This window comes from Amblyomma mixtum, chromosome 9 (assembly GCF_055824585.1).
Source record: "Amblyomma mixtum isolate Tamu chromosome 9, ASM5582458v1, whole genome shotgun sequence".
In the NCBI taxonomy this organism is placed as follows: Eukaryota; Metazoa; Arthropoda; class Arachnida; order Ixodida; family Ixodidae; genus Amblyomma; species Amblyomma mixtum.
In genome coordinates this window covers 66,852,824-66,913,771 of record NC_143020.1, presented here as the reverse complement: position 1 = coordinate 66,913,771, position 60,948 = coordinate 66,852,824, and the positions used below count along the sequence as shown (strand labels likewise).

The window sequence follows — 60,948 nt, the reverse complement described above, 5'->3', positions numbered from 1 at the left end:
CGCCGTAGTGGAGGACTCCGGCAATTTCGACCACCTGTGGTGTTTTAACATGAACTGACATCGCACAGTACACGGGCCTCTAGAATTTCTCCTACAAAGAAATTCAGCTGCCGCGGCCAGGATCGAACCCGCGTCTTTCGGGTCAGCAGCCGAGCACCATAACCACTGAGCCACCGCGCCGGCCACTCTCTCATACTTTCACCCCACCTTTCCTCCTGCTTGTAGCACCTGTGGCGTGCCCAGATCCACACTTTTCCACTACCTTTGGGAATGTCCTTTCCCAAAGGCAGTACCCCCCATCCCCGATCCCACTCATTCTTCCTGGGAGGCTGCTTTACGGACCGCTCAGCCCGTCGGCCAGAAATGGCTGGCTTATCGGGCTTTACGTGAAGCACAAGCCCGTGGACTCCTGGACCAGTAGGGGACAACCCTGGAAGAATTTTTTTGTGTAATAAAGTTGTTTCCATCCATCCATCCACTTCTCCTTAGAGGATTGCATAGCAAAGCATTCACGACAAGGCAAGCGCGCATTTATAGACACTTAACAGGGCGGGAGCATGGGCGCCGCCGTATTTGGTCCCGTGACCATTCCGCCACGCTGCCAGGGAGTCCGCAGAACGCCATCGCCCGTTCGGCTGTACGCCTTGCTCGTCGAGGGGAACGCCTACTGGCGGGCGTCTGCAAGACGTGTGGCGCTTCGGCTCCGTCATTTTTTGACAGGAGCCACGACTCAAGTCATTGGATCCCATCAATTTCGCTCCCTTTGGATTCGGCACGTTCATCGGCACCCGTGGACACCAAATTCATATAGGTGGGCCCCCTTTTACAAATTTTAACGCGGTTTTTCCTTCCCGCCTCCGGCGCCGACGCTAAGCCTAACGGCTGCGCCGGCGTTCGGCTGTGAGGGAGCCGCTTCTTTCGGCAAGATGGAAGAAACACTTCTGCAACGCGGCTATGACCCGGACGCCATGTCTTGGTCGACCGTTCCCGTCACTGTGGAACCCAAATCGGCACCCGCGGACTCGATCCGCAATGCAAATCTTCTGCGTCTGCTTGAGCGCCGGTCCAGACGCGAGGCCAAGATAGCGGCGAACGCCACGCAAACCACCGACAAGGCTGCTGCTACCCGCCAAGCTCCCGCCTCGCAAAAGGCGAAGGACGCCGGCCCAAAGGGCCGCAACCCTGTTACCAAGTGGAGGCCCAAGCCTTCACCAAAATTTCACCTAGACGACTTTGTCATCGTCATAAAGCCCCGGAAGTCATTGGCCATCCGGGACGTCTTTCAATACGGCGAGCTCGGTGCCGCGTTCGGCGCTTTCCTCGGGGCGCCTAAGGCGTCCGAGTTGAGCCTCCTTTTATGCAAGGACCAAAATTTGATCCTCGCCAGCACCCGGAACGCCCACGTCGCAGACCGTCTGCTGGGAGATTTTTCCATCAAATCGACCATAGGAGATGTGCCTCTCGCCGGCCATCTCAAAGAACATGACGAGGACGTCTGTTATGGAGTCATTACGGTGGCCAACCATGAGACGTCCGAATCTCTTCAACCTAGCGTGCAGTGGAGGAGCGGCACTCTACTGGATATCCGCAAGTTCGGCAACTCCAACAAGGCCCGGCTCACCTTTGCCGGCACGGTTAAGCCAAAATACGTCCACTACAACTCTGAAATCGTCTCAGTGCAGCCGTATTTGCGCACTATTCCGGCCTGCAGCTTGTGTGGAACTGTCGGCCATCGGGCAGACGCTTGCCCCAACCCAGCACAAGATAAGTGTGGCCTGTGTGGACAGCAGGCACCCATAAAAGAGGGGGTGCGGGCCCCTCACCAGTGTGTGGCCAAGTGTGCAGTTTGTGGTGGTGGCCATGCCACGAACTCGCGGGACTGCACTGCAAAATACCGTCCCAACAAGCCAGCCGCCCCTAAGGGCGGGAAATCCAGCGTGACGGGCAGGCAGCCACATCACCCTGGTAGCGTCGGCAGCGACGCTTCAAAACAACAGACGCCTACCAGCGGGAAGGACGTCAAGGGCTGTCAAGTGCCACCACCGCCCCCACACGGCGGCCAGGAGAAGCAAGCCCGCTCCCAAGACAAGAATGGCGCGGCCGGTTCCTGGGCCAACGCTGTCAAAAATGGCAAACAGGTGAGCGGTTCAGGCAGGGTTGCCTCCTCCTCCCACCCCTTCTCCCCTGCCCCTCGCTCGGCGGCTGACGCTGAGCTCCACAACCTTGTAGCTTCTCTCCGGGCCCAAAACGAGATGCTACTTGCCAAAATTGAAGCCTTAGAGGCTAGAACAACTCCTCGTCCCCCTAGTAACCCCGACACAGAGGCTATGGAGAGCGAGACGGCGGCGACACCGGCTATGGAACCTTCCCTTGCTGAACTCGAAGCCCGTCTCAATGCCAAATTTGACACCTTGTTGGAGACAGCGATGGAACGCCTTATAGCTCGAGTCATGGAGGCTATCCCCTCTATGATCGCTCAACACGTCTCGAGTAACCCCCGCCTTTCTCGCAGAGCCGGCCCCCTTAAGGACGTATCTGGTCGGCCCTCTAGATTATCCCGGCGAGTCAATGACCTCGACGATGACGAAGACAGCTGCACCCTTCCAGGTGCTGAGCTTCAGCCCCTGGTATCTGGCTCGGGGGCAGCCTCACTACCACCTATCACGTCAAAATCTGAGCATGGCGGGACACCCTCGGTATAGGCGCTCCCCCCTTTCCAAATCGGCTTCCCCCATTACGATTACTCAATGGAACTGTCGGGGGCTCCGGTCCCGTTCCAAGCGCGCCGACCTCCGGCTTTTCCTATCAACCTTTGAGCATTTGCCAGCGGTGGTTGCCCTCCAAGAGCCAGGGAAAGGCGCCATACTAACAAATTATACGACGTTCCTGCAGGTCCCCTCGTCTTGTCTCTGCGTTCATAGAAATTATACAGCCAACCAGGTCGACTTAGACATACAACTTGAATACTCCTATGTAATGGTGACCCTCCTCCCACTCCGCAAGCAGGACCCACCGTTACACATACTCAATATATACTGCAATCCGAAATTGCCGAATGTATCATTCGCGGACCTCTTTAGCCGCGCGCTGAGAGTTGCGGGTCGGGACCCCCTCCTGATTGTGGGCGATTTCAACGCTCCCTCTCGGATGTGGGGTTACTGCCGTGAAGAGAAGCGGGGACGCAAGTTGGCGGAGCTTGCGTCAACGCTGGGCCTCACTCTTCACACTGACCCCATCCATCCAACTCGTATAGGCAACTCCGTGACAAGGGATACGTGTCCGGACTTGACCTTCACCCACAACATTCAGTATGCAGACTGGGTCAACACCGAGGAAACCCTCGGCAGCGACCACTGCCTCCTGAACATTACGATTAGGACCTATCCTTTCGCGCGACCAACAACACAAGCCCGACTCCCAGATTGGACCAAGTTCAGGCAAAATTATAACACTGCCACACCAATACATGAACAAGGCTACCAGTCTTGGTCAGAACAATTGGTCTCTAGCGTTCGCTCCTCCGAAACGCAAATTCAGCTCTCAGAGGCGGTTTCTGATGTGGACAACCACCTGCTCCACCTCTGGGAGGCCCGGCATTGCCTCGTCCGTCGGTGGCGTCGGCAGAAGCACAACCGGAAACTTAAAGCTCGCATCGCCGAGCTCACTCAACGAGCGGCTGAGTATGCGGCCCAACTCGCCGACTCCAACTGGGTGGCACGATGCAACACGGCCGCGCGGCAAATGTCCAGCCGGAACACGTGGCGACTTTTTCGCGCCCTAATTGACCCCACGCAAACACGCACGGAAACTCAAAAACACCTCCAAAGAGCCATACACAGCTTTCAGGGCAACACAACTCAGTTGGCGCACAAGCTCCGGGACCAGTACTTGTGCACCACCCAGGACCCCCGCGGGCCGGCGTACTCTTATGCAGGTTCTGAGAACGTTGAGCTGGATCAACCGTTCCAGCTCCATGACCTGAGGGCGGCCCTGGCAAAAATGAAACGTGGCACCGCTCCGGGTCGGGACAAAATTACAGTCAAATTGTTAGCCAACCTCCCCGACCCGACATAATTGTCTTTACTGAATTACATTAACTCAATCTGGCTTGGGGAAGTACCACTCCCCATCGACTGGAAGACCGCCCTGGTCACCTTCATTCCTAAACCTGGGAAGGCCATCAACACGGACAACCTCCGCCCCATCTCTCTGACTTCTTGTGTGGGCAAACTCATGGAGACGATGGTACGCGACAGGCTGTCCGAGTTCATGGAATCCAAACATCTTTTCGCGGACACCATGTTCGGGTTTCGCCCACAGAGATCTGCACAGGATGTCCTGCTACAACTCAATCGGGCTGTCCTTGACCCCGTCGAATGCGCTCACAATGACAAGGTCGTACTCGCCTTGGATTTGAAGGGAGCATTCGACAACGTTACCCACGAGATCATTCTCACCCACCTTTCTCAAACTAACTGCGGCAGAAACGCCTTTCAATACATTCGGCAATTTTTGACAGACAGACAATCTTACATTCGAATCCAGGATAAGGAACATGGCCCTTTTCATTTAGGAACCAGGGGTACACCACAGGGCGCGGTGCTCTCTCCCCTTTTATTCAATCTGGCTATGATGCGCCTACCGGCCCAGCTGGGCGCTGTCACCGGTGTACAGCATGCGCTGTACGCCGATGACATCACCCTGTGGGCCACACAGGGTTGCCTTGGAGACATTGAGGCCAACCTGCAGGAGGCGGCGACCATAGTGGACCGTTATGCTCGCCGCTGCGGCCTCCAATGCCCCACCCAAAAGTCTGAATTTGTGCACATACGCCCCTCACCAAAGTGCACAGCCAAAATTTCATTGTCTCTTGAGACAGGTCCAATCCCTGAAAAAATCGAAGTCCGGGTACTGGGGCTCTTTATACATCAAGACAGACGGTCAGAAACAACATTGGCCAAACTCCGTCAGGTGGGGGACCAGGTGGGCCGCTTAGTCCGCCGGGTTTCTAACAAGCGCGGGGGGTTACGATGTAAGGACGCCTTGCGGCTGGCGCATGCATTTGTAACCAGTCGAATTCTATATTCGACTCCATACCTCCACCTGCGGAAGCAAGACGAGGATTCACTCGAAGTCATCCTCCGCAAAATTATTAAGCGGGCTCTGGACCTCCCCGTGACCACCTCCAACAAACGCCTCCTAGGACTGGGCATGGTGAACACATTTCGGGAGCTCCGGGAAGCTCACTTGACCAACCAATACACACGTCTCTCGAAGACATCGTCGGGTCGCCGCCTTCTTGCCCGACTACACATCCAACACACCACTCTCATGGAAGAGCGCGTACGTATTCCATCCCAGTGGAGATGCGCCCTCCACGTGCGCCCTCTTCCCGCGAACATGAACCGTGAGGACCATAATGGCCGGCGCCTGGCGCGGGCGGAAGCCCTGGCCCGCCACTATGGATCGAAACCCGGCGTATTCTACGTGGATGCCTCCGGCCCCCACCATGGGGGATGGTTCACGGCCGCAGTCGTCCACGAATCCAAAACAGTGAACGGCCTTACTTTCCGAGCCCGTGACATAACACACGCGGAGGAGGTCGCCATTGCTTTGGCTGCATCTCATTCCAATTCAAAAACAATTATTTCCGACTCGCGAGGGGCATGTCGGAACGTCGAGCAGGGCTGGGTACCGTATCTAGCCTACCGCATTCTCCAAAACAGCGTCTATACCGGGGACCCCGCTCACCGGCGTATCGTTTGGGCTCCTGCTCACATGGGCCTTGAGGGAAATGAGGCAGCTGACGCCGCCGCCCGCGCGCTCTCTCACCGGACATTCCCCTCCGACCCCGACGATCAGGAACTCGAATTCTCTCCAGCTTACTCGTTTAAAGACATTTCTTTACTTTATCAATATGGCCATAGTCTTTATCCCCGCCCGTGTAAAGGTCTCTCAAAGGCGGAGGAGCGGCTTCTGCTTCGCCTATATACAAATACTTTGCTGTGCCCGGCAGCTCTAAAACACTTTGACCCTTCTTTCTCTGGCAGCTGTCCGCACTGTGCGGAGAAGTCTTCGGACATCTACCACATGGTGTGGGCCTGCCCCTCCAACCCTGCTATCCCCCCTCACCCCAACCCAACCCGGGAGGACTGGGAGGCCACCCTGCTCGGCTGCTCTGACCTGCAGGCCCAACGGGCCCTGGTCGCGCGAGCCCGGGCAGCGGCCGACGCCACTGGGGTCCCGAACTAGGGACCTCCACCTAGTACTTGTGAGGGCTGGCCCCCTTTGGGTCAGCTCATGCCTCACCTCCCGAAGTTTATCTGTAAATAAATGTTTTCCACCAGCACTTGCTCGTCGATAAATCGGTTTTTGAGGAAAGGAAATGTACCAGTCTCGCATATCTCGGTGGACACCTGTACCTCGCCGTAACGGGAAGGAAGAGAGATGGGAGTGAACGAAGACACCGTATTCACTAGACGCGCCTGTGTTTATTCCAAACTATCCTGCTGGCATGCGGAGTGGTTAGTGTGGTCGCCTCTCACTGCGGTCACCCTGGTTCGATTCCCTAACTCGACCAATTTCCTACTCGGTGTTATTTTTAGCTTGGTCTGAGTAGAAATGAGGCTAATTGCTTAACCGATATCATTCGAATGCAGTCATTATCATTATTATTATCATTTCTTCAGCACAGTACATAACATCAGTACGTAACATCACAGTACATAACATAACATCGATGCACTGCGCGCCAGTGCTGCTAACGCCAGCTTCGAAGCCCAGAAGTGGCGGTCCTTCTAGTGGCGCCATCTGTCGTAGACAGCAAACTGCTCGACACCGCTGCCGCGCGACGCGCCCACGGCGCTGCCTTCTGGTGGAGCGCGGCTGAAGCAACGCTGTTGAAGGTCAACCGCGGCCACCGCCGGGGCCCACGCGACGGCTGGAAACCTGGCGCAGTATTGCTTACGCAATAATGTGATTTCCTCACTCGCTCACATCAGAATCCACAGAAACGGCCGACTGACTTACATTGAGGGAGGATCATCGTTCATCCATGGGCCGAAAACTGAACTGGCCGTCGCCACCAGCGTGTTTGGCGTCGCCTGCCGCAGAGGTTCTGACTGCGTTTTGTCACGTGCGCTCCGAGGCACACCATCTATGCGATATTATACGGACATATACACGGTGTTTTACCTATAACTCTACACAATTTTTAAATATAGACATCTTGAGTTACAAGAGCGCTTTTTTCGCCAGAGCACTGTCAGCAGTGTAGTGCATTAGAATAAAAGTAAAACGTGCTAATTACGAGGCTTCTTAACTAATATTAAATAGTTGGCTCTCTAATTATTACATTTAGGCTTCTTATTTACTCAGGGGCATGTAGCCCCTGAATAGCACTGTCAGCAGTGTAGTGCATTAGAATAAAACTAAAACTTGCTAACTACGAGGCTTCTTAACTAATATTGAATCGTTGTCTCTTTAACTATTACATTTAGGCTTCTTATTTATTCAGGGGCATGTAGCCCACCGTAATTTATATCCGCAACAGTTTATAAAATTTCGAAAGCGCGGTTACCCTCGACGTTTTGGCCTGACAAATTTTGGCTACATCGCGTCAAAATAGTGCGTTTTCGAGAAGCTTGCAGGCAAAACAACCTCTCCAGTGCACGTAGCTCGTCGCAAGAGCCAAAATTTGTTGGGTCGCAGCGCCTTGGGTAACCACGTTTTCGAAATTCCAAGAACTGATCTGAAGATTACGGTGGGCTACACGCTTCTATACAATCAAGGAGCGTGACAGTAACAGTTAGAAAGTTAACTATTCAATACTAGGCTGCCTGATAGTTGGCACATATTAGGTCCATTCTGATGCACTACACCGCTGACAATGCTATGCCGAAAAAAGCGCTCTTCAGACTCAGAAGCCCATTTTTCAAACCTGTGTAAGGTCTTAGTTTAAACACCCTGTATAAAGCATTGGTGTTATGGATGCCGTGCCGGCTACTCCACCTTAGTCGGGGTCCACGTGACTCAGCGCGTTGAATTTCCTCGTTTTCTGCTTTTGGCTCCTCAGTTCCAAAGTGGGTTCATTCAATCTTCAAAAGAAAAAACGACCTCGCCTATCGCATTTCTTCACTAGGAACAGGTCCCAGTCAGATGTTAGCAACATCTACTGTTTCTTTAGCTTCACCTTTAAAGATTCAAGACTGCGGAGACGGCGAACTAAAGTGGTTTTGTTTCTCGCTTTAAATGTTTCTCGCTTTGAAAATTTCTTTTGAAACCGCCACGTTTCTTTTTAACCTGGACCACCTCAGCTTAAAATATAAGGGTGTTCTTGGTTCAAAGCTCACTTTTCTGCTATTAGAGTATGAATTTTTTTTACTTCGACGTACTCAGTTTCATCAGTTGTATCAATTTTTACAGGTACCAGACGTCCAGGGAAGCAAAGCGCATGTTTTCTAATTTCAGAGAGCTATTTCATAATAACAAAAGAACGAAATGGTATAAATTTTACATTTGCATATATTCTAAAAAATATTTAATGTGTATAAAGATACATGACTCGATTCACGAAGAAAGCCAGAATCTTTGCAATGTCATTAAAAAAATTTAAGACGGTGCTGTACAATTTTATTTTTTCTCAATTACTGAGCAGTGCTTTGTTTCGCGCCATTTTAAAATGTTCATACAGCGCTCCCCTCACGAATAAAGTTTTTTCCGGCAAATATACAGCAGGACAACATTGCGCATGTTGTGCTGACTTCTCATGTATTTCCTTAAAATCGGAAAGGCAGGGCGCAACTTCCTGATCGTTTTGGCATGGAGTGATCCTTATATCTTGACCATAACGTCAAAAGAGTAACGATATCTGCGCAACTATTAATAGAACAACTGTCATTTTTTTCTGAGATTACTTATGTCGTATTCTTTTCGAAAACATTGTGCAAACCCAAGCAATAACTACAAAGCAATAAAGCGTTCTTCGTTCCCACTGGGCATGATCGAACTACTTGTTAAAAGTTGAACTAAGAGCTGCTCGATAAAGATCAAGGTGCCGCCAGGATTCGGGGAAACGCTAAAAATAAGCTCCCTTGCTGTAGGCGTCTTGGTCCATCGGACCACCATGACAAACTGAACATTGACCGGAATATTAGGCGCTCACTATAATGAGAAGTGCTTTTAAACCTCCACTTCCGGCCAAATTTTTTGAGACACGAATGTTCGCATCCTTCGATAAATCATACACGTGTCAATGTTATATCTCCACTGTGACAGGCTCATCCACAAAGACTAGATCGGGAAAAAAATGAAGATTGCAACACGTCAAATCAATGCTTTCTATTTATTTTCGTCACGCGAACAGGTAACCAGCGGTTGTTTACCTCCTGCTAAGTTGCGCTTTCCAGAATACCGAGGCTTAAACACGTAGTAAACCAAAGACCAAACACTAAAGAATGAATTCACAACGTGAATTTACTTTTTATTCTGAACTCATTTCCTCAAGATCATTGCCCAAGTAAAACGCAGTGTTTTGAAGCATTCCAGCTGTTTATTTCGTTACGCACCATCTATCCTCATAAGCATTCAGCACCATTTCCGAGTAACATTTTCTGTTTTCGGTCCTGTGTGGCTGACGCAGGCCCAATTACAGAAGATTAGTTACCCAGTCAAACACATAAAGCGAAAAAGTCTGCTTAACAAAATAACTAGATAAACATTCTGCGCTTAGGACAATGCGCCACAAGTTTTAGTTGCAACTAATGCGATTTCTTCATATTAGACCTGACTAAAAGAAAAGAAGACAACTGAACGCATGCACTTCAGGGACGAAGTCGAATAGACGGAGGAAGTTGTCCACGCCGGATGCGCTACGCATTGACATCAAACTGCTGAAAGCAATGCCCGTGGAAAGGGATGGCTTGCATCGCACGACTTCTTCCAGCGCGGCTCACGGCAGCACTTCAAAATTATTCTGAAGCTGGTCATCGACCAGGAAGCCGTTGAGCCTTAGAGTGAGAACATTGAACGACGGATCATTGACAAAAAATGCTTGGTTGCTTTGTGTTCTAGGCTTTTGTATGGATGGATATCCACGGGGTGGCTTAATTTCAACGAGACACTGCCTCTTATCTTGTGGGTTTATTACGCCCAGCCGTACTTTGTGCTGGAATGGCCACTCAACAGCGCCGTCGTTGTCACCCTGCTGCAAGCGGAGACCGGCATGCAGGCGCACAGATTCGCCATCCTTTATCAAATAGACTGCAGGTGACATGCAGTAGCCACACATGTACATCGGGTCGCTCTCGCAGAAAGCAAGGCCTTCTCTCAGCGCTTGTTCTTCGAGCGATTTCAGTCCTCTGACATAGAAGATTCTATGCGCTCCTCGTGGTTCATCCCTTGCAAGCAATGTCTTCATGCGGTCCAGAGTCCTCTCGCTATTATCCAGAGTTTGAACTTTCATTTGATGAACTGATTCCAGAATTCGCGAGCAATTGCCACAGCTCAGTTTCTTTGCAGTCGTCAGCTCATCTTTAACTATTTTTTCCAGTTTGTTTAGGTTGCTCGAAAGATTATCAGTACGCGTTATCAAGTGCTCTTTCAACTGCTCGTTACCACTGGCGGATTCGTGCACACTCCTTGTCACATTCTCCTGGATTTTTCTCGTTGCTTGGGCAAATTCATCTCTGAGCGCTTCTTTAAAGGTGTTTATCCCGTGAAACATTTCGTTCAGTCTATCACCTTGGCCTAGAACCTCAGCAACCAGCTGCCCAAGATGCTCTCTCATTTCCTCCGCTTGCTCCTGAATGACTCGTTGGAATGATGTCGAAAGTGCTGTATCTTCCGTGTCGCTGGGCTGATGGCCAGATTCTGGAGCAAGAGGCGTCGCCGGTGCTGCACACTCCGATCTCAGGTGTGAGCACACATCGCTGCACAGAACCGAGGCCGAACACTTGGGGCACCGCGCAGAGTGGTGTCGACATTCCCGCTGGAAATGCTCGGACACCATGGAAGCAGCCAGCACTGCCTCACAGCCGTTGTCTTCGTTCCAGCACTTGACCTGCAATGAAAAATTGAAGGAAATGTAGAAAGTGCAAATTCCCCCGCCGCGCTAGCACACTTGCTCGCGCGTGCGCAGCAACCACCATCGACATATCGGCCTTCAAGAACAATGAGGTCGTCGCGCCGTACCAGCAGCTGATTAGCCACGGTTGAGAAAACCACAATCGTGGTGAGCGAATGCGCTAGTCACGCGACATTTTTTTTATTTCCCGGCCTTTCTTTGCAGCTCGGAAAAAAGATACACGTGAGGCTTTCTTTATCGCAAATAAATAGAATGGGTGTTTCTGAAGGTGCTCTCCAACTTTGCTATTCACATCTGCTGTATAATGTCCATATTTACGCATTTAGAAAAATTATCTTAATCTTAAGAAAAATTACCTTAAGAAACGTGGAGCCTAACAAAGAGGGTTCAGCTTAAGTTAAGTACAACGCAGCGAGCTATGGAAAGAAAAGTGATAGGTTTAACGTTGAGATCAGCAGATGGCGGAGTGGGTGAGAGAGCAAACGCGGGTTAAGGACATTGTAATCGAAATCAAGAGGAAGAAATGGACTTGGGCAGGGCATGTAATGCGAAGGCAAGACAACCGCTGGTGCTTTAGGGTAACGGAGTAAATTCGAAGAGAAGGCAAACGTAGCAGGGGACGACAGTAAGTTGGTTTGCCGGATAAGATAAAGAAGTTTGCGGGGATGCAGTGGCCGCAACTGGCAAGGAACAGGGTTAATTGGAGAGACATGGGAGAGGCCTTTGCCCTGCAGTGGGTGTAGTCAGCCTGATGGTTAATTAATTGGTTACAGAACAGAAAATGGCCTAGGATACGCAAGCCGGCTGGTAGCTGTATGTAAGCGGTTTCCCTCGCCTACCTCAAATGTCTTATTTTTTAACCCTTGGCTAAATTTACACTGGACCTCCTCTATAAACATTCGTAACATATCTGCGAGCAATTCAAGCAAGCTAGCACCAATTTATAACTTTCACTACGCCTGTTCCACGCGTTGACGGAGCAGCATATAAAGAGTGTCCCAGCTAACTTGGACCAAGATTTCAGAAAAACCTAAGTGTTCTTCAGAACTGAAACTGCATGGATGTTATAGGGGTTTATCTTAGCTTACAGTACCACTTTTTTAGCTCGTCCGATTTGAATAATTTGTCGTGATAAACAAATTAACTTTTTCAAATCACATCAAATCAAATTTATTTTCAACATTGATACAATGTTGACGGCTTCCGTGACAAAAAGCTGTGAGGACAGCTTGACTAGATCAGGGAACCATTTTGGCAGCAGCGACTTCATATACACTACAATAATTCAAATCCAAATGAAATGTGCAACACAACACAACACATCATATGCACTACAATAATTCAAATACGAATGAAATATGACACAGAATACATACAGTGTCCTACTTACTGAGTACAATAGTTAAAATCCAAGTGAATATTGTAATGTATTACACGGACTTCATTTATCAACTTAACTACGCCACAAAAGAACAATGTGCACTACAATAAAACTACGCAATAAACGAATAAAATTAGTACCATAAAGCGTTTTACACGTGAGATCCCCATGAGAAGGCAAACACACACTCACTCTGTGTGCCCAATTTCACAATTACCACTCAAAATCATAACGCAGTCTTAGAAAATTGCCCAGAAACAAACATGCTGCGCAAAGCTGTGCGCGTTAGGGCAATGGAACCTGAAAATTGTGTTTTAATCTTGTTTAATAGAAATGGTACGTTGTACGTTAATGTTTGCAGAAGGTAATTATTGCGTGGGCGCGGTACAAACCATTCTTCAGACGACCTGGTTCGATAGGTGCGAGTTTGCAAAGTAAGAGTACACAGCTCCTTCAGGAACTGCTGGTAAGATAAACTAGAGAAGTACAGCAGGTACAGTAGACGGTAATCGTAAATCTGTTGTATACTAACCAACTTGAACTGATTAAAGAGGTCATGAGTGTGGTGAAAGTATGAAACATTAGCAATGCAATGAACAGCTTTCTTTTCGAGCCTGTGTAGTAGAGTTATGTTTTTTTTAGTAGTCGTGGCCCAAATTAATGTGCGACCGAAAGACGGAGTGAAAAACTTGAAGTTTAATGTTAGTCGGAAAAATATCTCGAGATCAACGTACTAAGCCAACAGCGGAAGAGAGTTTTTTCACCAGTTGCTGTATATGCGCATCCCAAGTCATAAGTGCGATAGTACCACTCCTAAAACCTTGTGCTCTTTTACTATATCGATTGTAGAGCTGCCCAAGGGAAGCCCGCCAATCAAACTTACTGGTTTGTTTTTTGAAGCAAACAGAATGGCTTCTGATTTTTGAGGATTTATTCTACATATGAAAAATTGAAAAATTTGCGGGGGCTTAGCTCTAGCCTGGTAGGTTGCGAAAGCAAAAGTGCAGCGCCTACAACTGAAGGAACGCTGTGCGCCGCATCTAGAGGTCTGTAAGGAGCCAGCGCCACACTGCGGCGACACAAGACGCACGGGAGGCGGACGATGAAGAAAAGGTAGGGAATATGTGGCAGAGAGAACATGCGGGCGAGAAGAAGACGGCGGTCGGCGACAGAGGTGGACGTGTTCTGCTGGCTCCCCGAGTTCCCAGGCTTGGGCCCCGGCTGCAGACGTGCGGGTGACCAGACCCGGACAGCCGTAGTCGGGTGCCTCAGCCATCAGACCTAGGCGCATCTCTCCCCTCCCTGCCGACAGCTTCTCAGGACGGGTCGCCTCTGAAATCTGCGCTGCATACCCGGGCTACCTGACCTGGGGGCCGTGCCGGAGCACACAGACGCTGACTATTTTCTACGGCAGCGTTGAGGCCGCCGTAGAGAACGCCTCCAAACGGGTGTCAACGAAGGGAACCCGAAACGTGCCTAAACACTGCCCCGTCGCCCAGCCACGCCTCCTCGCTCGACGCACCAGGCTCATCACTGGGAGGCAAATAAATTGAAGTGTGATTCTACTTTTTTGACTCTCTTCTCGCCAGTGTTTTGTTTTCCTTTTCTTTTGCCTCCTTGTTCTCTTGTTTTCTTTTTCCCGTTTCGTTTCAATGCTTAAAATTGAAGTTTCCTTTCCTGCAAATGCCGCCTCGTTTATTTCTTTTCTTTAACTAATGAATTTTGATGCGGAAATTCCACCTGCAGTGTTACTTCCTCACAAGGTCGCGCGTGGCTACCGGCCGCCGCTGCGCAAAGGCCGTTCATGAGCGTAGTATTGCTTTCGCAATAAAACGACTACGTACGTACGTTGCTACAAAAAATTGGCAGAGGCTTACTTTCGTTAAGCCCGGTAGGTTGCGAAAGCTCGTTCTTCCTGGCTTCAGACTGGCGATCTGCCTTCTGATTGGCAGTAGACGGCATGGCAAACTATCTTTGCACACAGTGAGAAAGATCCACTGTGACTACCCGCCCCACTCCGCCGACGGATCGAGCTGGGGCCCTTTTTTTTGCAGCTGGTATGACGTCACCTCGACTGTAGCGCCACTGGTGAGAGGAGCGCGAGGCTCACCGCCGTGACTACCGCCGCGCTCCGCCGACGGATCTAGCTGGGGGCCCTTCTTTATGCAGCTGGTATGACGTCACCTCGACTGTAGCGCCACTGGTGAGAGGAGCGCGAGGCTCACTGCCGTGACTACCGCTGCGCTCCGCCGACGGATCGAGCTGGGGGCCCTTTTTTATGCAGCTGGTATGACGTCACCTCCACTGTAGCGCCACTGGTGAGAGTACCGCGAGGCTCACCGCTGTGACTACCGCCAGCTTGGAGGAAGGAAAATTTAGAGGAGAGGCCATCACGTGACATTTTGTGAAGCCGGAAACAAGCTCGGCGCCATCTTGTCCCGACGGGCTCGTGTTTACATTTTGTCGCCGCGCCGGTTGCGCGCGCGTTTCAGAGCCAACGAAGGAGCGTGCTACCGCATGGGAACAGTACCCCGCGCTAGTGGTCCTCGGCTACTCGCCGGTTCAGGGTGCCCTAAGCTGGTGTTCGTCAGCGGAAAAGTTAAAGCGGAAATACCCGTGTGAGACAGGCGGCTACTTCCAGTGACTGCTTCGTACTGCGTCGTATTCGTGCCGTCTCCAACTGCTCGACCCTGGTCACAATTAGTAGCAGCCGGGAAAAAATCTCAACTCCTGCAAGCGCAGGAAGTGACCTTGGCTTTCAATTACTGCGGTGACCCATCTTGACATGCATTATCCCTCGCCACTTTTTTCTATGTTTTTTGTTTTCTGATGGCGGAGACTATAAGCCTCCCTGGCAGTGGTGTAGCCAGAAATTTTGTTTGGGGGGGGGCTCGTGTTGCAGCGCGGCCTCTTCAGAATTTGCGGAGGGATCAAACGCAAGAATAACTGCATTGCCATTGAGAATGCCATTGTGCATTGTATAAAGTTCACTGTCTAGAACACTGAAATATGTATTCTTTAAAATGAAAGAATGTATATTCGTATGCCTTAAAAATCATGTTAACTGATACCAATGCTTCCATGTTTTTGCGTATTTACTAAGTAAACAAAATAATACGCGAAGTCTACAACTAAATCAGTCCGAAACCAGCAAAGCAGTGCATGCCACTGATATGAAAAACGTAAAGGCCATGAAATGAGCTAGTAGCTAAGACAAATATTTTAATGAATCTTTGTCGCTGAAGTGTGCACGTGTCTGCTTTCGATTCAGCAGTGAACAATGCTGCCATGCATGGCCATGCCCCACCTAAGTGTTGAACCTGCCTTTTATTGCAGCTCTTGTTACTGAATGTTGCAATCTGCCTCCATTGCATGTGTTTTGGAAGCTGGCAGTGTCAACAGTGCCTTCTGCTGCAGCAGTTAGGATAAGAAAAATTCTGCACTATTTTGTTGTTGGTGTTGAATACCATACTTGTCTTCATAGCATGTTTTCGAGCGGCTGGAAAAGCAAGGAATGCTTTCTCATACAGCAGTGAGGAGGGGCAAATATACTAAAAAGTTTGAGTTCTTGACCCTGAAAACAAAATGTATCATAACGTGTTGTAATGGTGGCCGTGCCAACAATGACTTTTGATTCAACAATTCAAAAGCCACTCATAGAGGCGACAGAAATGGAGAGGGCGAAAGTGCACATAGTAGACGGGAGGGGAGGATTTATGGACGAGAAGGGGGGGGGCGGGGGGGGGGTCGCTTTTTTCCAAAAGACTTAAATTTTACATAGGACAACCATTCTGAACACATCTTTTTCTCAATGAAAAAATTTCAAGAAATATGCGCTTAAAATGTGACTGTACCCTCCGTAAATGCGCCCTTTGTAGCATGGCAGCATAGCATATGTTTCACACCCACAGATCTAGTATTGTGCATAATATACAAGGTGTCCCAGCTAAATGCAACCAAGCTTTTAAAACACACGGGGTGTCCTAGTCGTCTGAAACCAAATGAGGGTTGTATTGAGTCGCGTGACCTAGTCTGCAGAATTTTTTTCGTTCTTCAAGGTTGATTAATTAGTTAAGCTTAATTAGCTAACTTTTTAATTATTGACTTGAGGAACAAAGTGTGAATGGAAAAGTTGTAGATCACTTTGAGAAACAGCTTACGGAGACATTTGCAGCAAAGTAATATTTACGTAAATTAGTTTTTTACCGGCCTTTAACCATAACCCGCACAATAAGAAAAAGCTCTCACATGACAACTGTGCGACTTCAACGTCCCAAGACGCGCCTTAAAGAATAAAATCCATTTATTCTGAAGTCCTCTCCTCGATGAGACTTTGGGTGCACATTGGGGCAGAGAAGTAAGCGAGCAGCTGGTCACGTGACTTTTTTCTAAGGCCGATAAGTGAAGCTACATCATCATCATCATCATTTATTTACCCTTAAGGGCCCCAGGGGGCATTACATAAGGGGGGGGGGGTCGAAGAGTAATCAAGTCACAAAGAACAAAGTTGGAACATAAACTTAGATACATGTAGAACAAAGTTGGAACATCAACTTAGACACATGTAGATACAGTTGTGAACACTTCAAAAGAAAAACAAGCGAGTAAGTATGTAAACACAAGAAAAAGAAAAGAAAAAGAAAAAGGGCCTTCAACAGGAATCATTTGGGGAATAAATCAATTCACATCTGTTTAAATTTTAGGGAATTAACTTCGTTCACAACACTGTCAGGAAGGACATTCCACTCGGCTATGGCAGCTGGCAAGAACGAGGAATTGAACGCATTGGTTGAACCATGAATGCGTTGAATACTACGGCAATTAAACAAACGTCGCGATGATCTTAAAGGGGGGCAAAATTAGGCTCTCACGCAGTTGGGGAAAATTATAATAAAGTTTATGAAATAGACAGAGCCCTGCTATCTTACGACGGGATGCCAAGGAAGGTAAACCAACGGAGGATTTGATATTAGTAACGCTCGACCAAGAATCATAATTTGATGTTATAAACCGAGCAGATCGATATTGAATGGCCTCTAACATATGTGCTAAATACTCTTGATGGGGATTCCAAATGCTCGATGCATATTCAAGTTTAGTGCGGATGAAAGTTTCGTATGCGATTAGTCTAACCTTAGGAGGAGAAGATGTGAGCGATCGTCTGATGAATCCTAGTGATTTAGAAACGCTAGCAGCCAGGGACGTAATGTGCTTCGACCAGTTAAGATCACTTGTTATTTTTATGCCGAGGTATCTGTAGGATTCAACTTCAGATAGCGCGGTCCTGTTTAGCGAGTATGAAAAGTGCAGGTTAGATCGTTTACGGGACACGTGCATAAACTTGCATTTAGTTTCGTTCAATTTCATGAGCCAGGTAGAGCACCAACTTTGTATCAAGTTCAGGTCGTCCTGCAGCAATGACTGGTCGTTCGTAGTGCTAACACGGCGGTAAAGAATGCAATCATCTGCGAACAAACGGATGGATGATGAAATGCCAGCAGGAAGGTCATTGATAAAGACAAGAAACAGGAGCGGCCCAAGAACTGAGCCCTGAGGCACTCCGGAGGTAACTTTAGTAACGGTATGGTTTATGGTTTATGGGGTTTAACGTCCCAAAGCGACTAAGGCTATGAGAGACGCCGTAGTGAAGGGCTCCGGAAATTTCGACCACCTGGGGTTCTTTAACGTGCACTGACATCGCACAGTACACGGGCCTTTAGAATTTCTCCTCCAAAGAAATTCCAGCCGCCGCGGCTGGGATCGAACCCGCGTCTTTCGGGTCAGCAGCCGAGCACCATAACCGCTGAGCCACCGCGGCGGCTTTTTAGTAACGGTAGAAGGATGGTTGTCGATGACGGTGTATTGCGAACAATTAGTTAGGAAACTGCGAATCCATGATAATATCAGCGGGTGCAGTGAAAGGGAGGAAAGTTTAGCCAAGAGGCGCTGGTGGGGAACTCGGTCGAAAGCTTTAGAAAAATCGAGGTAGATGATATCTGTTTGAAACAAGGAGTCAAGGTTTAGGTGGAGGTCAGTCGTAAATTCAAAAAGTTGAGCTTCACATGAGTAGCCAGAACGGAATCCGTGTTGGTTTGGAAAGAACAAATAATTTCTATCGAGGTGATTGGCTACTTGGGAGTAAATAATATGTTCAAGTAGTTTACACGCAATGCATGTTAGCGAGATGGGACGATAATTTGATGGATCAGAGCGGTTTCCTGCCTTAAAGCAAGGCACGACTCGGCTAATCTTCCACTCAGACGGGATTTGGCCACTAGAAATAGATTGCGTGAAAATGATTTGCAGGAAGTGGCTGGATATTACTTTGGTACATTTAAGAATTTTCGCAGAAATGTTTTCGGGCCCAGGAGCACTTGATACCTTTAAATCTTCAATAAGTTTACATATTCCTTCGGCTGAGATACTAACAGGTGGCATTTCAGATACATTTAGGCTCTGTGATATAGGAATGTTTACGGCTGGTTCGTGGGTGAAAACAGATGAGAAGTACGCATTCATTACGTCCGAGCGAAGCTCATTTGGAACATGACAACCATCTTGATCTAATAAAGATATATTATGCGAACCGCTACGACCTGGAGTTAAAATAGTCCAGAACCTTTTTGGGTTGTTTCGAAGGATATCGAGTAGGTCATTGCTGTAAAAGTTTTGTTTAGTGCTCTTAAGCAACTTGGTGTAATTTCGCAGGCAGCTAAAATATTTTTCCCATTTAGACGCTAAGTTGGAGCCCTTAGCTTCTCTAAATAATCGTTTTAGAGCGCAGCTCTTTGGCGTCCGTTCCTGGGTTTCGCGTCGTCGTCGGCGTCGGCCTCGTAACCAGCTCCGCCCCCCTTTCATCCCCCCAGCGCTATCGGCGTCAGCGGCATCAGTCACTCGCTGCTATCTCTTCCCTCCTCCCTTTATCGTGTTGTCCGCTTGCTGCGCGCGCTTCTGCCCCCATCGTTTGCCGCTGGGTGTACACGCCGCCCCCCTCCCCCCTCTTCCTGCGAGTCTCCGGTTGTCAAAGCGCCGGCTCGAACTTAATTCCTTTCTTCGCTCCTCCTCCAATGCAACCCCTGTGCGGTGGCAATCAGAGCCAGATCGGTGGCGGCGGATCTGTATATGTGCACCGCCCGAGCCGAAATTGCGAATACGTGTGAAAAATAAAAAAAATTACCGACGATTACGTTACTTCCTAATGCGAAATTTGAGCGCAGCAAATAAGCTGTTTCACCTTTTCGATAGATTGAGGCAAAGAAATCGAGCAACACATGTATGCGCTATCACAGAATTTTTTTTTTTTAGCAGACGGAGGACTTCCATCGGTCGTCTCGCTCATGGCTCAGAAAGAACTGGCAGATAATTTCGCAGTGGCGAACGGCAGCGGCAATTTCGGCTCGGGCGGTGCACATATACAGATCCGCCGCCACCGATCTGGCTCTCTGATTGCCACCGCGCAGGGCGAACGGCAGCGGCAATTTCGGCTCGGGCGGTGCACATATACAGATCCGCCGCCAGCGATCTGGCTCTCTGATTGCCACCGCACAGGGGTTGCATTGGAGGAGGAGCGAAGAAAGGAATTAAGTTCGAGCCGGCGCTTTGACAACCGGAGACTCGCAGGAAGAGGGGGGGGCGGCGTGTACACCCAGCGGCAAACGATGGGGGCAGAAGCGCGCGCAGCAAGCGGACAACACGATAAAGGGAGGAGGGAAGAGATAGCAGCGACTGACTGATGCCGCTGACGCCGATAGTGAGTCAACCCCAGCTGCGGATGAAAGGGGGGCGGAGCTGGTTACGAGGCCGACGCCGACGACAACGACGACGCGAAACCCAGGAACGGACGCCAAAGAGCTGCGCTCTAAAAAAATTCTGTGATAGCGCATACATGTGTTGCTCGATTTCTTTGCCTCAATCTATCGAGAAGGTGAAACAGCTTATTTGCTGCGCTCAAATTTCGCATTAGGAAGTAACGTAATCGTCGGTAATTTTTTTTTCTTATTGCACAGACTTCTTAAAGAGTTGGTAAACCACGGTTTTCCGGCATCACCACGAATGCAAACGAGGGGTACATAAGATTCAGTTAAAGAGGTAATTTTATCTCTATACATGGACCAATTATCATCAATAGACCTGAAAGAGGCAGTCTTTTCGAAGTGGAAAAGAAATTTGGCTAGTTCTTCATTGATTTTAGAAAAATTGGCTTTTTTGTAGTCGCGTATGTATTTCACTGAGGGTTGTCGTGGAGTGATGCGAACTGAAAAGTTGAACAACACTATGTTATGATCGCTAAGACCGGAACGGAAACAGCACTACTAGCGGTTTTTCGAGGTCATCTAGAACTTTTGCATTGACACTTTCTTCCTGAAGTTAATAATTAAAAAGTTAGCTAATTAAACTTAACTAATTAGGTAACTTTGAAAAGCGAAACAAAATACTCAAAAGTAGGCCATGCGACTATGAACAACCCTGAGTCTTTCACTGGACTAGGACACTTCGCCTTTTTTAAAAGTTTGGTTACATTTAGCTTGAACACCCGGTATATGACCGTAGCTTTTCAGACTTCTAGAAGTTTAGGAGTACCCAGTGGCTGCAGTATAAGTTTCATGGTGTTGTACCTCATTTCAATGCTATGTTTGATATTTAATGTGCAGAACTGCAGCTGTACGCTCCGCTTTTCTGTACTTGGTGGAATACTAGCTTGTAATGTCATGGCACAGTAGCACACTTTACTTGTGATGGACAATACAGATAATGAATGTCGATCTATTGCCCGTAATGACTGCATCAAATTATTATTCTTCAACATAACCGCAGGCCCTTTTCCTGGCCTAGTTGGTGTGATATTGTGTTCAGGAAAGTAAAAACAGCACTATATTCTACACAAACCACACAGAAAGACGGACAGGACGGGCGCTGTCCGTCTTTCTGTGTGGTTTGTGTAAAATTTAGCGCTGTTTTTACTTTCCTGAACACAATTACCACAGGCAACAATGAAATTCAGCGCACGTGTGGATCCTCATTTCACTAAGTACTTTTTACAACAAACAACACTATTACAGGACATGGGCACAATAAACACATGTGCGAAAAGGCCTCGAAATTCAGTTAGAGCTTCGCCTTTTTCGCAATTCTTGGCCATGACATCAGCTAGAAAAGTAATTGCAAACCTGCTACAGGAAACCGGTCTAAACATAGTGCGCAACGAAAAACACAGAATTGGCCACGATATGAACGAACACACTTGAGCCCGGCACGTCCCTGAAGAAAATAGCTCGCTAGACGCTTCAAACGTTACACGCTTTAAACGTTACACGCTTCAAACGTTACACGCTTCAAACGTTACACGCTTCAAACGTTACACGCTTCAAACGTTACACGCTTCAAACGTTACACGCTTCAAACGTTACATGCTTCAAACGTTACATGCTTCAAATGGGCATGTAACGAAGTTTCTGTATACTAAGAGTAAAGCGAGAGCAACTGCTTCCTTTACAATATCGCTCTCCGCCCATGTCATGGCCACCGCCGCTCTAACAAGCTCAATCGCCGAAAAACGAAAATGACAGTTATACCAGCATCAGTGACATTCGATGGAGCGTTGCAAGAACACGCATAGGTAGCAACGAGGTTTCACTGCCGATGAAAACGGGAGCGCGAATGGCACACACACACTGCACGTACAGGACGCGAAACGTCCGCACAATGCGCCGACGACCGCTCTAGCGCACGCCGTATTGAATCACTGGTGAAAGAACAGCGCGTATGCAGCGGCGGTCTCCCGACGGCTCCGAGCAGTGACTGAGTAGACGAAATGCCCGTGCGATCGTGGTCGCCGAGCACGTTGAAATCAATGCACGCAACAACGAGAGTTTTCCAGCGAATTCCACCTGAGATATGAGTGAACGGCGCCAACGTCAGCCTGTGAGCACGAAAAAAACTAACTCGAGCAGTTGAGGAAAGTACGAATACGCCGCACCGCAAATGCTACGCCGCGGCCGTCTGCTATCGCCCGGATTGTAAACAGCAACTACGACGCCATCGCCAAGCAGCAGGGACAAGATGGCCTCCCAATCGAGAAAAAAAACACGTGATTTCCTTCACACTTTTCTCCCAGTGGGCTTCTTCGATTAACAGCGCTCGGGCAGCCCGCTGGCGACCCGCAAGTTCGTCTCTGAGAGGAAAACGCATCATGGTCACGTGGGCTGGCGGCCACCGGAACCAGCCGGTCGGCAATCACGGCGGCAAGCAAGTCGCGGATCACGGAGGGCAGATGCTCTCTCTAGCTTCGCGTTCTGCGTCTCATTGCTACGCACGCGTACGGTAGAAATAGGCTGCTTGGTATCGAAAACAACGACTTGCAGTTATTGAGGGCTGCGTGCCGCAGACTGCAGAACATGCAGCTGATCAAGCTCGCAAATCGGCAACGACAACGCGAGCGTGTGCCTTCGGTGCACTGTACGTGTAAGCTTCAAGAAATCCTCAAAAGCATGCGATGAGCAATCGCAATGTAACGTGTTTCAGTCGACACCACATAGGACGGAAAAACTGCCCGTGCGTTGTTTATAAAACGTACGACAAGCCGTACTCTCGGATTATTGCGTTTGCTTACTACGCAGTAAGTATATATGACTGGTATGACCGCCGACGATCGACCCTGGTGGACTCTGCTGTGGTCGTTGCGATTTCTACGCTCGTAACCTGCTTCCTGTAGCTGTAAGCAGAAAAGAATCGGGATACGTTCGTTCAACTGTAGTCTGTCGGCCGCCGGCTTTTGCTGCGGGCAAGGAACGCATAATCTCGGCAAAATTTGCGCATATCAGCTTATTGAACGCCCACCTAGAACAAGCGGGTGCGCTGCATAAATTTAGCTGCGTATCGTTTCTGTAATAATACAGCTTTATAGCAGAGAACTGCCACTGAAATGAAAGGCGCTACAATAAAGCCCTGCGTGTCGGCGCCTCACGTTCCGCGTGTGTTTGCATGACGATCAGCACTAGAGCTCATTTTTATCTATTTTTTTAAAATGAGCCAAACGCGAGGAGGTGCATGCCTGCGGTACTTCTCAGATATTTTGAGCATATGTAGCAGAAGGCCCGACCATGAAGCTGTACAACACTTGGCCGTGACGACAGAATCAGCACTTGGTCGGCGCGACAGTTCTGTGTGGCCACATATATATGCCCGCAGAGATGTCTCGAGCAATGTGCTCGTGAGGGCTTTTAATAAAGGACATGTTTCAGTCAAGCGTTTTTCAAAGCATATCCACTTTTGCACTGCGCCAAACGCAATGAAGACCATACGCTCTCGTACCGCGCTCAACCAACACTTCGTAAGACACGGTCAGCACATGCATATATATATATATGCGCGCGTCTGAACGCGTACTCGGAACTGGAATCCGGCTGCTCTCGTGAAAGGCCTGGAACACCATCGCAATATCCGCCGGGCGCACGAAATTAACAGCCGAGATATTTTGTGAATCAGAAGTATGCGATCGTAATATGAAGCGAGCAATTGTGCTTTCGAGGTGGTGAGACGATCGAAATGTGATCGCGCATACGCACGCAAAACGTATCAATAAACAGCGAGAACTACCGCAAAAGGTATCATTGCAGGCGACACAGTCGATATGCATCGTGGCCTAGTCGAAACAAGCGCCTGCATCGCGCAAAACATCGCATGAAGAACCGCGGTCCTTCTAGTCCTTATAAAAATGGCCGCGCGAGCTTCCCGCGACCATTCACCTCTCTGTCGTCTGCTAGCTGCCCGAGAGCTGCCAGCACAAAATCGTCCTGGCGAGTCTGGCCGCCGGCTGGCAGCCCGAAACCGCCCAGCCAGAGAAAAACGAACGCGTTCCGGGCGGCCACCGGAAGTGGGCGGAGCAACCCGAGAAAATCGAGCGCGCTCCGGCAGCCCGCAAGAAACCCGCGGGCTGCCAGAGGCGGATAATCGAAGAAGCCCAGTGTATTGAGTGGAAAGGGCCTCTTCCTCTTTTTCTTTTTCTTCCTCCATGACCGCCGCCCTCCACCGACAGATCGAGCTGGGGGGCCATTTTTTCGCAGCTGGTATGACGTCACCTCGACTGCAGCGCCACTGGTGAGAGGAGCGCGAGGCTCACCGCCGTGACTACCGCCGCCCTCCGCCGACAGATCGAGCTGATCCAGATCATGAGAGGGAAATAACTAGAAGAATAAGAATGGGGTGGAGCGCATATGGCAGGTTATCTCAGATCATGAATGGCAGTTTACCAATATCCCTCAAGAGAAAAGTATACAAGTGTATCTTACCGGTACTCACATATGTGGCAGAAACGTGGAGGCTAACAAAGAGGGTTCAGCTTAAGTTAAGGACAACGCAGCGAGGTATGGAAAAAAAATGATAGGTGTAACGTTAAGAGATCGGAAGCGGGCGGAGTAGGTAAGTGAAAAAACGCCGGTTAATGATATCCTAGTTGAAATGAAGAGGAAGAAGTGGGCTTGTGCAGGGCATGTAATGCGGAGGCAAGATAATCGCTGGTCCTTCAGGGTAACGGAGTGGATTTGTATCCAAGAGAAGGCAAACGTAGCAGGGGGCGGCAGAAAATTAGGTAGGCGGATGAGATTAAAAAATTTCCGGCAATATGGTGGCCGCGGCTGGCGCAGGACAGGGTTAATTGGAGAGACATGGGAGAAGCCTTTGTCCTGCAGTGGGCGTAGTGAGGCTGCTGATGATGATGATGGCGTCACCTTGGCTCTAGCGCCAATGGAGAGAGGAACGCGAGGCTCACCGCCGTGACTACCGCCGCCCTCCGCCGACAGATCGAGCTGGGGGTCCTTTTTTTCGCAGGTGGTATGACGTCACCTCGACTGTAGCGCCAGTGGTGAGAGGAGCGCGAGGCTCACCGCCGTGCCTACGGCCGCCCTCCTTAGACGGATCGAGCTGGGGGCCCTTTTTTCGCAGCTGGTATGACGTCACTCCGCGAAAGGTCAACCGTAAGTACCGCCGCGCCACGCTGAAGGCTCAAAGCTTAGCGTAGTATTGATTTCGCTGTAATAAAGAGAGTTGGGGTTTGCTGCCCCAGCGGCTAGCGCCGACGAAGGAGACGAAGAAGATAGAAGACGAAGCTGACGAAGCTCGGGAGCGCGCTTGCGAACGCTGGCCTGCTGAACAGCACCGCTTGAACAAAGACCGGCCGTTCACACTAATTGTGCGAGTCGTCTCATTACACTTGGTGGAGGTGCTGCTTGCTCTTCTCCTGGAGCTACGCCACGATGCTCAGGCTACCAGGCTCTACCACGACAACCGAAACTTCGGCCCAACCTGTCCCCACCGCTGTCATCTGTTCCGGTGCCGTCCGTCAGCGCGACCCTGCGATTTTCAGCGGCACTGACGACACCGATGTAGAAGATTGGCTGGCCTCCTACGAACGCGTGAGTGCTTACAACAAGTGGGATGACGTCGTAAAGCTCACGAATGACATCTTCTACTTGACCGATGTCGCCAATTTGTGGTTCCGCAACCACGAAGCGGATTTTGCTACCTGGGCGGCTCTAAAAACCAGCCTGACTGACGTCTTCGGCCGCCCCGCTGTCCGAAAACTTCGTGCTGAACAACGGTTGCGCAGTCGTGCCCAGCAGAACGGCGAGAACTTCACGAGCTATATCGAGGACGTCGTTGATTTGTGTAAGCGGCTCAATCCATCTATGAGCGAAGCAGACAAAATCCGACACATTCTGAAAGGGATTGAGGACGATGCGTTTCAAATGTTGTCCAAAGATCCACAAACCGTTTCCGATGTGGTGTCTTTGTGTCAGAGTTACGACGAGCTTCGCAAACAGCGACATGTCACCCGCCGTACCAATTGCTCGGACGACACCATTTCGAGCTTGGCAGCAGGCAGTCCTGCCCACGATCAGCCGGCACTTCTTCAGCACATCAAGCAGTTTGTGCGGGAGGAAGTCGCTCGTCAATTATCGCTTGTTACCTGCCAATCCACCCCAACCCCATCGCTGTCGCCATCTATTCAGCGTGTCATCCAGGAGCAGGTAGCTGAGGTCCTGCCGCCCACTAATCCACCCCCTCTGGTCACTTCACCGCTGACCTATGCAGAAGCACTCGCCCGGCCACGACCTCAGCCAGTTGTGCCTGCTTATTCGCCACCTGTCACCGTGTACCCTCAGCGGCAGCTCGCCCCTGCACTGCCACTCACTCACCATCCTCTGCCTCGAACCGGTCCCCGCCCTATGAATCCGTGGCGTACCCAAGATAACCGCCCGATATGCTATGCTTGCGGTCTCGCTGGTCACGTGGCCCGCTGGTGCCGCACGCGCGGATCCGGTTCTCACGACTACGGGCGCCCGCCGACGTACGACGTTCCGTTGCCTTCCGTACCTGTCTCTTCTGCTCTGCCTCCTCAGAATCCCTCCCCGTCCAGCTCCGACTCCTACAACCGCAGCCATCGGTCGCCGTCTCCTCGACGCCGTTCGCTCTCTCCTATGCGCCGCCGGTCACCACCCCTCCAAGCGGAAAACTAGGCGCCGCAGTTCCGGAGGCAAGAACTGCGCCGTCGACGACCGCCTCAAGCCCTGTCACCGCTCCTACGAATGTTATTGAAGTGATCGTTGAAGGTGTTTTGACGCGCTCATTGACACTGGTGCTGCCGTGTCCATCATTAGTCGCAACTTGTGCCGCAGACTAAAAAAAGTGATGACGCCGCTTTCGGACCTTTCTCTTCGCACCGCCAGCGCTGACCCCATTCGCCCTCTGGCAGCGTGCACTGCCCGCCTCGTCATCCATGGCCTCTCCTACACCATTGAGTTCTTCGTTCTCACCCGCTCCTCTCATGACATCATCCTCGGGTGGGACGTTCTGTCCGCGCATCACGCCATGATTGACTGTGCACGTGCTGAAATTAATTTGTCGCCGCTGTGTGATGCTCTTCTGGACGCCTCCCCTGTTACCGCCGCGCCTATTCTCGCCGCTGACGACGTCGACGTGCCAGCTTTCTCATCTGTTCTCGTGCCGCTGACTTGTGCTGCCCTCTCTGACGCTACTATCCTTTATTCACCCTCTCCTCTTTGTGCGCACCGAAAATCTGTAATGCTCCCTCATGCCGTGCTCACACTTTCTGGTGGTTGTGGTGCCCTGTACGTCGCGAACCCGTTGCCTTTCCCCACCACTTTACTTCGGGGAGAATCGCTTTGCACAGTTGATGTCATCGATCTCGACGACGCTTCTCCTGTCCTTGATGAGCCTGCCGCCCATGACATCAACGCCCTCACTCCTCCCGCTGACATCGCCGACCCGTCCTCCTCGGATATGTTTTCCCATTCTGTCGATGCCGCTCTACCACCTCACCACCGCGCCCAGCTCATCGGTTTGCTGCAGCGCTTCCGCGCATCCTTCGACTCCCCTCAAGCACCGTTGGGTCGTGCAGCAGCGGTTCGCCACCATATCGACACTGCCACCCATGGACCCTTGCGCCAACGCCCCTACCGCGTCTCCTCCGCCGAGCGCCGCATCATTGATGAACAGGTGAACGACATGCTACACCGCGGCGTGATCCAGCCCTCTCACAGCCCGTGGGCTTCTCCGGTCGTGCTCGTGAAGAAAAAGGACGGCTCCATTAGATTCTGCGTAGACTACCGCCGGCTAAACAAAATTACTCGGAAGGACGTCTACCCCCTGCCTCGTATAGATGACGCGCTGGATTGCCTGCAGGGAGCAGAGTACTTTTCTTCGTTGGATCTGCGCTCTGGGTACTGGCAGGTGCCGATGGCCGAAGTCGATCGCCCGAAAACAGCTTTCATCACACCTGATGGGCTGTATGAATTTAATGTGATGCCCTTCGGTCTCTGCAACGCGCCTGCCACATTTGAGCGTATGATGGACAACATCCTCCGTGGGCTTAAATGGCAGACCTGCCTATGCTACTTGGACGATGTTGTCATCTTCTCCCAGAATTTTCCTTCCCATCTTCTTCGCCTCGAGAGTGTTCTTCGCTGCCTCAGTGACGCTGGACTGCAGCTAAACTTGAAAAAGTGTCGCTTCGGCGCCCGACAGCTGACTATCCTAGGCCACGTCGTGTCCAAGGATGGTGTACTCCCGGACCCTGCCAAGCTCCGCGCAGTTGCTGGTTTCCCGAAGCCCACATCCCTGAAAGAACTCAGAAGCTTTCTTGGCCTTTGCTCCTACTTTCGCCGGTTCATCAAGAATTTTGCTGCCGTTATCGCCCCGCTGACGCAACTTCTCGCTGGTAGCAACGACTTGTCGGCTTGGTCCCTTGCATGCGACGAAGCTTTTGCAACGCTGCGCCAGCTCCTCACCTCTCCTCCGATCTTGCGCCATTTCGACCCTTCCGCGCCTACAGAACTGCACACAGACGCCAGTGGCATTGGTCTCGGTGCCGTTCTAGCTCAGCGGAAACCCGGTTTCAATGAGTACGTTGTTGCTTACGCCAGCCGTGCGCTCACAAAAGCGGAGACTAATTATTCCGTCACAGAAAAAGAATGTTTGGCGATTATTTGGGCGATCACAAAATTTCGTTCTTACTTATATGGGCGCCCGTTCGATGTCATTACCGATCACCATGCCCTTTGTTGGCTGTCGTCACTCAAAGATCCGTCTGGCCGCCTCGCTCGTTGGGCTCTGCGTTTACAAGATTACGACATTCGGGTCATTTATCGTTCCGGCCGTAAACACTCCGACGCCGACGCTCTCTCGCGCTCCCCTGTGACCTCTGAGCCTGACCCACCATCTATTTCCGGCCTGACACCTTCTCTTGACTCTATTGATATGGCTTCTGAGCAGCGCAAGGATCCTTGGATTACTTCTCTTCTGGATTTCCTAGCCAACCGCTCAGCGCACCTCCCTTCTCGAGCGCTCCGTCGTCAAGCCCATCACTTTGTCGTGCGTGACCAGCTGCTGTACCGTCGGAACTACCTCCCCGATGGTCGCAAATGGCTGCTCGTGATTCCTAGGCATCTCCGCTCCACCATTTGTGCCAGTTATCATGATGACCCGCAATGCGGTCATGCCGGTCTGCTAAAAACTTTTACCCGCCTACGCCTTCGGTATTATTGGCGGGGCATGTACCGTTTTGTCCGCCAGTACATACGCTCTTGCCTGGAATGTCAGCGTCGCAAGAACCCACCACCGCACTCACCTGCTCCTCTGCAACCTTTACTGTGTCCCGTCCGGCCATTTGACCGTGTTGGAATTGACCTTTATGGCCCTCTTCCCTTCACTGCAGCCGGCCACCGCTGGATCATCGTCGCCATTGATCATCTCACGCGCTATGCGGAAACTGCACCGTTACCAGCTGCGACCGCCTCTGAGGTAGCCGATTTCATACTTCAGAACATCATTCTTCGTCACGGTGCGCCTACGGAATTGCTCAGTGATCGGGGTCGCGTCTTCTTGTCCGGCGTCGTGGAAGCCCTCCTTCGGGAATGTCATATCGTTCACCGCACGACGTCTTCGTACCATCCGCAGACCAACGGCATGACCAAGCGCTTTAACCGGACCCTCGGCGATATGATGGCCAAGTACATTTCTGCCGATCACTCAGACTGGGACCGCGTTCTCCCTTTCGTTACCTACGCTTACAATTCTGCAACGCAAGCCACTACTGGTTTTTCCCCGTATTTTCTTCTCTATGGTCGCGAGCCTTCCTCCATCATGGTCACCATACTCCCTTACTGCCCCGATTCGTCCGAATTGACCACCGCCTCTCAAGCCGCTGCGTACGCCGAAGAATGCCGTCAACTGGCCCGTTCCTTTACTTCTCACGACCAGCACCGTCAGAAAAGCGCCCGCGCCGCTTCCCCCGGTCTGCCGCCGCCTTATGCTCCTCAATCCTTGGTTTGGCTTTGGGTGCCCTCCTCCAGCTCGTCGCAGTCTACAAAACTGCTGAGCAAATACCAAGCAAGGCCCCTATCGCGTTGTTCAGCAGACATCCCCAGTTAACTACCTGATCGAGCTCCTCACGCCTTCGTCTGACAATCGCCGCCGCGGCCGTGAAATTGTGCACCAAGACCGCCTGAAGCCCTACTACGACCCAGCCATCGTCTCGAGCCCTTAGGCAGCCAGGATGGCGCCTTTTCACCCCGGGGGTATTGTAATAAAGAGAGTTGGGGTTTGCTGCCCCAGCGGCTAGCGCCGACGAAGGAGACGAAGAAGATAGACGAAGCTGACGAAGCTCGGGAGCGCGCTTGCGAACGCTGGCCTGCTGAACAGCACCGCTTGAACAAAGACCGGCCGTTCACACTAATTGTGCGAGTCGTCTCATTACATCGCAATCAAAATTTGCACTGGCTTAGCTCTGCTATACCAGGATATACGTAGCTTGAGGTAAGGGCGAGGTGTCCACATCTCGGTGGAAACGTGAACCATAGGGAAGGCGGATAACTGCCCTCTTGGAACAGTGGACACATCAAACGTGCTTTAAGCTAAGTGGTGGTAGTGACAGGTGTGCGGTGCATGCGTTGGCATTTACAACTTTGTGCCAGAAACGCGACGCTGAAGCCATAGGCCGTCTGCTACCCTCTGCCGTGCGGTGCTTACGCAGAACAGCCAGCCTACGCTGACATATTATAACCACGAAAAAACATAACTTTTGTTATTTTCATTTTCCGCGTTCAGGACGATTTCATACGCAGCACGCGCTGATCTTACAGTGATGCTGTGCAATACGCAATGTCGCAGAACAAATAGAGTAGCGCATAATCGATACACGAATGTATGGCAATTGCTATGCAGAAGGCAGAGCGTGGGAAAAATTTGGAACCGGAAGTAGCTGACAGACGATTTTCCCATGGTTCTTTGCGTTCACTTCGGAAACTCACCTCACCGCACCTGTTGAAAGGTATAAGAGGAAAGAGTGAAAGTACAGACGCGCGTCGCAACAATCGCGTACCCTGACGCGTCGACGCCGGCTGTAGCAGATACCTCTATGCCACCATTCCCTCATGGCGGATTTATTAAGCCGGAAGCCTTTAGTGCCTCATCGTTGTAAGCAGGTGTTGTAGACAGAAATGTCATGCTTTTTAATTGGTAGAAATGGTCGTGACGTCAAAGTGCGCGAATTTCAAACGGCGCAAATTATACTTTGGCTAGTAACCATGCAACCAATTAAAGGTATCGCATAGTCATCCTCCAACGAAGTGGGACTGAGTTTAGTTCATTGCTTAATTAACCAATTATTCTAATTAAGCTTTCTAGCCAGACCACATCAATAAATAAAACCGAGTAGGAAATTGGTCGAGTTGGGGAATCGAACCAGGGTCTCCGGAGTGCGAGACGAGCACGGTAAAAAATCCGCCATGCCAGCTCGATGGTTTGGAATGAACAAATGTGCGTCTAGTGAATACGGTGTCTTCGTTTACTCCCATCTTCCTCCCTTCCCTTAAGGCGAAGTTCAAGTCTCCACGCAGGTATGCGAGACATACATTTCCTTTCCTCAAACACTAATTTACCGAAGACGTAGAGCCGAATGGGCGATGTCGTTCTGAGGACTCACTGGCAGGCTCCAAGACGCTATCGAGTTCCATACTCAGAGGCGAAGCTTAACATAGTAACCACACATCAATGACACTAGCAACAATACCGCGCTTACGGCTTCCGCCTCTCCGCGCTTTAGGCCCACAAAGCGCCCCCCTGAATTTTTCTGCTCTCGCGCGCCCCTCCTCATTTTCACGCAAGAGGTGACGTCACAGCTCTGCAGCGACGCTAGACGGCTTCAGCGAAAAGTAGAACCTTCTGCACCTTTACAAAGGTTCGTGCGCCGCCTCATGCTATCTTTCGCTCACAGCGTCTACGCCCACTGATCTCCACTAGGTGGTTGGATGCCGCATTACCGCTTTCCGAGACGAGCGCGAGTGAAGCCACCGGAAGCTGGACGGCTTGTCCCGGAAGTCGGGTGTATTGTGTATTTCAATGCACCAAGTCGTGTCTTTCGCCCTTTCGTTCCCAGTTTTTTGGGTGTTTCTTGTGTAATGTCTGCTGTTATATGAAAGGAACAAGGAAGCTGAACGCGAGAAATGTGAGCATTCTACGTAGAACCCTGGAATTTCAGAGAAACCGAAGAAAACAGGCAAGCAGGTCTCACCTTGCCGCTGCTAAGCAGTACGTGCATTAAACGCTATGTTCGACCAACTATGTTCGTCGCGACTAAACTCCTCTTCCAACTCAAAAAAACTAATTTCGCTTTACACACGATTCTCTGGCGACAAATCACGAACTATTTGAAAAAGCGCTGTTCTAGTGAAAAGTTCCTTTGGACAAACATTTCGGCTGTTTTCTCTGCTTCGCTTACCTCTCTCCGAAGCAGCTCTTCCGCAGGGAAGTCCGCCAGAGCGACGTCCTCCTCCTCGTAGTGGTTGCCGTCCAGTGGACACGCATGCGAACCATCCCGCCCGCACTGCTCGTAGCAGCACTCGCATAACACGTGTGTGCACGGTAGCCAGACCGTTCTCTTCCTCACCAGGCCGCAGGCACTGCATATCCGATGCGGAGGCAGGGGTTCGACGAACTTCAGTGCCCTCCAGTCGAGCTCAGGGGAAAATCCCACTGTCGCATACTGCGCGCTTGCAGCAGGCATCGTTCTTGACCTTTGCTCGTTGCACGGAGTGTCGAAGAAATGCGTATTCCGCGGGCACACAGATCGCAGTAACGTCTTTCCTTTTTTCCCTCCCCGTTTGCCAGGGCGACAATCGCAGGGTGATTGGCTGCCGCTTTTGCCGCGTATACCGGAATGCGCACCGAGCGAAATATGTCGCCGCTGGAAAGCTGTGTCACTCACACGGGTTGATCCCGTACGCTAAACAATATGCGAAAGACTGATTGTTGTGTGATAGCTTTTGGTGCCGCTATCCGCCAAAACTCTTCCCCAGCTGAAGAGTTTTGGCGGATAGCGGCACCAAAAGCTATCACACAACAATCAGTCTTTCGCATATTTATAGGGAACTAGATTGAGGTATCCACCACCACACAGAGCACTGACTAGGGAAGAGGCTGTAGGATGGCGTAGGCTACAGACGAACACTTTTCCTAACCTGTACATATACAGCAAAATGTCACCAATGCAATTCAGATCAGACTGTCCCTGGTGCGGCGGTACACCTACACTCTATCACATTACCTGGGAGTGCGAAAGAAACATAGCATTCCACAATTATCAAACACCGAGTGAGGAGCAATGGGAGAGCTGTCTCTCCAGCAGCGAGCTCGAGGTCCAGAGGGCCTTGGTCAAGCACGCTGTTGAAGCGGCACGACTCAGTGGAGCCCTGGACTGAGGGCCCACCCTTGCTCGAAGACTCAAGTCGCCAGCGCCCAAGCAGGACGAACAAGAAGTCTTCATCTCCGCGAATCTCTTGAAAGAGCAATAAAAGTTTTCTCTCTCTCTCTCTCTCCCCAGCTGATGAGTCCAGGCACATTGCTAATTTAGAGCGAAAGCTATGCTACGACCTCAGGGGCGTGTTTCATTCGTTTGCACATTCGCACTGCTTCAAATGATAAGCCCTGCTGAAAAACAGGCATTGGTCTTGATTATCCTCTCTTGATAACATCAGAAGGTTACTTGTTATCAGGAGGCTTTCTCGAATTCTTTTTCCCGTGACTGACGCCACCACGAGGCAAGGTAGCAAGACCAGTCGTCTGATCAATAACATCATGCGTCAAGCTATGGCAAGATGGGCTGCGAACCATAAGCTCTCATATCAAAGTTAATTTTAGGTTAAATTCAGTGACTTTAACTTCGCTGTAGAGAGTGCACCCGAGAGGGCAGGGTTCGAATAGAATAATATATATTATACATCAGTATCCGCTATAAGTATTAAACTATGTCACACAAAGGATTCAGAACTTCGACTCTACGCCTTATGATGACAACGGCGCAATACAAAGTACACGTCGGCGAAATATATGCACCGTTGCTTTTGGTTATAACGAAGTCGAAGTGGCCCCACGACCTCTTTGTTAAATCTTAGCTTAATTATATTCATAGGTTTACTTGACCGCATACGTGGCATTGGAACAGGCCTGCGTAATACCACCTTGATAGAGGAAAACCTATAAAGCTTTCAGTGCGCCGCCGATGTGTGCCGAGGGAGACCAACACTTGTACCGAGTGCTCTCGAGGCTGCCCAAAAAATGTATACACTGACCCAATATGTCAGCCTATATGCAAAGCACCCATTTCTACCCCTGCCCGCATGAGGTTCAGTGCCAGAAACAGGGGCTTGCAGGAGTAAAGTCGTTGATGAGAGGGAGAGGACAGTGGAGAATAGCGTCCATTTCTAAGACATGGTTCCTATACGGGCTGCTGTGGTTGCTAAAAAGGGCACGCTCAGGGGATTTCGTCGCGACTATCCACTTCGGTTGGCTTCCCCGTGTTATTTACGAGTACTTTGGCCTGAACGCTTCACCACATGACAGTGACGCACAGCACAGCGGCCTCTAACATTTCGCCTCCATCTAAATTAGATCCCCGCGGCGTGAATAGGAACAAGACAAAAGGCTTGCACATACGTATTCCTTTCCTCCTTTTCTGCATTGGTTCTGACACTTCGCAGCGAACGCAACGGACCGAACACACGCTCATTTTCTGCTTGTTTCGCAGGTTGGAATTCCCGCAACTTTGTTGCATTACTACTCCTAAGTCTTTCCCGTTGCTTGTGCCGATGCGGTGGCTCAGTGGCTATGGTGCTCGGCTGCTGGCCCAAAAGACTCCGGTTCGATCCCGGCCGCGGCGGCTAGAATTTCTTTGGAGGAGAAATTCTAGAGGCCCGTGTGCTGACGATGTCAGTGCACGTTAAAGAACCCCAGGTGGTCGAAATTTCCGGAGCCCTTCACTACGGCGTCTCTCATAGCCTTAGTCGCTTTGGGACGTTAAACCCCACAAAACCAAACCAAAACCGTTGCTTGTGCTGCCAGTTGCTGTTCCCAGTTGCTATTACCTACGACCAGTGTAAACGTGTTTGTTGTTCATCATGGGAACTGAGATAGCTGACTTGAAGCGTGAAATGCGCAAAGAAATAAAGGAACTGAAGGCTAGTTTTGAGCACATCAACAAAGATGTCGAGGAGTTTCGGAGAGACTGTGCTGATCTGAAAAATAGAAAGCCGCTCTGAAAGTGACATATGACGAGCTGATCAAAGAACTTGCACAACTAAAAAACATGGCAAATGAAAACTCGATGCGGATCACCGCACAGATTCAGTACTCGAGGAAAAAAAAATTGCTGTGGCTTAGCTAAGGTTAAGCCTAGTCAGATGAGAAGCATATTGATGGCTAGGCTTGGTAATACATGGCTTTCCTTGGTTGAATACTTGGTCATTTTAATACAACCACTAGAAGCCTTCGTCGTGGGGGAAGACAACGGCATGGCTACAGCGGAACGCCGACTAACCCCGAGGCGCGCGTTGGGTGAGCGCTTGGATTGCCAGGGAAGCCGCGTCCGCCTGCCCGGTGGAGCGAGCGTTTCACCTACGCCGAGTGTGAACGCGCGTTCGAAATGCGCGGGAGTGTGACGTCACCATACCACGTGATTGACACGGCGTGCAACCGCAGCGACGGCACAAGTTGGAGCCCCGTCTCTCATCTGTCGTGACGTCATTGTGTCACGCGGTGTGACGTCACCATACCACGTGGTCTGCACGGCGTGCAACCGCAGCGACGGCACGAGTTGGAGCCCCGTCTCTCATCTGTCGTGACGTCATTGTGTCACGTGGTGTGCACGGAGTGTAACCGTCACGAAGGGCTTGGGTTACCTATTGTAATATGCTTCGCATAAAAAACTTTGAGATTAATGGCATTCCTGAGGACGAAAACGAAAATTTGATGGATGTTCTTGGCAGGCTTGGTGACGCACTTGGTGAATCTATAACACAAGATGATATTGAAATCTGCCACCGGTTTCCTGTGCGAAGCACTGCTGCTGACCAGAAAGATGGCGACGACGATACTGTCGAAAAAAAGGCCGCAGCAAAAAACGAATAGTAACGGCGACATTGCAGTGGCATTCAACAACCGCGCTAAGCGCGATGCCATTCTTCAGGAAGCAGATGAACTAGGTTTCTCAGAGAAACAGTCTGTCTTTGTTAATCAGCATCTGTGCCCAAAAATGAGAACATTGCTTGGGATGACAATTGGCAAGGAACGGGGGGTGGGCTGGCGTTACGCATGGGTCAGGAACGGCAGGCTTTACGCACGGAAAACGGAAACGTCCCGAGTTATCCGAATTGATAGTGAGTCCGACCTTGATAAGATGCGCAATGTAGCCGCCTCTCCCTGAGTGCCTATGGCCTGCTCTTTTGTACTTGTATATTATTTTTGATAGCTGCTCCTAACGATGTTACCTGTCCTTCTGGCAACAGTTATATCAGTGTTGTGCATTGCAACGCCCAAAGTGCGCGAAAGAAAAACGACGAACTGGCTATGTTTCGTACCGAATTCCGTTTCAAGTTTCAAGTTATTATGGTTATTGTTCAACTAGTCAGAATGATATTCTATAGCGCGATGTTAACAAAATATTGAATACTGGCACACGAAACAATCAAGTACTTCAACGAATAGTAAATGCTAAAACACAGAAAGGGAAGGACCTCGCGGACGAGTTTAACAAATACTTTACAAATCTCTCTTCAGGAACACCTATAAACGACAGCGCTGAAATTAAAAAAAATATTTAGGTGCACCTAATCCTAAATCTACCTTTTTTGAACCGATAACGGGGGACAAAATTTACTCTATTTTTATGTCCTTAAAGAATAGTAAAGCTCAGGACATTGATGATCTTGAAATTAAACCCGTTAAATACGTCTTAGACCTGCTGACTGCATCTCTTTGTTAAATTTACAATACGTGTTTACATACTGGTACCTTTCCAGATATTATGCAGTGTGCAAGAGTAGGAGTTATATATAAATCAGGCGATAAAAATAACTTTTCAAATTATCGACCCCTCTCAGTGTTGCCCGTGTTTCCAAAGGTCCAGAAAAAATAATATGCAAGTGAATCGAATCACCAGTTTCAGTGATAAGCACAAGCTTTTATCTGTACAGTAATTTGGGTTCCGTCGAGGCATGTCCACTGAGTTACCTTTGTTGACGCAGAAGGAATTAATACTTAGAGGGTTTGAAAATAACAAAATGACCCTAGGTATTCTGATCGATTTCTCGAAAGCATTCGACAGAATGGACCGCAAAATTTTATCTACAAAGTTAGAGCATTATGGGTTTCGAGGAGTTTCTGGTAACCTTCTCAAGTCATATTTAAACCACCGTAAGCAATGCGTCGTAATCAACGTAGCGTACTCTTCCCTATTAAATGTCACTTCAGGTGTGCCGGACGGCAGTGTACTCCGACCAGTTTTATTTAATATTTACATAAATGATATAGTAAACGCCAGCACACTTGCATCTTACACCATTTATGCGAAGACAGAAGCATTTTTTTCCAGTCAGCTACTATCGAAGAACTCACTGATTTCGCAAATGTTACACTTAAAAAATTCTCTCAATAGACTCAATAGTTTATAAATTAACGTTCCTAAACCAAGAGCCATATTATTTACTCCTGTACAGAAGGTTATTAGTTGGGATATCGACATAAAACTCGGTTCCGAACAAATAATAGTCGTTAAACAATAAACACACTGGGTGTGACGTTCAGTCAACATCTAAATTGGAATGCCCACGTGCAACGCGTCGTGGGAAACCTGGCAAGAGCTTCCGACTAAAATTAAGTTAGTTATTTATAATTCAATTTTCGCTGACATATTAACTACTGCAGTCTTTTATGGACGGACACAACTCAATCCAAACTTACCAAATTAATGCTATTACAAAAGAAAGCAATTCTTCATTTAGCAAATGCCTCATATGACGCCCATACAAGAGAACTTTTTGCTTTGTTTAATGTACTCCCCATAAACCACTTACATAAACTTAACCTCGTTATAAAGTACAAACACATGGTGTCTTCGGCTGACATGCACTGCCTCCGTGCCGGTGCGCAGGAAGTGACGTCAAATACTACACGAGTGGCACGTCTCCTTGCACATCAGCTGAACGTGCGAGACACTCGCAGAGTGCCGTTGCTCTTTCTGCCGTCTGTTAACCGAGGCCTCCGAGACCCTGGTCGATCTCAGAGGCTATTCCTACGAGCGGCCGACGCCAACGAGCGCAGTCAACAGTTTGTAGAATTAGCAACAGCCTTTTCAGAACAGTGCAGTACCGCGCTTGTAACAGGCGTTGGTAGAATCGGCGGGAAACGCGGGAACCACGAGCCTGCTTGTGAGATACTGCGATTAATTATTTGGGCGCAGTTTTGTAAGACACCACACCAAGGCGTTGTGCTTGCCGGTTTCGGTGCATACGCCTTTAGAGTTTCGGCTAGAGTAATTTCCGAAAATATCACCAGGTGATTCTCAATCCACTAAGCGCCCCACACTGCCGCTTTAATGATAAGCTTTAACCTGGGCATACGTTTGCAAAAAGCACGATGTTATAAAATGCAGCCATGCCGGATGAACAGCATATGCCGTTCGCTGCAAGAGCTAAGGCAGAACTTGCAAGCTTGGCAGTGCTCCCTACTTGTGATCGGTTAGAGCGGTGGGGTGTGTTACTCTCCAGTACCTGTCCGAATTGCCCGCTCCCGGAATCTAATCGCCACGCTACAGTCACCTGTGTTGTAGCGCGTGTCTTTTGGCGCGCGGTTCATGCGGGATTTCGTGGGCAGGGCATTTCGTGCTTCGTCTCCCGCGGCCGCTTCCCCAGCGGCCGTTTTGCTCGCCTGTTAATAGTTGCAGGTCTTTTTAGTTTATGGCGCAGTCGATGCGCCGCGGTCGCTAGTGGCTTTCGACGCCGCGCTGTGTGGCCAATTCTCGGACGTCTCCGACGGGAGGTGATCAGTTTTTTGTCCGAGGAAGTCTTTTTCTTGGGTGAGGAAGAGCTTCTCCGACAATGGTCATGCCCATTTATTTCTGTAAATAACGGTCGTCTTGTATTGGTTTTCAGGCCAAACTGGCGCTAAGGTCTCCTTTTCAATGTTTCAGTGTCTAATTATCGACTTTTCGCTCTTCTCTCAATCGGTATATATGCATTCCTATTTTACATTGCCCATTCCTGTTAGTTACTTAGAAATGTTTATGGTACCTCTTTAATTGGCTCGCCTTACATGCTTAACGTCATGTGTTTTTGTAAATATGAATGTATCTTGTAACCTTGGCACGTGTACATTAGTAAATAAATTTTTTCTAAACACGCTTGCAAGACTAAAAATATTGACGAACCTTTAATTTCCTCATAACGGAAGGCACATGACTGGCCGGCCGGTGGCTGCGTGATTGCAGCGTGAATAAATGCATTGCAGCTGCTATAATATTCAACATTTCTTTAAGATGTGCCCGCTTGTAATGCTTCGTCCTTTTTTCCTCTTCGTCGATCTAGTAACGTTGGTCGATGCTACGTCAACCAACGAGCGTGAACAGCGTCGTCTGCTAGTGCTAGCGCGCGCTGCACGACGGGATGGCACCGCGCTCCACCGTCAGTCTCCACGGTGGCGCGGTGGCGCGCACGCGTGTCGTGCTCGTCCCACCCGAATGTACGACACTGCACGAGTGGCATCCAGCCGAACGTGGGGCACCGCACGAGTGCGTAGAAAACTCCACGAGTGCCGTCAGCCGAAGACACCAACAGTGTTCAAACTAACAACGAAGCTTTCCTCGACTTATGTAATTTACATCGACCTTTAGAAGTGCCCTACATATTCGGAAACAGAGAATACAGGTGTATACCCTCTTCCCGCACTAATGAGGGTCGACACATGCTGCAATACCACATGCTTACACATTTGAATTTCCTACAAAATAAAAATATAGATATAAATAACCTTAGCAAATACAGGTGGTAGAAATAACTTATTCTTGAAGACATATGGGTTTAATTATGTTTCATTTCTCCGACACAAACTGATTTTGTACTGCGGATGTATTGTATCTTTTTGTCATCGTCCATTTTCCTGCCCCAATTACATAAACTTGTGTACACCCTATTGTATCTGGCCCTTTGGAGCTGCTGACGCGATTTTTTAAGGCGAAAGCCGTTAATGTCTCACCGTTGTAAGCCGCAGTTGTCGACAGAAATGTCACGCTTTTCAGTTGGTCGAAACGGTCGTGACGTCAAAGTGCGCCAATTTCAAACGGGGCCAATTGTACTTTGGCTAGTGACCATGCGTGACCAAGCGACGGTGCGATTAATCCGCCGCATAGCTAACCGCAGACAAGGGGTGAGGGAAAGAGATTTATGCCGACTAGTGCAGGCCTTTGCGCTAAGCAGGATACTCTATGCCACCCCTTATCTCAAATTTTCGAAAGCAGAAAAGGACAAATTGGATAGTATGATACGGCAGGCCTATAAGGCTGCGTTAGGACTCCCACTAAATGCCTCAACTGAAAGGCTTATGAGGTTAGGAATACATAACACCTACAATGAACTGAAAGAAGCCCATTTAATGGCTCAAACAGCGCGATTAGCCAATTCCAGAACTGGCAGGAGTATTCTTACCAGGCTCGGAATTAACTTTCAACCTACGAATAACGATGCTAAAGTAGACTTACCCCGCGACTATAGGACGGCCCTACTAATCAAACCACTCCCCAAAAACATGCACCCCTTACACCATGAGGGTAGAAGACAAGCAAGAGCCAAAGCCTTACATAACAAATACAAACAGTGCGCTGGAACACTTTATGTAGATGCAGCAGAATACAAAAATACCAATGCCTTTGCAATTGTGGTTGTGAACGAGAATGGTGACCACATCGTCTCGGCGACAATCAAAACGAAATCCTCTGAAACGGCAGAAGAGGCGGCTATAGCCCTCGCCCTAGCGCATACCCAAGGAAGCATCATCTTCAGCGATTCCAAAATGGGTATCAATAATTTCGCTAAAGGGCGAATTACAAACACCTCCCTTAGAATCCTTAACGCAACCAAATTCTCACAAAATTATTCCGAATTGATATGGGTCCCAGCCCATTCGGGGAATCCGGGGAACGAGGCAGCCCACAATAAAGCCCGAGGTTTCGTCGACCGGGCAGTGGATGAGTCTGGCTCCCTGAATTTCACGAAGGACTCCATGATCACATATCATGATCTCACCAATCATTTTAAACTAGAGAGGAGAATTTTCCCCCCTCCAGACAAAAGACTTAGTAAAGAACAAGAGGTTACGTGGCGTCGTCTACAGACGAGATCGATACGCACCCCATCACTCCTCGCGCGCATTTATCCAGATCTTTACAACCCAAACTGCAAACACTGTGGCCAACGTGCTACCTACGATCACATCCTGTGGGACTGCAAAATAGAGCCACCTCCGGGTGATCTAGTTACAGCTCCTTCTCTCGAGCGGTGGGAGACCGTGCTGGCTAGCTCTGACCCCAGAACGCAAGTTTTGGCGGTGGAGTGGGCTGACAAAGTCGTCGAGGGCTATGTACTCTCGACCACTTAACGCGACCTCTTGCCAAGCTCTTCCCGGCGAATAAAATGTTTTACAATCAATAGTGACCATGCAACCAATAGAAGGGATCATATAGTGATGCTCCAAGTAAGTGGGACTAAGCTTAGTTAATTGCTTAATTACCCAAGTAGCCTAAATAACTTTTCTAGTAAGGCCATATAAATAAATAAAACCGAGTAGGAAATTGGTCGAGCTAGGGAACCGAACCCCGGTCTTCGGAGTGCGAGACGAGCATGCTATCCACGCCGCCATGCCAGCTCGATGGTTTGGAATGAACAAAGGCGCGTCTAGTGAATGCGGTGTCTTCGCTCACTCCCATCCTCCTCCCTTCTCTTCCGGCGAGGTTTAGGTGTCCACCGAGATATGAGAGACACATACATTTCCTTTCTTCAAAAACCAATTTACCGATGAGCGAGGCGTAGAGCCGAATGGGCGATGGCGTTCTATGGACTCCCTGGCAGCGTTGCAAGGCGCTGTCGCATTCCACTCTTACAGGCGAAGCTTAACATCTTAAGCACACATCAGTGACCACACTTCAGGTCAAAAAAGTGCCCCCCTGAATTTTGACGGCTGTCCATCGAGATATGCGAGACGGTTACTTCGTAACTTCCTTTCCTCAAATACAATTTTCATTTTCTTCATTACGGGCCCTCTTTGTCTTCTTTCACTCCCACTTCCTCCCTTCCTCTACGGTGCGGTTCAGGTGTCCACCGAGATGAGATGACAGAGAATTACTGCGCGATTTCCTTCCCTCAAAAAGCGTTGCGTTCAAACGGCACGGCAACGCGCCGGACGTGTGGTGGCGTTCCGTGGACTCCCTGCCAGCGCTACAACACGCTGTCGCGTTCCACTCCTAAAGGCGAAGCTTAAGCGTAATTAATTAGCAGCTAATTAGTATTCATGCATTAATCAGTAATTAACCATTAATTAGTGATTTGTCATCACTTGGTAATTAGTACTCAATTACATGTGACGCCACCAGTGCCACAGAAGCAGTCAAAGTGGTGCGGAAAACGCTTTCGCCTCTACGCACTTTAGACAGTCAAAGTGCCCCCTGACTTTTTCTTTCGTTTTCTGAGCGTTGAATTGTAATCCTAATATCTATAAATAGTCAGCGACGGGTTAACACAGACACATGTTCCTTTTCTCACATCAAAACTATTTCAGATATAGCACCTGTCTTATTGTACATTCCTTTGCATACTTTTTTTTCGCTGGTTCTAAGTTCTGCATGTATATATATATATATATATATATATATATATATATATATATATGTAATAACGTGACAGTCTGTTGGTGTCAAGATACTGCATTTGTAGCTTTTTGCTACTACCCTAGCATTTGTTTTCTGTTCTTCAGGACAAAAAATGCTGAATAAAGTTGATTTGAAAGCTGATTTGATAAATGATTAAACTTACGAGTCGACAGCGAATGTATTACAAACATGTTGTACTGAAATGCTGCATAATAACCTTTAGCACAGCCTGCATTCTATACGTGGGGAAAAATTTCATTGAACGTTTTTCGTTTAATGCGAAAGCTTTACTAGTCCCATTACGAGAAGCCCGGCGGCGTGTGTACTCGCAGATTGTGGAGCAAATTCGGGCGATAGCTTGAATAAAGTCCGAGGAAACTTCGGCAACTAAAGTGTTGAGAGGCGAAAGCCGAGGTCACATATGTTCTGACGACTTCCGGTGGATGTGACGTCACACCGTTCCCGTGGCTATATCGATACCGAAATTATACATATTTCGGGGATCATAAGTGTTAATTACGTTTAATTACACTTTTTTCCATCTAATTTGACTCAAATCCAACGTTATTCCAACCATTCTGTGAAAACATTTACTCTGCCGTGACGACTTCCAGTGCATGTGACGTCCCACCATTCCCGTAGCTATATCGACGTCCGCGCTATTTAGACGCAATTTCGACATTTTTGCCTATAATTAATGTACGAACTAATCTAGAGTCATCATACTTGGCTTCTGCGTTCACATTTTCATCCTCTTTCTGAAGCAAGAATTGGCTTTCTTCTATCTTTTATAGTTCCCGAGTTAAACGCGTGTGACAAGCTTTGTTAGTGGACGGACGACAATATGAGCCATTATAGGCTTTCGCCTTAAAAATAAGGTGGCGTTATACAGCTGCCGTGTGGCCCACAGAGCAAGATGCACACCCCGACTTCAAACGATGCTATGCACGTTGTTCGTCTATATATATACCGGGTGTCCCACCTAAATGTAACCAAACTTTAAAAAAAATGCGTAGTGTCCTAGTCCAGTCAAACCAACCATAGCCTCCTTTATACTATAAAGGAGGCTATGAACCAACTCAGGGTTATTTATATGCGCGTGGCCTTGTCCTGAGTATTTTTTCGCTCTTCAAAGTTAATTAATTAGTTAAATTTAATTAGCTAACTTTTTAATTATTAACTCCAGGAAGAAAGTGTCAATGCAAGAGTTTTAGATGACCTCGAAAAACCGCTAGTAGTGCTGCTTCCGTCAAGTTACGATTTACGTAGCTTCATTTATCGGCCTTAAAAGAAAGTTGTCACGTGACTTGCTGCTCGCTCACTTCTCTGCCCCAATGTGCACCCAAAGTCTCATCGAGGAGAAAACTACAGAAAAACTAAATTTTATTCTTTAAGGCGCGTCTTGGGACGTTGAAGTGGCACAGTTGTCATCTGGAAGCTTTTTCTTATTGCGCGAGTTATAGTTAAAGGCGGGTAAAAAAAACTTCGTTACGTAAACATTACTTTGCTGCAAATGCCTCAGTAAGCTGTTTCTCAAAGCGATCTACAACTTTTCCATTGACACTTTGTTCATCAAGTCAGTAATTAAAAAGTTAGTTGAATAAGCTTAACTAATTAGTCAACCTTGAAGAGCGAAAAAAATACTGCAGAGTCGGTCACGCGACTCGAAACAACCTTCACTTGGTTTCAGACGGCCAGGACACCCCGTGTTTTTAAAAGCTTGGTTACATTTAGCTGGGAGACCTGGTATACTCGCCACTAGTTTTCGCGAAATTCGTTCTAAAATTGTGGCGCAACATTTTGTCGTAAAACATTTCAGGTAGTGTCGTACAATTTCTCGCTTCGTATATCTTAGATGTGCCTGTCAAGCTAGAGGCCAGCTTGAGGCAGGGCTACGAACTATGACATGTGCACGTTCGTATAAAGATTGTGATGCAACCGTTCGTCTTTTTTATTTATTATTTATTCGTGGACTACTGGAGCGCCCGAAGGCATGGTTGCAGGCGTGATGTACAAGGAAATGAAGCATTGCAAGTGCCTTAGTCAGATGATGGTACTATTCGAAGGACACATGGAACAGCCATAAAAACATCAAAAACACGCAAACACACACGTACATTTAATTGTGGAATCTTAGCATAAAATCAGTTTATGAAATGAAACACTTCAACATTTGTGAGGTCAACAAAGTTTTTAGGCAGTTTGTTCCACAAAGATATGTAATGTGGAAAGCAAAAATTCTGAATTCTGATAAGCGTTATTTAGACAACTGCATTCTTGTATCTTAAAAGCGTGGCCACAACGTGCAGATTCAAAATGAGGCAGGAGAACACAGAGCTTTATCAATCCGAGTTTTATCGCACTAGATGGGTAGAACATTTCTAATTCACTGCACAGGAGCCTAGTACTAAGAAGTACCCAACCAAAAGATGCTTTCATGGCTCAAACGCTGTTTTGAAAATTGTCGTCACTGGCGACAGAACGAGCTGCACGGCACTGTACGCCACCTAAAAGACCTAATAATGCAACCATACACGTATCCCACTCATCACTGGCATATTCAAGAACGGGTCTAATGTGTTTCAGGTGCAGCAGTTATTCTACACTTGCTGGGGCCTCCGGATAGTGACCATCCCATTCCCCTATATCCTTTCCTGGATCCCCCCAAAAGCCTATACCCCCCCCCCCCCCCCCTGCTCTCTCGACATCCACCTACAGGACCCCCTCGCTCATATCCGTCTCCAATGCCCGGAGGATCCTGCACCGCGGAGCCTGGAGTACCTGACCGGCTGGGCGGAATGGGAGACCTTATTGCGCTCTGCGGACACGAACACGAAGAAGGTTGCGACGGACCGGGCCGCTGACGTCACGGACCATCACGGACGTCTCTGTACAGTGCGGCAGTGCGGAGCCCTGGTGGGGATTACGTGTACTAACACCCCGTTCCTCTTTCCGGGTGGTGTCACACGAGTGTGTGTGTGTGTGTGGGGGGGGTCTTACATCGGCCAACGGAAACGCCGCACAGCCTCATGCTTCCACTCTCCCGCATGTAAGCAATCATAAGTGCATGACCGATTTTTTTTTTCAATTTCCATTCCAGTGGGCCTGCCGGAGTTTGGATTCAAACACTGCGCCTCTCAAAACACAGCAGGATGCCAAAGATACTGTAGCAATGAGGCAAGTCATTCAAGATCCAGTCAAAATCGCAGCGAAGCACAGAAAAGAAGTGGACAATGATTTCAAATTCGGTGACAAAACGAGAATGGTAAGGACAGACAAGTTAAGTCACAGCCAAGAAGCCTGTGCAATACGTCCAGCATCAAGCGGAAGATTCACCAAATATTTCTCCGAGCAGTGCCACTCTTTGAGGAAGCCTTCTTTCGCCCTCCTCTCACTGCATCTGGCGGCAGCAGCTCCCACTTGACGTGGAGGTTGTCGTTAGCGACGTAGCCCCGAGTGATGAGGTTGTCCAGGTTAAGCCATTCGCCATCTATGTAAGCACTTGCGTTTTGCGATTCTTGGGGCCTTTCAAACCACTTGCCGTAACTCCCCATAACTTGGAAGCCCGCTCTTGAGCAGTCCTTGGGATGCACAACGCTTAGGCTCATTTTATGCCGGAACGGCCATGGAACAAGGTCGTCCATATCCCCCTTGTATAGAGCCAAGACCACATAAAGATTCTCAGATCCGCCAACTTTTCTGAGGCAGATTCCGGGGCACAGGCAATATCCACGCAGATACACCAGATTGTGGTCATACTTTTCAACGCCTTCGTGAAGCGCCTCTTCTCTAAGTGCATTCATGCCTGGTACAATAAAGTTGCCGACCGTTACTTGGAGGTGCGTATATCTCAATCCTTCTGTGATTCTCTCGAGTGTCGTCTCGCTATATTCTTTCAGTTCGGCGTTAAACGAAGCAGCGATGCTTTTCATATGTTCTCGAGTAGAGTTTGTCACATAAACCAGTGCGTCTGTCAGCGTTACACTCCCAGGAAGATTATTTACTGTATCAAGCTCAGCTGTCAAACCATTCTGTTCGTCTTCATTACGGACGTTCAGCTCACGAAGAAATTTACTTGAAACCTCTCCATTTGGCTCGGTTTTAGGGGTAAGTTAATCTTCCATTGTTTCTTTGAACTTATTTATGCCTTGTGAAATTTCGCTGAAGCTATCACTGTGCGTGCGAATGTCAACAGCTATTTGTTCTACGCATCGTCTAATTTCTACTACCTGGTGGTGAAATGCTACTGGGAAAGAAGGGAGAATTGGTTTTTCCTCCTTGTTGCCTGCCCTTCTTGGTCTTCGGATTCAACTGCTTTCCTTCGCGTAGAGCAGTCTGATGTCAGATGAGAGCACACGTCCACGCAAAGAACCTTGGCTGAACACATGGGACAAGTAACCGAGTGGTGTCCGCATTCGGTGTGAAAATGGCGGGAGATATCCGAAGCAGACGTCACAGTCTCGCAGCCACTCGCTTTGTTCCAGCAAGTCACCTGCAGGGATAATGGAAACGGTGTGTACAATGCAATTATATCTGCTGCTCTATGAACTAATCTGTGGTGCTCTCGAAGTTTTGAGTTATCTTAAGGTGGGTTTTTAGCAGCATTTAAAGCACTACGACAGCAGGAGGAGACAGGAAATCGCACCTGTGCACTCGGTGTGCACTCGGAGTGCACTCGGAGCGTCGTGTGCTGAACAAAGGAGATGCACGGTCATATCGTCTCGTCAGAGCTTCGCAAGCAATTGCAGCAGCGGGTTCGTTGAGGCTGACAAGGCATTGCATTCGCCAGCCTTGTGCGCAAGATTATACTAACGAAAAAAGAGAATATTTCCTAACTTTTGCCTTTCGCGAAAATGGAAGCCGTGTAATATGGTATTCTTGCGTGTTGCGCTCAAATGAATGTTGGTACTAGATTTCCAAGCACTATGACATTACAAAACTAATTTCTACATAGTCTTTTATGCGCGTGGACGAAACCTGTCAATGCACACCATCCCTAAGGTTAGAATAATTCTGGCGGCTTCCAACAGAAACATGAACATCGAAGCACTGAGTAGGCTGCATTGAGCATCCAACTTCCAGAAAATTCCACGCCCCTGGTTTAGTTTCAGCGACTGCATAGTGGCTGATAAATCGTCTCGATCGCTGGAACTCTCATCAGGTGTAACAGTTGTGCCCTTTTCCGACGTTTAGAAGTTTCATGCAGTAGAATGAGGGGGGTGACCAGGCGTGAGCTACGCGGGCCACAAATGAATTACCTGGCATTGCGTGTTTTCGTAAAAAAACAAACAACCCCTGATACCTAATTGCCCAAACTCGAATAAACCATGCGACGCTGAGCGAACAAAACCGAATTTTGATTGCCGTGTTTTGGCTTCACTACAGCCACAACACGTAACAATTCACAGCATCGTGTGCGTTTAAACTGCTCGGCTCTCACACTTTTCAACGAGAGAATTCATCTCCTCTGCACACTCAGACTTTTATCCACTGGACACGAGCAGCGGCCGTGCAAAGCTTTCTGTGTGCAACGATGAGAATTGGAAACGAGAATAAGAAAAAAAATGTCAGTCGATTTCGGTAATTAGGTCAAATGCTGATATGTGAGCTAGCGTGACGTGTTTCGGGGCTGCGCCTCTCTGCTAGGTTAAGGTGGTTGTTGACGTGTGTGTTCTTTCATGAAAAAGTAAAAGAAGCACATGGAAACTCCTTCCACAGCACCTGCCTTGTGAAACTGTGCCACTGCTCACCTTCCCGCCGGCTACACATTGGCAGTTAAGCCCCCAGTGGCGCAGTGGCACAGGGCAGGTGCTGTGGAAGGTGCTGCCATCGGTTGGGCTTGGGTTGTTTTGGTTGCGTTGCGACCCAAGTTCCTCTTCCCGAGCAGCCTCTCACGAATAAAAGGGCTACCGCCTGACACGGTTGGCGGGTTGCCAACCACCAGGTATGCAGGCGAGCAACCTGCCAAAAAACCGACTTCAAACAAGCAGAGAGATAGACAAACAAACAACGCCTATATGCGGGGAATGGCCACTAAATGAGCTAGAGCACTAAAACATGCGAGCTTGATGCCTCTTAATCATATCAGCTCACCTCTCTTCTCAGCAGCTGGTCGGCAGGGAATTCCTTCCAGTCGACGTCTGCATCCTGGCACTCGTACCCGTCGAGTGGACAGACGTGCAGGCCGTCCTGGCCGCATCGCTCGTAGCAAGACTCGCACAGCACGTGCATGCAGGGAAGCCAAGCGGTGACCTTTCGCACGAGGCCACAGGTGCTGCAAACCCGGTTTGGTGGTATAGGCCTGACGAAGTTGAGTGGCTTCCAGTCGAGTTCCGGAGAGAACCCAACGAGTGTGCACCGAAAACTTGCAGCATCCATTGCTCTTCTCAGGCGCTCACTGCAAAGATCCATTCAAGAAATGCTTTTTTTTTTTGGGCACATGAAGCGCTGTTTTATCGTTCTTTTCTTTATCAAGAGTGGACATGGCGTTAATTGCACCCACTCTGCAGTCTCTTGTCGAACGTTTTACAGAGTCTGCGCGAATGATGTACACAATCTTTCTGTAAGGCTGCCAGCGCATGCGATTTCGTTGAGAGATAATAATTCTCACGCTGCGACGTTGAAACTTCGCCTTGGAAAGCAGTGTTTGTTTATTAAAAACGAAAAATACGCTACTGATGTTTGAGTTGACCGGCTCGGTCAGTGCTTTGCTTGGTCATAGACACCGGGACCAGTATTCAATGGAAGCTGAACTCAAAAATGTCTGCGATTGCTCGGCGCTCTTGGTACAAGTTGACCGCAACTTCTACTGAGAGCGCAGTGCAATTTTGTCGTATTCTGCGGTCTGGGATCAACGCATCGACGTCAAGCATATCGAGGCCCTTGAATCCAATCACTGCCCATTCGTGCGACAGATATAGGAACCCCATGATATAGAAAACACACCCGCAAACACACAGCGGTCTCAAGGCTGCTTTCTATATGCTTACTGGCATTCCTACAAGGTTTTCGTGGCGCCTCAAAGTCCGGCCTTCATTGCCCTGTGCACACTCGTTCATCGCCCCTCAAAGTAATTGCTTCGGTCCGGAGTCGGATGGACATGCTCAGTATGCTGACGTTGCACTGAAACTTCCGAAGGCTGCTTCCTCCAGGCCCCGCGCCTTTTCATGCTTAATGATGATAACATGTCCACCAATTAGACCCTCTTCTGGTTATTAGTATAGCAGCAGTGCATGAGGCCTACGATGGAAGCTAAGGGCAGCGGCAGACTCCAAAACAAACTACTGATCACGCTCACGCACGTAACATAGGCGTAGGTGACACGGCCGTGTGGGATTTCATGTGTTATGTCCTGTCATGGAGCGTAATACAAAAATCTGTCGCAGCGCGAAAAAAACAGGGACAAGAAGAGAGAACAAACACGACAGGACGAGCCCTGTCGTGTTTGTTCTCTATTCTTGTCCCTGTTTCATTCGCGCTGCGACAGATTTTTGTATTATGCATCAACATCAACTAGCCCAAACTTCAGTACTCCTTCACATCATGCAGCGTACACGCAAGCTTCGAGTTATCCTCAAAAGTATGCGAGCAGCAGTCGCAGCAGTCGCAGTTGCAATTTGGAATTCAACGCCACATCTGAGTGAAAAAAACGGCACGCACATTTATCATCTAACGGCGCACTGAGCTATCGGTTATCGCATGCTTTTGACTAAGTACGCAGTAATTATGAACGCAGACAAACCTTGTGATTAACTCTGTGATTAACAGTCTCTATGATCGTGAATCGCTTCCTGCGGGTAGCAAGCTGAAATTAGTTAGGGTACGATCCGCCTCAGTGTAGTCCGCCGCCTGCCGGCCACAGCTGTGGGCAGGGGATGCGCACATACCTTTGATGAACGGCGGTAGGACGCTTTGTGCCAGAAGAACCTTTCTCGCGTGCCGGGGCTTCACATACTGCGTGTATGATGACCCGTGCTGGGAAACATTTGTCTTTATTGAGCCAAATGAGAGGTGATGGCGCATGCGTGTGGTACTCCTCAGATATTTTTGAGCATTTATTAAAGTATATCGGCCTTCTCACTGCTCTGAAGACAAGCAAGACCACGAGCTCGCATCACGCTTCATATAGCTATTAAGAGTATGCGTGCGCGTGTATGCTTGACCGACCAGTAAAAATAATGAAACAGGCCTTTTGCAATTCCTTACCGGCCGCAGCCTGCACAAAGTAGCCGTTTAAACGACTGAAGTAAGAAGGAAACCGCGTCACCGGCCACCTAACGAGCCCAACAGAGCGTCAATGCTTTTGAGAGCTCGTGCTTTTTGCTGCGTACAATGACCACGCGCAGCTTGGGTGCACGGAATGCGATGCGAATGATTCAGAACCCGTGCTTGCGTCTTAAGGTTCTCTCCGTCGTCTGCTGTGGCTCGTTGGCTCCTTGGCCAAGCTGCATTGCTCATGTTTGGAACGTAAGTGACCATTGACGGCGATATAGTGCTCCTCGAGAAAGCGCATAAATACGTATCCAGCCACAATTCTATGAATCTAAGAGTGGCGGAGCAATAAGTACTTCGCTTTGACGCTGTTTCGCACACGCAGAGGCATTGTTCTCCGTGAGAACGGCATATTTGCTACTTCGTGATGAGAGTATGGGCTTCGTGAGTATGGGCTGACTAAGTATTCCACTTTTATGGGTCTTTCACAATTATTTGAGCCGCAACGTACAGAAGACTATGAAAACAAAATCGGCAGTGGCTTAGCTCAGCTAGGTCCGGATATACGTAGCGAAAGCAATGTCGTGTAATGACATTTCAGTAGAGACACGCCGTCGTTGTCGTTCAGCTGAGCTTGAACGTCTTTGCGAGACGTTCTTCGGGCGTCTCGGCCACCCGCTCAGCCTTTCTCTCCTCGGTTTCACGCGGTCGGCCGGCCTTGTACCATGGGACAACTTCTGGATCGGAAGACTCAATTCCACGCAGTCTTTACTGCTGCCGTGAAGAGCACGACCGCTCTCCTTCTCCCACGGTGGGCGTCTGAGGATTGAGGGCATCGCTTCCGGCTTGTATCCCAGCTACGCGGTGCGACCCTGCGCATGCGCAGTGAACCAGAGCGCCTGCGTCGCCACGGCTGCCATAGTACTGGCTGCCATGGTAACGGCGCATGCGCAGTAGTGGCCCTTGGCAGGCAGCACAAAATGCGCTCCTGCTAGGCTAGTGTAGCTTTCGCTACAAAAACAAAAGTGTTAATAGGTTGAATGTGGCTGCACAAAGGTTAGAAGTCATTGTAAGCTGGACAGATTCATTCGTGATGATGACACTTTTTAGTGGTGTATGTGCGCCGGCATCGCCGTATTCGCGTAGGTGTCGCACTGCGTCTGGTGTGGCACCTTGACGTTGCGCAGAGCGTTCAGATCCGCCCTCAGGTACGCATTTTAGCATCACAAGGCTCGGTTTGCATAATAGGGACATGAACGAACTTGTTCAGTAGCCATTCCAGCACAAACCAAGGCGGAGAGTTACTGATCCCAAAAGAGGCGACGAACGCATGCATGAATTTAGAGCTTTTAATTCTGGTAAATATATTTATAACATGCCCACACTGTCAAGCCGTTTCTAATGTATGTGTATTACTCGTCGCCTGGCCTCTCTCGGAACACTTTCATTATTAATGATTGTTGAAATAGAATTCCTTCTGTGCCAGTACTATTAGTTCAGTGCTGTAGACCTTAACGCATTAATTCCTTGAGGCTTCTCTCACTGTCACTGGCGTTAACTCGGCTCCTTCTGCTGCTGTGTATTCGCGCCTGCCTAACAGAAATAAATACATGTTGATGTGTAACATTGGTTGTATTTTCACACTCGGTCGCGGCGGTAGAATTTCGATGGAGGCGAAATTCATGAGGGCCGTGTACTGTGCGACGTCAGTGCGCCTTAAACAACCCCAGGTGGTCTAAATTTCTGGAGCCCTTCACTACGGCGTGCATCCCTGATAGCCTGCGTCGCTTTGAGACGAGAAATCCCATAAACCACAAACCACGTTTCACAAATCCACCTTGTTTTAGGGGCTTCGAACCCGGTTGACGAAAAAAGGGGAGTTCCGCCCTTGTACTGATAAAGGTGCAGGTTTCACCCAGCTATTTCAGAAAAAAAAACGAAGGTGTCTAGAAACTTTCTAGACCGGAATGTTCAAGCGCCACAGGTAAGACTGTGGTCTGCGGGGCATTTTATCTCCTTCTACAATCATGTCTTCCACACTGTCAGTGAAACCAGTTAGCGCAAGAAACGGGACGACAGAAAGAGGTCACACCACGAGCGCTCGTGGTGTGTCCTCTCTCTGTCGTCCCGTTTCCTGCGCTGGCTGTTTGCATGGATAACCAACAGGCCCACATTCACGCGTTCACGTTGTCAGCGTTGAAGCTGTGACAGGCAGCAAGCCCGGGACTATGCTATGAAGATATTTCTCTCACAACATGAGTCAGGCAGGTTCCTTCCTCCGTTCTATCTTCCTTCTTCTCCCGAGTCAGCCAGACAATATCGGAGATTGCAGATTACTAATTGCCGAAATCATTCCCAAATATTTGGTTTGGTTTGTTGGTTTATTGGGGTTTAACGTCCCAAAGCAACTCAGGCTATGAGAGACGCCGTAGTGAAGGGCTCCGGAAATTTCGACCACCTGGGGTTCTTTAACGTGCACTGACGTCGCACAGTACACGGGCCTCTAGAATTTCACCTTCGTCGAAATTCGGCCGCCGCGGCCGGGATCGAACCGGCGTCTTTCGGGTCAGCAGCCGAGCACCGTAACTACTGAGCCACCGCGGTCGGCATTCCCAAATATTTAGTATGGGGGTGACAACTTTGCCGTCAGGGCACGGTGTGCAGAAGTTTTCTTCCGTCGTGGTATCTGCTTCCTGCAGCATCCTCCGGCCCTTTTTCTGCTCCGCATACCCCGGGCCGTATCCTCGTCATCAGCGGACTCGTAGTTGCTCTGTCCATTCGTCCACCTTTAAGCTCTTGCTGCCCGCCGCCTCCGCAGACGCATCCTTCGCAACAGGAAACCAACGGGCTCTGCCGGTTATTGGAAACGTGGTGCTGTTTTGCAAAGTTGCCCAACTTGGGACACGGACTGGTGGTGCGAAGGAGCTTCGGAGAAGTGACGGACTAACAGTCGCGTTTCGCCCACTTGGTAAACGGCTGCTCCAGTCAGGCTGTGGCTCCTGGTTCGAACCTTGGACTAGGGAGGGCATTTTTCTTTACCAATGAAGTTTTTTTGCGTTTGTTTCCTTTCCTTTGTCGTCATATTGCAGCGCTTGGGTGGATGGCGATGAGTGATTACTCCCTGATTAGTAGGATACGAACTGTGACCGCGTTGTCGCCTGTTGCATAGCTGGTTGCGTCTTTCTACAAGGTCACATCCCTAATCAAAGCTTCGAGCTCCACTTTGAGCCTGCGTGTTTTTAAATGACTTTCATTTCTTCTTTTTCCTTACTGCGAAGAATTTTCTTACGTTCTCGCTTATAAGCGACATTTTAATCATTTATGATCGATGCCAAATGCTTCTGGAGGGAATGTCGCATTCGTCAAGGTCACGTGCCAAGGTGGACTGCAGCAACCCTCGCAAGCCACATACCGGGCTCGTTATGTATTCTGTCATGGTTAAATGAATATAGAACGAGTCGAATTAAACGTTAAGCTCAAAGGGAGGTAACCTAAGTTCAAAATTGCCAGTGGTTCAACCCTGTTGAACCCAGTTTCACACAGCGAAAGCTAGAAGCAGCTGGCCGCATTGCTCCAAGACGTAGTTCACTATGCGTGCGATCCTCAGCGCGCTCTCCTTCATCCATAGCGCGCAGCTGTCGCTATATATACTCAATACTTGGCGTCACAACTGTGAGTTGAATCAGGGGCCACAACTTGATTACCACGTGGCTTTCTTGAAGCCTCTGCGCACTACTTGAAAGGTGATAATTCCATGTCAAAGTTCAAGCTCAAAGTTCAACTTAAAAGTATAAGATCAAATATCATGGTGAAAGATCAAAGGTTGATGTCAAAGGTCGCGGTAAAAGTTGGAGGTCAATGTTCAAGGTGAAAGGTGGCCCACTAAGCGGACCATGCGTGGTTAGGTATACGTGCATAGCAACACTAGCCATGACTTAACTCGAGGTCGTTTCAACGCCATTCGGTGGCTCACTGAGACATATATAGCTATAGTAGAAGCTATAGCAGTGTAGCTTTCGCTACATAACTTAACATCGGTGTAGCTGGTCTGAAAATTGCAAGGCCCCGAAAACTGCTGTCATGAATGCATATGGTCCACGCCGGCATGTCGTTTCAAGCAGCTAGTATTGCTTTACTTTAGTGCTCGCCGTTTACCAGTCTCTCTGTCTGAAAAACTTTATTATTGTTTTACGAATTGGAAAAACAGCGCAATGAAAGACGACACAAGAGAAGGACAAAACACCAGCGCTGGTGTTTTGTCCTTCTCTTGTGTCGTCTTTCATTGCGCTTTTTTTCCAATTCGGAAAACATGTACCAACCAGCCCGTTTTTGCCCTCTTCTGGAATTTATTATCGTTACATAGATAGATAGATAGATAGATAGATAGATAGATAGATAGATAGAACTTTTATTCACGTCAATTGCCAGACAACATAAATCAGGCCTACCAAAGCCTCAAAGGGCTTGAGTGGCAGCGCCTGGCAGACAGCTAACATTGGCAAAACAAAGGAAAATAGAGACGTTGCAATGAACTTTGCATACTTGAGGTATCCCGGAAATGGCCACCTCTCACAAGCACTAGTTGCGCTCTTGAGTACAGGAGCCCATTGGCGACGGCTGCGGCTCGGGCGCGCTCGACCAGGGCCTTCTCGCTCACCAGGTCGGAGCAGCCGAGCAGGGCTGCCTCCCAGTCCTGCCGGGTGGGGTTGGGTTTTGGGACGAAGTTCGGAGTTGAATGACATGCCCATACCATGTAGAAGATGTCCGAATACTTATTCGCACAGTACGGACACTTTCCTGTACATGCGGGACCAATATTGCTTTAGAACTGCCGGGCACAGCAGTGTTTTCGTGTAAAGACGGAGGAGTTTGCGTTCCTCCGTCATTGCAAGGCCCTTTCAGGGCTTAGGATAAATTGCATGGCCGGATTGGCATAATTCAGTAATTTGTCGAAAAGTGAATGCCGGATTGGGTTCAGGATCAGTTTCGCAAGGATCTAAAGGCTTTGCCCGGAGAGTGAGCGTGCGGTCGGCGGCATCTTCCGTTTCATTGCCTTTGAGGCCCATGTGAGCAGGAGCCCATACTATCGTTCGAGACGCGGGAGCCTCGTGGTAGTCGCTATATTTAAGGATGCGATACGCAAAGAAAGGAATGTATCCCTCTTGAATATTTCTGCAGGCCCCTCTAGAGTCGGTAATGATGACTCGCGAGTCCTGATATGCGGCGTCTAGCGCAGTGGTGACCTCCTCCGCATGTGTTATGTCTTGAGCCCGGAACGATAGGCCGTTCACCACGACGTTTTGGTGGATGACTGCGGCCATGTACCACCCCCCATGGTGAGGGCCGGAGGCGTCCACGTAGAGGATTCCGCGTTTCTTTCTCTGGTGGTGGGTCAGTGCCTCGGTCCGCGCAAGGCACCTGCCACTGTGGTCGTCACGTGTCATGTTGGCTGGAAGAGGACGCACGTGCAGGGTGTTTCTGGAGACTTCGGGGATGCGTACGCGCTCTTCCGTCAGTGTTGGGTGGTGGATGTGTAGTCGGGTGTAATCGGTTCACCCAGTTCGAGTCGGCGAGTTGTGCCGCGTACTCTGCCGCTCATTGGGTGACCTCGGCCATGGAGTTACGATGCCTTTACCATGCGTTTACAATGCCTTTGCTTTCTAGTCATTTCACGCCAAAGGTTCCAGATATTGCGCTGAACCATCTACGATTTGTTAAAAAAATCACGAAAAGTTAGTAGAACGTTCGTAACCCAGGCCTTAAATGTTTTTGCCGAAAAAAATTTATTCATGAGGAGAGCGCAGTTCGGGACATTTAGGAAAGGTATGACGCTTGGCAACGCACAATAACATATCAAAAATAATTTTTTTTTCCACAATGCTTCATATCCATAAATAGCGTAATGACAGAGTTCGGCTTTAGATGTGATTTAGGACATGAATGAACGGTCGTTTTTGGTTCAAACCTCACTTTTCTGCTACTTCAGTTCTATTTTTTAGCTCGACGAGCTCAGTTTCATCAGCTGTAACAATTCTCCAGGTAATAGACGTCCAGGGAAACCAAGCGGATGTTTTCTAATTTCTGAGAGCAATTTCATATTAACGAAAAACGAAATGGTGTAAATTTTACATTTGCATACATTCTAAAAAATATTCAATGCGTATAAAAATACATGACTCGAATCTCGAAAAAAACAAGATTCTTTGCAATGCCATTAAAAATAACTATGGACTGTGCTGTAAAATGTTATTTTGTTTTTTTTTTTCAATTACTGAGCGGTGCTTTATTTCACGTCATTTCGAAATGTTCAAGCTGCGCTCCCCTCAAGAATGAATTTTTTCCGACAAAAATACTGCAGACTAACATTGCGCTCGTTGTGGTGAGTTTTCGTGCATTTTCTTTAACAGACAGACGAGGTCAGGCGCAACTTCCGGGTCGTTTTGGCGTGGAGTGATTATATATTTTGAACATAACGCGATAAAGAGTATCGGTACATGCACAACTATTAAAAGCTTAACTCTCATATTTTTCTGTGATTATTTATGGAGTTCTCTTTTCGGAAACGTATTGTGCAAAACCAAGCAATAAATATATATCAATAAAGCAATAGTCGTTCCCACTGCGCATGATCGAACTACTTATTAAAAGTTGAACTAGGAGCTGCTCGAGAAAAATGAAGTTCCTGCCAGGATTCGGTGCAACGCGATAAATAAGCTCTCGTGCGGTAGGCTTCTTCATCTATCAGACCGCAATGAGGCACTGAGCATTGACCGGAAAATTAAGCGCTCAGTATAACGAGAAGTGCTTTTAAAACTCCACTTCCTGCCAAACTTTTTGAGACACGAATGTTCGTCTCCTCCGAAAAACCATACACTTGTCAATGTTATTTCCCCACTGTGACAGGCTCATCCACAAAGGCTAAATCGGGAAAAAATGAAGCTTGCAACCCCTCAAATCAAAGCTTTTTATTTATTTTCATCACGACCAAACCGGTTACAAGGGCATGTTTACCTCCTGCTAAATTGCGCTTTCTGCTATACAGACGCTGAAATACGTGGTACACTAAAGAAGAAAAACCAAAGAACGAAAATAACGTGAATTTATTTTTTATGGTGCATTTATTCCCTCCAGTTCGTAGCTAAAGTAAAAGGCAGCGCTTTGGAGCATCCCAGCTGTTTACTTTGTAACGCACCATCTATCCTCGTAAGCATTCAGTATCATTTCAGAGAAACATCTGTTTTCGGTGCACTGTGGCTGACGCGGGCCCAATTACACAAGTCTAGTTACTAAGTCAAATACATGAAGCAAAAAACACTGCTTAAGAAAATAACTAGATAAAGACTCTTTGCTTAGGACATTGCGTCACACGTTTCACTGGCAATTAATGCGATTTCTTCATATTAGACCAGAATAAAAGAAAAGAAGCGAACTGAACGCATGCACATCGTGAAAGAAATTGAATAGACGGGCGAATTCGTCCATGATAAATGCGCTAAATATTAACAACAAACTGCTGAAACCAAAACCTGTGGGAAGAATGGCTTCCATCCAACGCCTTCCGCCAGCGCGGCTCACGGCAGCACTTCCCACTTAATCTGAAGCTGGTCCTCCACCACGACGCCACTGAGCCTGAGAGTGCTAAGCCTAAACGAAGGATCAGAAAAACAAAATGCTGAGTTACTTGGTGTTGTAGGCTTTTGTATGCATGGATATTCACGGGGTGACTTAATTTCAACGAGATACTGCCTCTTATCTTGCGGGTGTATTACGCCCAGCCGTATTCTGTGCTGGAATGGCCACTCAACAGCGCCGTCGTTGTCACCCTTATGCAAGCGGAGACTGGCGTGCAGGCGCACTGATTCGCCATCCTTTATCAAGTAGACTCCAGGTGACATGCAGTATCCACACATGTACACCTGGTCGCTCTCGTAGTAAGCATGGCCTTCTCTCAGCACTTTTTCTTCGAGCGATTCGATGCCTCTGACATAGAAGACTGTATGCTCTGGTCGTGGTTCATGCCTTCCAAGCACTGCCTTAATGCGGTCCAGAGTCCTCTCGCTATTATCCACAGTTTCAACTTTCATTTCATGAATTGATTCTAGAATTCGCGAGCAATTGTCACAGCTCTCTTTCTTTGCAGTCGCCAACTCATCTTTAACTATTTTTTCCAGTTTGTTTAGGTTGCTCGAAAGGTTATCAGTACGCGTTATCAATTGCTCTTTCAACTGCTCGTTACCACTGGCGGATTCGCGCACACCCCTTGTCACACTCTCCTGGATTTGTCTCGTTGCTTGGGTCAGTTCATCTCTGAGCGCTTCTTTAAAGGTGTTTCTCCCGTGAGACATTTCGTTTAGTCTATCACCGCGGCATTGAACATCAGCAACCAGCTGCCCAAGATGCTCTCTCATTTCCACCGCCTTCTCCTGAATGACTCGTTGGAAGGAGTTTGGAAGTGCTGCGTCTTCCGTGTCGCTGGGCTGATGGCCAGATTCTGGAGCACGAGGCGTCGACGGTGCTGCACACTCCGATCTCAGGTGTGAGCACACATCGCTGCACAGAACCGAGGCCGAACACTTGGGGCACCATGCAGAGTGGTGTCTACATTCCCGCTGGAAATGCTGGGGGAGCTGGGAAGCAGCCACCACGGTCTCGCAGCCGTTGACTTCGTTCCAGCACCTAACCTGCATTGAATAATTGAAGGAAATGTAGAAAGTGCAACTTCCCCCATCGCGCTCCAGACTGGCGCGCGCGGGCGCCGCAACCACCGCCGACATATCGGTATTCCCGAAAAATGAGGTCGTCGCACCATACCAGCAGCTGACTTCATTCACTCAAGCCACGGTTGACATCAGCACAATCGTGACGCGCGAATGCGCTAGTCACGTGTTTTTTTGTTTTGTTTTTTGCATTTCGCGTGCTTTCTTTGCAGCTCGGAAAAAAGATACACGTGAGGCTTTCTTTATCCCAAATAAATGCAATGGGTGTTTCTGAAGGTGCTCTCCAACTGTGCTATTCACATCTGCTGTATAATATCAATATTTAGGGGTTGAGAAAAATGATCTTAATAGCTAATTAATTATTTACAAAATAAAAATTGCCTTGGATGCGCAAGCTGGCTGGTAGCTGTATGTAAGTGGTTTCCCTGGCCTACCTCAAATGTCTTTTTTTTTAACCCTTGGCTAAAGTTAGGCTTGACACCCTGTATAAATGTTCGTAACATATCTGCGAGCAATTCAAGCATGCTAGTACCAATTTACAACCTTCACTATGCCTGCTCCGCGCGTTCACGGAGCAGCATATACAGAGTGTCCCAGCTAACGTGGACCAAGTTCTAAGCGAATAAGAGAAAACCTAAGCGTTCTTCAGAACTGAAATTGCATGGATGTTGTTGGGGTTTATCTGATGTTACGATACCATTTTTTTAGCTCCTCCTATTTGAATAATTAGTTGAGATAAATAAATTAACTTTTTAAACTTGATACGTTCAGGCGTCAATAGGAATGTTGTGGAGTT

The 60,948-nt window shown here is 48.8% G+C and overlaps 4 protein-coding genes and 1 pseudogene across 5 annotated transcripts in view; 1 reads left to right on the top strand and 4 right to left on the bottom strand.

Annotated features, from left to right (window-relative positions):
- The first annotated feature begins 658 nt into the window (after positions 1 to 658).
- Positions 659 to 6,197, top strand: LOC149329464 (uncharacterized). Of its 2 annotated transcripts, none has more exons than XM_089560274.1 (2): positions 659 to 2,138; positions 6,051 to 6,197. In XM_089560274.1, exons 1-2 carry the CDS (start codon positions 927 to 929, stop codon positions 6,180 to 6,182), a joined length of 1,344 nt encoding a protein of 447 aa, XP_089416400.1. In that variant the 5' UTR covers positions 659 to 926; the 3' UTR covers positions 6,183 to 6,197. The 2 variants fall into 2 exon arrangements, with proteins under 2 accessions (XP_089416400.1, XP_089416401.1); XM_089560275.1 differs by lacking the exon at positions 6,051 to 6,197 and adding an exon at positions 2,513 to 2,582.
- A 3,752-nt stretch (positions 6,198 to 9,949) lies between these two features.
- Positions 9,950 to 33,042, bottom strand: LOC149329463 (TNF receptor-associated factor 3-like). Its single transcript, XM_089559249.1, has 2 exons — positions 32,758 to 33,042; positions 9,950 to 11,059 (listed from the first exon to the last, which is right to left on the bottom strand). Exons 1-2 carry the CDS (start codon positions 33,040 to 33,042, stop codon positions 9,950 to 9,952), a joined length of 1,395 nt encoding a protein of 464 aa, XP_089415375.1.
- Positions 33,043 to 47,467: 14,425 nt separating this feature from the next.
- Positions 47,468 to 49,602, bottom strand: LOC149329462 (uncharacterized). Its single transcript, XM_089559248.1, has 2 exons — positions 49,318 to 49,602; positions 47,468 to 47,716 (listed from the first exon to the last, which is right to left on the bottom strand). The coding sequence occupies exons 1-2, from the start codon at positions 49,600 to 49,602 to the stop codon at positions 47,468 to 47,470; spliced, it is 534 nt and encodes a 177-aa protein (XP_089415374.1).
- Positions 49,603 to 52,203: 2,601 nt separating this feature from the next.
- On the bottom strand, positions 52,204 to 56,879 carry LOC149329461 (uncharacterized; annotated as a pseudogene).
- Positions 56,880 to 59,006: 2,127 nt separating this feature from the next.
- The window catches only part of LOC149329460 (TNF receptor-associated factor 6-like), an 11,633-nt gene continuing 9,691 nt past the window's right edge, over positions 59,007 to 60,948 (bottom strand). The window contains exons 2-3 of the mRNA XM_089562237.1: positions 59,675 to 60,116; positions 59,007 to 59,593 (exon numbers count right to left, since the gene is read on the bottom strand). Coding sequence (XP_089418363.1) covers positions 59,007 to 59,593; positions 59,675 to 60,116 — 1,029 coding nt within the window. The remainder of the gene's footprint in view (positions 59,594 to 59,674; positions 60,117 to 60,948) is intronic.

Excerpts from the sequence above, each read along its gene's own strand:
- LOC149329464 (XM_089560274.1), top strand. The coding sequence starts at position 927 with ATGGAAGAAACACTTCTGCAACGCGGCTATGACCCGGACGCCATGTCT. Across the intron at positions 2,139-6,050 it reads CTGTCAAAAATGGCAAACAG|CTGTCCGCACTGTGCGGAGA; the intron begins GTGAGCGGTTCA and ends TTTCTCTGGCAG.
- LOC149329463 (XM_089559249.1), bottom strand. The coding sequence starts at position 33,042 with ATGCCTGCTGCAAGCGCGCAGTATGCGACAGTGGGATTTTCCCCTGAG. Across the intron at positions 11,060-32,757 it reads AAGAGCTGCTTCGGAGAGAG|GTCAAGTGCTGGAACGAAGA; the intron begins GTAAGCGAAGCA and ends TTTTCATTGCAG.
- LOC149329462 (XM_089559248.1), bottom strand. The coding sequence starts at position 49,602 with ATGGATGCTGCAAGTTTTCGGTGCACACTCGTTGGGTTCTCTCCGGAA. Across the intron at positions 47,717-49,317 it reads ACCAGCTGCTGAGAAGAGAG|GTGACTTGCTGGAACAAAGC; the intron begins GTGAGCTGATAT and ends TTATCCCTGCAG.